This window comes from Vulpes lagopus, chromosome 16, assembly GCF_018345385.1.
Source record: "Vulpes lagopus strain Blue_001 chromosome 16, ASM1834538v1, whole genome shotgun sequence".
NCBI classification, from domain to species: domain Eukaryota; kingdom Metazoa; phylum Chordata; class Mammalia; order Carnivora; family Canidae; genus Vulpes; species Vulpes lagopus.
The window spans coordinates 21,021,871-21,093,959 of NC_054839.1; positions in this window are offsets into that span (position 1 = coordinate 21,021,871).

Sequence of the window (72,089 nt, forward strand, 5' to 3'; positions counted from 1 at the left end):
TGTAACATAGTTTTTGTAGGCTATGGATTACTGAGTTCTATCATCTGTGTGGATTTCTTTTTTTTTTTTTTTTTTGGTTTATTTTCTTGGGTTTTCTATGTACCAGTAATTACATTTTTTCTTCAACAAATATAGATTTATTTATTAATATGTGCTAGATGCTTTTAGCATATCGGTAAACAAATTCAATCAGATTCCACTGTTCATGGATCATGTTCCAGTAATGCAATTTAATATGTAAAAATGTGTTATGTATATTTTAGATAAGTACAGATGTGTATTAACAATGAAAAGATATGCCTGGGAATAAAAAATAAAAACTGGTTATTCTTGGGAAAGGAAGGAGGACATGGGAGAAAAGGAAAACTATATACAGTTGTAACATTTTATTTTTTGCAATATTGGCATTCGGATATTATGTTTTCCTATATAGGAAAACTCAAAGTATGACCTCTTTGCCATACTCCCCTCGCATTTGAAAGAGTGGTATCAGAAAGAAGAATTAAGTAATATTACACAAAAATATTTTAGAATAAGGATTAATGTTAGGATAGGCCATTTTTAATAACTAATGGAAAAAAATTTTTCTCAGTTCTTTTCAACATTTTGGGTGAACTTACTTTTCACATTAAAACTGTTAATGGGTATTATTAACTTCCTGTTCATTCTAATTTGAAATGAATGGGAAGACTACATACAGATTTTGACCTTCAAATGTAAATTGATTTCATTTATATTTATACATATATGATATCTGTTCATTTTATTCACATCCTTACTGGTTTAAAAAAGGAAATTGACTAATTAGCGAACTATCCAAATGTCACTATCATTATTTTTAAGTATTGCGACAGCTTCTATAAAGATTGTGTTTCAGATGGTATGCAATAGTCACATACAAATATAATCTGATCAATTATTCTTCCTTTTGTTCAGCAAATCCCTCTTAATTTTTAAAGCTAATAAACTTTAGGGACCCCTGTGTGGCTCAGTGGTTGGGCACCTCCCTTTGGCCCAGGGCGTGATCTTGGAGTCACGGGATTGAGTCCCACATCAGGCTCCCTGCTTGGGGCTTGCTTCTCCCTCTGCCTATGTCTCTACCTCTCTCTCTCTCTCTCTGTGTTTCTCATGAATAAATAAATAAAATCTTTTTTAAAAAAGCTAATAAACTTTAGAGTTTCAGAAGTAGTTGGTTATATATACATATATATACACATCTTAAGACATTTCTAACATATTATTTTAATTTTGACACTCATTTCATTCCAAATAGGTAAAAAAAAAAAAAGTGACTTAAGTTATCTTCTAAGCAACTAATTTAAAAACATTGAATCAAAGTAGTTCTTTAATGAATAAAAGCAAATCTATATATCAAAATACAATTACTATGTATTTATTCAAATACAAACTCAATACAACTAATCACAAGATAAAATTATTTGAATTATATGAAACACACTTTGCATATCAGATTTCTATATGGCTTTAACAGCTGTTAGAAGATCTAACGTAGAAAAAAATATAAATATGTGTTCAATTTATTTTTAATTGAAAGTATTAAATATATTTTATTGGTCTGGGACAATAATTTAATACCCAGGCAAATATTTTCATTTCCTATTTGTTTTCCTATGTTGTTTTTCCACAAAAAATGCAAATCCTTTATATAGTGATATATTTTTGAAATATAGCATTTACTGCCTCATCACAAACAGAAGGAAGAATATTATAATAATAAGTACTCCCTCATGTAAAGTAAAATTCCCATACAGAATTTACGCCAGAATATGATACAAAACAGATATTTGATTAGCAAGTCAGGATCCCAGGGTCCTAGTTTATTTTTCCAGCCACATGTTGCAGTTGTCGTTTTGATGTTCACATGCGAAGTGTACACTCCATGCCATAAGGCCTGGGTTTGGCGGCAACACATGATAGCCATAAAGCCCTTTTTATGAGTATACAACTGGCACAGAGTATGTACTTAAAGAGGGGCAAGTGGTCTATTTAGTGGCTCTCTTCTGTGCCCATATCATAATCTCTGCTTTCTAAATTTTAATGCTTTCATCAAGAAGAAAGTGAGATAATGTAAGAAAAAGACTGTTAATGGTAAGAAAACATTTTCCCTGACGTCTGTGGGTGTGTTCCTCCCACCATGCACCTCCCTGTCAATAACTTATCCTGGTTACATTGTTGGAAACCCATTTCCTCCTCTTGGTAGAATGACAGAGCCAATGATTGTAGAGCTTCCTCCTTCTGCAGGACACAATTCCTCTGCAACTTGCTCCTTCTAGTTTTTAAACTAATGCATTATTTATATTTATTTTCCTGACTCACATCAATTCACTTATGAATAATAAGCTCGGAAATTCAACTATACAGAGTTGTTTTATTAATGACGTCCCCAGAGATTCTGAAATGAGTGAAACTGTTCCCTTGAATCATTTTACAGCAGTCAAAAGGTCATCCATGTTCTCCAACCAAAATTACTAGAGTTGTATATTAACCAGGTATGACCATAGCCGAAATGGTTATTTTACACAACAAAATTAAGATACATGCCTCTATTCTAAGAATTGTGGTAACAGTTGCTTAATTTGGAAAACAAAATCCTTGGTTCTATGCAGAAATTAAGTTTTACAAAAAATAGCACTGGGCAAAGGAAGAAGCAGAGCTGGGAGGCAGAGACATGTGGCCTCAGCCATTCCTGTCTGCAGTTCTTAAATCAAAGTGTTGCCCATCACAGCTGTTTTATACTCAGCCTAAATTGCTCAGCTTTACACTGTATCTTATTCAGTTACTATGTGTAAGTTGCCCTGGAAATGATGTGACAGTTTGCAAGAGGCTCTGCACTGAGGTGCATTCCGAGGAACCAAGGGCTTGAAGCTGTCTGCTGAATGCAATCCCTTAGGCGGGCAGCACGTTCTCCCTTGTAGGGATATCAGTCAGAAACACTGTCTGTACCCTTCCGTCACTTGGATATACTTTCCCATATTTCCCATGTATGTGGTGTATATCCAGTAAATCTTCTAGGATTCCCTGGGTTTCTTTTACTGAAGACAAACTTAGAAGTGGGAAACTAATGGGACTAACTAAACTCCTGCCATAGATCTCCAGGACAGTGGACATTCATCTCTCCTCCTCCACTATCTATTTTAGATCCTCCTAAACTTGCTTATCATGGTGGTTTACCTACTGGTATGACCCAAACTTTTACACAAACTCAGTGCCTGAGTTTCTTGCACTCATACTCTTCTCAGGCTGGGTTTGCTGTCCATGTCCTTTCACAAGTCACAATTAGTGAACCAAGTACAAGGGTCAATTGCAGTAGATCATTTGGGTACCGCATGGATTCCTCTCTGCCCTCAATATATAACAAGAGCCTTGCCATCTTCTGATGATCAGGGCAAATTATTCCTTCCAATATATTCATACTTCTTCCTCCCTACAGGTCCTTGCAATCAAAGCCCAAAGTGCCCAGGGATCAGCTGCAGTTTATAATTCAGTGAGACTCTTGAAGTTTCTATCTAACACAAGAACCTATAACCCTGCAGACCTCAAAGCTATGCAAACAGAAAACAGAAAATCCTCCAATGATTTACTGAAAATGGTTTTAAGTGCGGCTATTCCTGCTTCTGCCATTTGGTTCCCAGAACCATACATACTTCCTGTTTGGGACACAATATGATATAGCAATCCTTGGTTTATTACATAAACTGTATCCTGGAGAATGGCAGTATATCCTAGCTGAGTATTGGCTCTAAGCTAGAATTTATCTGTGCATTCCAGAGACAATACAACATTCGAAGAGTCTATCAACTCTAGATTGTATGGATGTTATTCACTCAGTAGGTTTCAGCCATAAGCCACTCTTGCATCCAGTTGCCAGGTACAGTGACTGGTCCATTGATATGATTATGTGGTACCCCATGCTAGTAGGTTTAATAAGCATTAATTCCTAATATGGTGGTGTGGGTTGAAGTTCTTTAGTTAGAAAAGGCAAACTGATACCTAGAATATATGTGTGCTTCTGTGAGAATACATTTTTGGCCCTATCAGAGTACAAGGTGACTGATGTAGTTAACTTGCCCCTCCATGGCCATTGATCTCTTCAAGCCAGTGTTACCATATCATGGACTCAGTATTTGTTGCTGAGAGACAATTAACAATAATAGTAGTTACATCATTGCATCCGTGCTGTTTTGCAAATGAGTACTTTCTATCTCTGGATGTTAATAATAGTAGTACAATGTTGTGCTTCATGCACATCTCACATATCCTTCTATAAGCCCCTACCCAACACTTGTCCACTATTCCACTCATTTATCTTTTTTTTAAGATTTATTTATTCATTTATTAGAGAGAGAGAGAGAGAGAGAGGGAGAGGCAGAGACACAGGAGGAGGGAGAACCAGGCTCCATGTCAGAAGCCTGACGCGGGACTCGATCCTGGGACTCCAGGATCTCACCTAGGGCCATAGGCAGGCACCAAACCGCTGAGCCACCCATGGATCCCCTCCACTCTTTTATCTTTAAGAATGTGGAGAAATTTATCAGACCATTATCCACTGGTCCCCAATCTATATGTATTCTAATCTCGGGTCACTTCTCTTCAAAAAAAAAAATAATAATGGGTGTATTGGTACCCTGACTGACTCTTAGTCCCTGGGAAGTCTTTTCACTAAACGCTATCTTTTTTTTTTTAAGATTTTATTTATTTATTCATGAGAGAGGCAGAGACATAGGCAGAAGGAGAAGCAGGCCCCCCACAGGGAACCCAATATGGGACTAGATTCTGGATCCCATGATCACACCCTGAACTCAAGGCAGATGCTCAAACGCTGAGCCACCCTGACATCACTAAGCGCTATCTTTCAAGGCCACTTCTTTATTTTTGCCTCTACTACATACTGAGATGACCCATCAGTAACTGAAGGTCTTCCCTACTCCTTTAGTTGGTTATATAGGATGCTGCTCACAGAAATATTCATGAGTTGGGAGACCGTCACTAGTAAAATGGGGGTCTGAACTACATGCTCATGCAGGATCATTGTGCCTTTTGATTTTTCTCATGCAGATTCTGAATATACCACTCATGCCTTAAATGGGTTCTTGCCTGAGCCAAGGCAGCTGTATGACATGGTAGATTGACAAAGTCCAGCTCCTGAATGTTCCAGGTACTTCTTATCTAAGGTCAGTGCCCAGGAATGTGTCAGGAGTTATTTTTCAAAAGCCTTATGATTCTTTGTTGCTGTTGGCATGTCCTTGCTTTATAACTCTTGGGACTTTTTTGTAACTTTTTAACTAGGACTTGCTACCAATTCTACACGGCACCTTTCCTCACCACTTGGTAACTTCAATAGTATAAGGTCTGTTGTATTAAAATGGGGGTGCTGGATGGTGATTATAAGTTACTATAAATATAAAGTAGCCTTAATGGTAGCTCCCATGCCAGATGTAGTATTTTTAATAGAGCATATTACTGTGGCCTCAGTTATATGGTGTGTAATCATCAATCTGGTGAAAATATTATTTCCTATCTCATTCTGAAACAATTCAGGGTCATATGGAATGGACAATAATATACATGTATATTAATATCAGGGTATACACCAGACCTTATATTGAGGTCTCTCAATAGCCACATCTGGAAAATTTTCAGCAACAGACTAAATAAAGTCCTATTGGATTATAACCCAATTTATAAAATAAATATCTTCAAGTAATACACAAAAGTAAGATTTAATGAGTAAGTTGGGAGAACAGAAACATCTCATATGTAGAAGAATTCTACTTAATTTATATAATGCTTTGAGGGTGAAGTGTTACTCCCCATTCTTTAAGTGTGGGATGCAAATATTGACTTCTTTTTAAATAGTGAAGTATGAAGAGGGGAGAAAACAAGTAAATTTACTGTGAATAAACCATAAAAAAGAAAATGCTACCAGATGATGAAGCTTAACATCAATAGTGATCAATTCCATTGATAATCTGTACCCTATGATAAGACATGTGACATCTCTGGGATAGTCCTCCTAAATACTCATACGCTGTCTGATCTTGAGAGGAAAAAAACAGCAGACAAACCTCAATGTGGGACTTTCTACAAAATATCTCACCAGTACTCCTCCGAACTGTAAAGAGAGTCAACTGTCAAACTGTCAGAGTCTGAAAAACTCACAGCCAAGAGTAGCCTAAGCAAATTGGATGGGATTCCAGAAGAATAAATGGACATTTGTTGAAAACTAAGGAATTCTGAAGAAAGTATGGACTTAGCTAATACTGTATCAATATTAGTTCATTAGTTCTGACACAAGGACCATATTAATGTAAGATATTAACAATATGGGTAACTGAATGGGAGGTATATGGAAAAACCTTATACATTTGTAATATTTTTGTAAGCTTAAAATTATTCTTATTTATTAAGTTTATAAAGCCATAGATCCTTCAATTGCTTCAATTACTTTCTTCAAATGCTTATTCTGTGTGAATTACTTTAAAATTTAATTCTATAAAATGTAGATAATAAGATATACCTAATGAAGTTATCACGAGCTAATATTCTTGTATGTTACAGATCAATGTACATAAAGGGACTAGTCTAGACCCTGGGATAGGGGAGAAACCCAATACAAAATGGATTTTCAAGAATTATATTACTGAAATGTTACAAAGAGGCTTGTGAATATTGTTACACCATTTATTGACAATTAAACATAAAATAATTGCCAAAGAATTGACTAAGATGCAATATTAGGGTTGGGAAAGAAAGGACCCAATTTACAGCATTCCCCTGGCACAACTTTTTGACCCTTAGGAAAATAAAAAGATTTTGTTTACTTACCATGATGAGCACTGAGTAATATAAAGAACTACTGAATCATTATATTCTACACCTGAAACTAATATAACACTCTGTTAACTATACTTGAATTAAAATAAAAAACTTAATAGGGGCACCTGGGTGGCTCAGTCAGTTAAGAAGCTGACTCTTGATCTCAGCTCAGGTCATGATCTCAGATCTTGGGATCGAGCCCCGAGTTGGTTTGAGGATTCTCTCTCTCCCTCTCCCAACTCTCTCTCTCTCTTAAATAAACAAAAGTATCTAAAAAAATTAATAAAATTTAAAATACACAAAATTATATTTTGCTCCAAATAATTAAAACAAAGGGACCTTGTGTACCTATAGAGATTGTTTCTGCTGATGAGACTTTGTGTGGTGTTACTGGGAAGAGACCAGACATTTCCATTTCTGTGGAAACAGTAACTTCCCACTGCCAGATTTTGAACCCCTACTATCAGTACTCTTTTAAATCTCTCTTCCTTTAGATAGTGCTGATTTCTGAAGCAATTTTCTAATCTCATACTTGGGGTGTGTAAATTTGACTACCATGAATAAGGAATAAAATTTTGGAAGGGATTCGGGGGTTTTATCCTTCAGTAAATCATCTGTCGCTTACTTCTAAGTTTTCATTAATATCTCTGTCAACCTCTGCTGCAGCTGCTAACTCCTTGAGTTAGATGAACTACTGGAAATTGGAAAAGGAAGTGCAATTCTACATGCTGAATTCTCCCTAACGTCCTGCAGCCCTGCCTTCAGCCAGGGCTTACATAATAGAATGAATTTTACATTTTTCTCATAAAGCATTTCAATAAGTCCTCTTGTTTTTAGTGACAAAAGAGAACCCAGATTTAGAAAGACTTGATTACTTCATTTTTTTTGGTTTTGTTTTACATTTTTCTAGGATTTTTCAATAGCAGTGGCTGAAATACCTGTTTTCCATTCTCCTGGAGGCATTTGAAGTTCAGTTGTTGTGGGTTTTTTTTTTTTTCCTATTAATTCAACTGCTGCGACTTCTTTATCCATTTGCTGCAACTTAACAAATCTTTTGACCCCATTTTTTTTTTTTTGCCTTCTTTCTCACTCTCTTTATAGGTTTATGTCTTTTTCATTACTTTATTGTCATCTTAGGTGATTTTGAAAATGATGAAAAATAAAGAATTATTTAACCCATCACATTTAACCAATTAAAATAGATGTTCAAAGTTTCACACCGTTAGTGAAAGACTATGTCTTAAATATTAACCAAAATTGTCCCCATCATCTCAGCACAAAGAACCAAAACATTCATGGTGTTGAGGAAGACATGCTGTATTCAAAGGATACTAAGTAATCAAACCCACCTACAAATTGGAGAATCCTAATCTGGTAAAATAATGTGTATGTAATTAAGTGTGGCAGAAAAGTTTGCACAACATACTCACTGCTTTCTTTCTTTCTTTCTTTCTTTCTTTCTTTCTTTCTTTCTTTTTTTTTGCTTTCTTTTCTTAATGCATTATTTTCTCAGAGGTCTTTCAAAGTAAGGCATTTTGTGATTTTTCAGAAAACTGATACATTTAGGTAAGAGTGAAACTGACTATTAATTTAAATTTTCACAGTTAGTCTTATGTTAGGACTTTTTTTTTTTTTTAAGAGTTAATTATTCATTCATGAGAGACACACAGAGAGGCAGATACATAGGCAGAGGGAGAAGCAGGATCCCTGCAGGGGGCGTGATGTGAGACTAGGTCCCAGGACCCTGGGATCATACTCTGAGCCAAAGGCAGATGACTGTAGACACTGATACATCAAATGTTTATTTTATTTTTTTATTTTTTATTTTTAATTTTTTTTATTTTTATTTTTTAAGAGAAAATGTAGTACCTGGCCACAAATGCTGAGATACAATGTCAAGTTTTTAAAGTTTAGTTGGAGAATCATCTTTATTTCAAATACATCACAGCTTTATTGCATAGGTTTATGTTTTCTCCTTCACTTGTCTAAAAAAATAAATCTACATTATAGCTATTATTATTGATGAAACAGTTAATAGACAGGAATACTGATCATAAATAAGCTTGTTATATATTTCCTATTAATAATTTAATTAATTTGCTACTTGTGTGCATTTTGTTTTCTTTGTTTCCTGTGTTTATTTATTTATGAACCAAGACTCTATAATGGAAACTAACTACAGTTCAGGTCATGTGAATCATGAGCTAAGCCCTCCATCCCACAGTCTCTCACACAGGGCACACACAAAGGGATTTTATTATATTATTTTCACAAATATTATTATGTTTTGATATATTATTACATATATTTATATGTGTTTAAATTTTATATTATGTGTTTTGATGTTATAATTTCATATGTATAAAATAAATACTAAATATATATAAATATATATAATGTATAAATCATATAGAATATTATTAGATATATTACATTATATAATATATAATTAACTGAATTATTTATTTAGTGCATTTATGTTAATATATAAATATAAGTATATATTAAGTATATACTTATATATACATAGATAAATATCTTTTGAATCTATCTGCTTCTTTTTAACCCCACTAGCCTAGTTCAAGCTGCCTTGATTCTGGAGGCTTCAATAACTACTTTGCAAGTTGTTGCTCTGTTCTCCTTGCTTCACTATATTGTACATATTACTGTCTTAGTATTTTATGATATGGATGATATCATACATTGTGTTCTTTAATATCCTTCTTAGGCTTTCAAGTGTAATATCTTCCAATGGCCTCAAAGCTTTCTAAAAAATATTATTTGCCTAAATTTTCAGACCACCATATGTCATCTTCTCCATCTTTGGCAGATAGAATTATTATTTGCAATCTATCTCTCCCTCCACTCTTTATTTAAGAAAATTTACTTCAGGACCCCTGGGTGGCTCAGTGATTGGGAGTCTGCCTTCGGCTCAGGGCATGATCCTGGAATCCAGGATCAAGTCCATCATCGGGCTCCCTGTGGGGATCCTGATTCTCCCTCTGCCCCCCGCCCCGTGTCTCTCAGGAATAAATAAATAATATTTTTTTTAAATAAAATAAAAAAAATACTTCAGTGCCCCAGGGTTGAGTTTGTATCATTGCTCCAGCAAGGTTGACCACCACAGCCTCTTTATTACATTCCCATCTCACTGATCCTTTGTCCCCTGTTAGAAAACTGATTGTTTCCCATTGTTAGACCAGTGTTGTATCTGCCTTTGCCTGGTTCGACCTTCTCAATCTTTAGATCTCAAAAAGTAACTTCTATGAGGTAACAAAATGTCACAGTACCGTGTTCATTCACTTCAAACACTAACAATATTTGGCAAGTTAAGTATACTTAATTATCTCTTCTCTGACAGAAGGACAGATAACCTATCTGGCTGCTTGGCTTTTCTTTTGAGGCCTCATGTGTTAGGAGACGCTTGGGAGGTATATGTTTAAAAATGGTGAAGAACCTCCATATTTCCTACTTCTCAGTATGGTTCTAGTGGACATATAATAAATAATTCTGGTTATATTTCTGAAGAGCTAGATGACTTCTTCCCTTTCCTCCACTGATTAGCAGGTACAGACTTCTCCTATAACTTTATGTATTATCCTGAATTCAGCACTTTGAATTCATGTAGCAAGAGTTCTATTTTATGTAGCAAAAGTATGTAGCTTTTCTATTTTATGTAGCAAGAGTCCATATTCTCCTAGACTCACCAAACAGAATCCCTGGAAAATCACCATCCGTTTATAAAACCCAGTTACAAAGTCTGCTGGGATTCTCTAAGAGTTCTCCACTGTGTACTTCTGCTCCTTTCCATTCCAGTTCCTCCCTGAATAACAGTCACTCTCTTTTCTATCACTGATATCTGACACTCTTCATTCTTGATTACTGATACTTCACCTTCCACATTCTGATAATCTAGCTCTTCAGATATAGTTGCAGCATCAGGGTTACAAATTCCGATGGGATGGTTAGGCAACTTTTCTCTTTATGGAATAGTCTTCAACCCTACGGAGTGTGGAGTCTTAGAGAGTGGTGAGATGGACTGATTTCTAAGGCCAGTTCCACACCATTGGGAAACTACCTCTGATGCTCAAACCTGGCCCAACTTTCACCCAGAGCTGTTGGTAGGACCATGGACTTGTTAGTACTCGTCTGCATTCCAGTTGTTAATAGATTTCCATTTCTTTTTACATAGGTTTCAGATCTCATACACACCACCTGAAATGAAGCCGCGCTGTACCCATTTGCTATGTTCCTTAACATTGTTCAGCAGTTAAGAACTGTCTTCAGCCTTCTTAACGTGTAGGAACCTTGTCTACCGGGAATATTCAGAAAACCTCTAGGGGTCAGTGTTGCCTAACACCACTCAACGGGAACAGTACCTCATTTTCTGACCCAGGCAGGACGCTTTGCTAGACTGTCTTAGGAATATGCTATATTTAGTCGGTTCAAAAATGTTTAAATGTCAATGACTTCAAATACTGAATTCAGATTCTCTGATTACAGCATATACTACTCTTGTATCTGAAACTATATGATCAATGTGAATACAAATTCCTCATTATTTAATTTTTACAATTTCTGTTCCCAATGCATTACTACTAACATTATAACTGATTTTGCCTGTATGATCTTTGATAATAATATTTTTCTATAATGTCTTGTTTTGTTCAAATTGTTTAATTTTTTATTTTATAAAATTATTTTATATTTTATTGTATAAAATGTTTTCAAAACAAAAATTCTAATGTCAAAATTTTGTATAGTCTTTAATAAAGTCTCTGGTACAAAATGTATACCTTCAGGTATGCCCCCCCAAAGAAAACCCCAGAAAACAGGTATTTGAATGTGCTTAATAAAATATATATATATATATTTCCTTTTGGTAAATGGACAACACTAAAAGTTTATATTTCCAATAGTAAAAAAAAAAATCTATTTTATAAAAAATGTATAATCAACTCACATAATTGAGTTATTAATTAATTTTAATTTCAAGTCAAATTTTTAAAGAAAATTGCATACTTTCTAGGGAGCAACTTTATAAATACAGTGAAAATAAATTAAAATATATAATTTTATGCATGACAAAGAAATCCAAGGGCAGAAAAATGTGGACTCTGATCTTATGTCAGATAGGATCCTACTTACACTACCTATAGAATTCTAGACTGAATGTATTTATTTTACTGTTATCTATGCTAGAGACAAACAAAATAAAATAAGTAATTTATTCCCTTATTGCTTCCTAGTGATGTTCATAAAAGTATTCCAGTAATATTCCTACAAGTCATTGCCTTTCAGAGTCTGCTTCTGAGGAAACCTGACCCAAACCAGTGGATGCCACTTGGAGCATCTAAGTATAAATTAAATAAAGGGAAGGAATGAGCACTAAAGCAAGGTAGTTAATGAATATCAAATAAGTAAATAAATAAGTATATATATATACATATATATAGTATTATATTTCCTATGAAGCTTCATGAATCATGGGACTCTTGAATTTTATCAAATTTTAGCTTGTATTGACAGTAACTAGAAAGCAGTAGGTGCAAAATAAAGATAGATTAATATATTTTTGCCTTTTGTTATATTTCAAATAATAGTAATATAAATATCAAAAAATCAAAAGAAATATACTCAAGAGTAAAGTAAGTATACATTCTTTTTTTTTTAATTTTTATTTATTTATGATAGTCATCAGAGAGAGAGAGAGGCAGAGACACAGGCAGAGGGAGAAGCAGGCTCCATGCACCGGGAGCCCGATGTGGGATTCGATCCTGGGTCTCCAGGATCGCGCCCTGGGCCAAAGGCAGGTGCCAAACCGCTGCGCCACCCAGGGATCCCAAGTATACATTCTTTTAAAAAGATTTTACTTATTTATTCATGAGAGACACACAGAGAGAGGCAGAGCCCTAGGCAGAGGGAGAAGCAGGTTCCCTATCAGGAGCTCAATTCAAGACTTGATCCCAGGACCCAGGGATCATGCTCTGAGCTGAAGGTAGTTGCTCAACCACTGAGCCACCCAGATGCCCCAAGTATGAACTTAATTTGAACATGTATTTTCAACGGCTTTTCTTTAATAGTGAACATAATTTAAACACTGCCATTGGAGTTACCCATATTTGTCAATTTAACAAAAATTAAGGCTCTCACCTTTTTTTTTTTTTTCTTTTACCTGCTCAATTCTGTTGAGAATGGTTAGGATGTGTCTTCCACTGGTTATGGTAATATTTCCCTAGATAAAGTTTGGAAGATGTTTTATGATCATTCATAACCACTTTTTAACAGCTAAGGGAAAACTTCTGCAGGCACTCTTTGATTTGAATGTTATGAGATCCTTGGTGACATGGGGGTTTTGTATTCTATGCACATTAATAGATTATATAAAAATGAGTTTGATTGATGTAGTCTGATATTTCCAAAGCTTGGCTGGCAATCATAATTATTTGAAGAACTTTCTAAAACCCATTCTTAAGCCTGTTCAGAGACATTCCTTTTTGGTACCAGAATTCAATTAATGTTGATTTAAGGGGCACCTGGGTGGCTCAGTAGATTAAGCATCTGCCTTCAGCTCAGGTCGTGATCCTGGGGTCCTGGGATGAAGCCCCACATCATGTTCCCTGCTCAGTGAGGAGCCTGTTTCTCCCTCTACCCCTCCCCCTGCTTGTGTGCATGTACTCACTTTCTTCTTCTCCCTCCCTCTCTTTCTCTCTCTCTCTCTCTTTCTAATATATACATTTAAAAAGAAATATTGATTAAAGAATCCATTTTCTTCAAAATCTCCACCATGATTCAAATGTCCAACCGTGTTTGGCAATGGCTAATTGTAAATGTAAGAACCCTGCTCCCATGATGCTGATAGGAATCATGATCAATCAAAATTTTCCAAGTTTTTAAGAAACACTTATTTCGGGTTCCCAGGAAATATGAGCTCCTAATCACAGTGAGAAAAATCCTGTTGTCTGGTTTAGATTAAGCTATTTGACAAGTGAAAATAAGAATAGAATGACATCATTTTAAAAGTCAAATATAGGGATCCCTGGGTGGCGCAGCGGTTTGGCGCCTGCCTTTGGCCCAGGGCGCGATCCTGGAGACCCAGGATCGAATCCCACATCGGGCTCCCGGTGCATGGAGTCTGCTTCTCCCTCTGCCTGTGTCTCTGCCTTGTCTCTGCCTCTCTCTCTCTCTCTGTATGACTATCATAAATAAATAATAATAAAAAAAATTTAAAAGTCAAATATATTTGTAAGCATGGATAAAGTTATATATGTGGGAAAATAGAAATATATGCATGATTACTCTGAATTCATTTAATTACTCTCATATTTCACAGTATTGAAACAGCCATCTGTTTATTTGAGGCAGAAATGAAGAGAATGTTTATTCTAACAACTTGCATACTATCATAATAAAAAGAGCAGGAAAGACTTAATAAATATCTACAAATGAAATTATGTAGATTCAAACTGTGAACAGGATAAAATGAAGACATGGTATGAAGTAAGTGGTTCCATTAGAAGGAAACATCAGGTGATGCAAATCTGTGTTAATGTTGGTTAAAGAACTGACAGGAGGGAGGAAGATGATGGTGGTTCACAGAGTGTATGTAATCCATGTTGTGATGCTTGTAGTCCATGCTGTGATGGAACTCTTAGCTGCCAGACTAAACCACTGCTGCCCTAGGCACCAGAACTGTTGGCTACCAATGACTCATAGCTAAATCTCTTCCTGGATGGAAGCATTATCTTCCATCTGTACCCAGTGGCCATCAGGTTCAAAAGCCAGCCCCTCTTATTTATATCCATGATAACTCTGTCTTACAAGGCATTTCCATAACCCTCTCTCACATTCTTGCACATCATTCAAGAATAGGCACTAAGTGTACATGATTAGGAAACTCACTTGAGGGATGCCTGAGTGGCTCAGTGGTTGAGTGTCTGCCTTTGGGTCAAGACATGATTCCAGGGTCCTGGGATTGAGTTCTGCATCAGGCTCCCTGGAGGGAGCCTGCTTCTCCCTCTGCCTGTGTCTCTGCATCTCTCTCTGTGTCTCTCATGAATAAATAAATAAGATCTTCCAAAAAAAAAAAAAAAGAGGAAACTCACTTGGAAAACAGAGATAGGCACCTTTCTGGAAAAAGGGGAAAGTTTGCTTAGTATCTTGGAAGACAGAGATATTATTTCTTCAGTAGCAGCTATAGGCATGCATATTGCCATTATAAAAGGTAAGACTTCCTTAAATTGAGGGTTTCTCCTCTGTACCACAACCCACTATGTATGCAGCCATTCACCTTTATGAATTGCTTCTGTGGGGTTTGGTGGCCAAGGGAACTGACACAACAATGCTGATGTTCATTGCTTTTTTGCTGTGAATAACAAGAGTCCTTTATCTCTGGCACAGGAAACTTGTGCCTTCTGTTAGCATCCATAAAACTGTGGGAGGGTAACTTGTATGCTAGCAAGTAGGATAAATTCTTAGACTCTTCATCATTCTGAACGGTCCATTCAGCTCCAGATCTTCTGTGGGATGAGAATTCCTCTGCTGCAATCTTAATCTAGATGAACTTTTTCTTCTGTCCAATCCTGATTCCCTCATTTCCTTGTAGTGATATTTTTGAAAGCACTCTTGCATAAAATTCCTGCCAGCAATTGTCTGCCTCAGAGTCTGTTTCTGAGGAAATCTGGCTTGAGACAGTTATACAATGAAGCAGATCCTACAATGGTATTTGGGGACTAGATATCTCCTGCTGGGGGAATGCAAAGTAGGGCCTCATCCACTAACAGCCTATGGCTTTCTGTAGTAATGATGCTGTTAAAAGTTTTATTGTAGTAAACTGGAATGAAATAATGCACTAGTGAGCACTTTATCAGTCAGGATTTAATGCAAGAAGGACAACTAGAAGTTATATGTAAGGAACGTGCTACAGAGATTTGATCTTCCACAATTGTTTCTGAAAGCTGTTGTGTTTATATTGTACATGGAGCTTGATGCCCACAGAGCAGCACTTAGGAAGAAGATAGATATGAGCTGAAACTGCAGAGAAAAAACCAGCAGACTAGAACTCATGCAAGGTCTCTCTATCTCTACCATTGGTGAAGTGAGTTTTCTTCAGAAGAAGCTGGTATCATATCTCTAGAACTAAAGACACATCTGCCCAAGAGTCAGAGAAGCTGAAGGAGGACCTAGGGTAGGGTGGGACATTTATAGGCATGAACATCCCATGTTGATAAGGTAAGCCAATAGGTAAGTGTCATGTGTGAGTTACAAAAGCATCTTCAGTAAACTTCTCCAAAATAAATAAATAAATAAATAAATAAATGAATAAATAAATAAAAACAGGACTTCTGTCTCATTTCTGCCCTTCCAATCTCATGCAAAATAGATCTCTCGTGGTCCATTCTAATTAGAAACATACAGGAAAAGGGGTTCTAGGAAACAGTTCAGCTCTAACCAAATTGATACAATTTAAAGCCACAGCAAGTGAAATATCCAATGTATATGGAAGGTTCAAAGAAGTATTATTTATAAACACAAAGAGATTTGATGGGTTTTGCTGAGTGTTGCTGAGTATTATTGATATACTGAAAAAGGTCATATAATAATATAATGGCCAGAGATACACTGGGCCTGCTAAGGGAAGATACAAGGGATATAGGTTGATGGTACTACAGGACCTAGCCAATAGGAGTCAGGAGAGTGTCAGGATCCTGAGAGTTTAAATAAATCCAGTGAAATGGAGAATTATGCTGGAAGGTAGAGCTTTTTGAAATGAGACCACTGTCCCTGATACATCAAGTAAAACTTGCCAAAGACTAATGTGCTACTTCTGTTTGGCTCTTGGAAGCATGGAAAAATAATGGCCCTCACTAAGTGAAATAAAAATGCTTGACCTGCCATTTTTGACTAGTGTGGCAGATGGTGAAAGGATAAACCAACAGGATTAGAGAGGTAGGCATGGTACACTGAAAATGCTATATCTGGCCTGGATACACATCGTCACCCTATGTTCAGGAGGAGGACCTGAAGAACACTTTCTTTACTAAATGAAAAGGAACATGTTGGCACCAGGGGTATAAGCATTGTTGAGAATCTTAGTGGTGGCTGTCATCAACCAGTTAGGACAGGAGAAGGAAGATCCTTACATAACTAGGGTATATTAGAGCCATGGTGATAATAGAATGCCAAATTTGTGGAGGTCAGGAGATCTGGTTTAACCATCAGAAGCAAAGGAAGTTCAAAAACAGAAATAAGCAGCAAGGTTAGAGTAATAGTGAGGAGGTAGAAAGGCTGTTCCAAAAAACTTCAAAGATAGTTATTAGTGTGTGTGTGTATATATATATACACACATATATATAGCTTATTATATATATATAGCTTAAGGACACAAAGGATATATACATTAGTATATATACACAAAAAAATAGATAGCTACCAAGAGAATTTCTCAAGGTAAGCAACCTAAAGAGATTAAGGAAAGATGGTCAGGAGGCTGAAAACAGGTGTCCCAATATAAAGCCATGACCCTCTCCTTAATTTCTAGACCTTAACAAGTTTTCAGACCCAGAAGTCATTAACTAGAAGAGAAGCCAGATCCTCTGTAGCAACCATAGTAATATATGGCTATGATTTCCCAAGTCCCTAGGGACCTATATCCATTGATTCAGATAATTAAATATTGTGGCAAAGGGAATATTTATGCATTTAAAGCGCTATTGAAAACAGAGTCCACTTCTGTGTTTATACCCAGGGATCCACAGTATCATCACATTATGTTCCCCATTCCATTTGGGGACAAATGGGGCACACATAAGTGAGTGCTGAACGATATCCTTCTAATGGTCATTTCCCCATTTCCAATTGTGTAAACAGAATTGTCATAGTTGGTCATTAAGAGAAGCTCTATCCTGAAAAACCTCTAAAATGAAATCTGAAACAATATTACATTACAGGGGAATGGCAAAGTTTAATGCCTCCTTAAAGATCATAGCATGCTGAGGTGATGGTTCTTATAATATCACACTTGATTCATCATTTTGACCCTTGAAAATATAAATTTTGTCAGATGATATATGATAATACCTACTCAACCACATAGCACCCTCAATTTCAATTTTGTGAAAAATTTTTTTCCAGAGTAGAGAAACACAGATTCATGCACACAGTATGTGGCACAATTTTTGGCTATAAGTAAATAATAATCAACTGTACTCCAGATACTAAATGTTTGCATTCAGAATAATGTAAATATATGTAAAACTTAGATATAGAACATATATAGATATAAATATACATAAATATATAAATTATATGACATGTATACCCTATATTATATAAAGATACAATTAAAAATAGGTGAATATGAAAACAGATACCTTATAGATAAAATAAATACATAAAAAGAAAATAAGTTAATATGAATTTAGATATTAAATATAACATCTAGATATAAAGCAAAGATGTTAAAAGCTTGAATAACTTTATGTTAATAAATACAGATATTAAAAATAATGCTATGTATAAATTTCCTTTTATTTTTATTTTTGGGAGATTATTTGGATGTTTTTATTGTTTTCTTTCATTTCTACATATATTTTTAATATTAATGTTCTAAAATAGAATGTGTTAATTTTTTACTTCCTTTCATTAGAGAATTTCAATTATACTTATATTACATAAATTACAAGTTAGTTCTCCATATTTTCAGTTTCTGTTCCATATTTCTCATCTCTTGAACATCTATGTTCTATGGTATAAACATTTCTTCAAATATATTTCCCCCATCTGGGTGGCTCAGCAGTTGTGCATCTATTTTGGCTCAGAGCATGATCCTGGAATTCCTGGGATCGAGTCCTGCAGGGAGCCTGCTTCTCCCTCTGCTTATGTCTCTGCCTATCTCTGTGTCTCTCATGAATAAATAAATAAAATACATCTTTTTTAAAAAGATGAAAAAATATTTTTTGTCTGCTTGTTTTGTTTTTCTGTTTTTTTTTTTTTTTAAGATTGATTGATTTGAAAGAGAGAGCACAAGCAGGGGGAGAGGCAGAGGGAGAGAATCTAAGCAGACTCCCCACTGAGCACAAAGCCCAAACCAGGTCCCTGAGATCATGACCTGAGTGGAAATGGAGTGGGACATCCTACCAACTGAGCCACCCAGGTGCCCCTATTTCCAGTTTTTTTAATTCTTTTATCAGCTAGACTTCTACTGCTCTGAAGCCTGTGATTGATTTCCAATTTCAATTATTCAGTATTTTATTTCTAAAAATTCTAATAGTTCATTATCTGTGCCTGGTATTCAATATAGTTTCTGTTTCTTCTCAAGTATCTTAAAATATGCAATTATTATTTAAAAAATATTCTTAGCTATTTTTAATTTTATATCTTCAAATTCCAGTATCCAGAACTCATTGTACTGGTTTTTATTATGGCAGCTTCTTTCCCTGTGTGCTTAATAACTTTTTACTGTAAGCAGTTCATTTTAATTGGAATTTATCTGTGACATTAATTTGAATCTGACACTATGTAAGGGCCTCCATAAGGAACTGATAATTATATACGGTGATTAACTAATGCCTCTCTCAAGAATAAATATAACCTCATTTTTTATTGATAATTTTGAACTCCTGAAAGCTAAATGAAGACTACATTCTGCTTAAATATTTGTGATGAGTTTTTATTTTTCCCCTAATTTCTTATCAAGCCTAAGATAATTTCCCTTAAATTCCCAAGAGTATTGTGGCGTTATTTTATGTTTACTTTTAATCTATGAATAATTTTACAGTTAGTTCTCCTTTAAATTCATACATGGCTGGACCTGGATTTTATTTTCTGAATTGGTGGGTAAGCTCCAAGAACTGGTTAAAACTGGAACCCTAATTTTTCTGCCCATCTTTCTTCTTTCTCCTTCTTTCTTTCTTTCTTTCTTTCTTTCTTTCTTTCTTTCTTTCTTTCTTTCTTTCTTTCTTCTTTCTTTCTTCTTTTCTTTCTTTCTTTCTCTTTCTTTCTTTCTTTCATCTTTCTTTCTCTCTTTCTTTTTCTTTCTTCTCTCTTTCTCTTTTTTCTTTCCACTTGCCTGCCTGCCTTCATTTCTCTCTTTCTTTCAAATGACTTAGCAATACTCTTAATAACCAAAACCCTCCTTAATGCTTTTTGCTTTTCTCAGTTTCCAATTTCTGTTATAATTAGTGTGAGAATTTCTTAAAGTTTAGTGAGCTCATTGATATTTATTTTTATACCACAATTTAAAATATTTTTCCACATTTTTTTTGTTTTATCTTAAAGAATTTGTGCAGGCACCTAGTGTCCTAATGAATAACTATTTTAATCTAGAATTTGTTTTTATAGCAGAAAGGGTATTTGAACACTCAATCACCCATTTAAGGCAGCTGTCCCTTCTATTGTGATCCTCAAATATTAAAATAACAAGCTTAAAAAATATATTTTATTTTCATCAATTTTATTTATTTTTATTTTTAAGATTTTATTCATTATTTGAGAGAGAGAGAAAAAGAGCACATGTGAGAGAGATTGAGCACGAGCAGGGGGAGGGACAGAGGGAGAGGGAGAAGCAGTCCCCTGCTAAGTGCAGAACCCAACATGGGGCTGATCCCAAGAGGCTGAGATCATGATTGGAGCCCAAGCTGGTTGCTTAATTGGCTGAGCCACTGAGGGCCCCCTCATCAATTTTCAAATCAATCATTTATCTATGTTATATGAGATAAGGAAATTAAAACCCTTTTATTACATCAACTTCTATTGGCTTCCATTCCATTGTTATATTATGTATATAGTTACTTTAAAGTTGTCAAAGTTTGTAGTTTTTAGAGTATTTTGATTAAATATATTTCTCTTCTGTGTATTTCTATATAGACTGATTGAAAAATTGAATATTTTTATTTTTTAAAAAAATATTTTTTTTATTTATTGAGAGAGAGAGAGAGAGAAAGAGAGAGTGCAGAGGCAGAGGGAGAGAGACAGAACCCCCAGGTGCTACACTGAGTACAGTGCCTGACACAGGGCTTGATCCCATGACCCTGAGATCATGACCTGAGCCAAAATCAAAAGTCAAACACTTAACTGATTGAGCCACCCAGGTGCCCTGAAAAATTGAATGCTCTTAATAATACTTCTACTATCATTTTCATGTCACTATTTTTATCCACAGTACAAAATGGCAGTATTAGTTTAGAGGCTTACAGATTTAGATTGTTTAGCTTATAAAGTAAAAGTTTACATTTTAAGGCTTCTAGGCCCCTGAATGCAGGGCACATATTTTTGTCTTATAAATTGATTAATCAATCACACAGCATGTGTTTTTCTTTCCTGGTATTTTCAAGAAACTCATTAAATGATGTATGTTTATCACCTGCATGTTGTACACATAGAGAAGGAAAAGCAATCATGTATCACTTTAGGCCTTGGTTCCTCTAAGGAAATTGTTTTAGAAAACAATTTCAAATCAGTTTTCTTTTCAGAAATCATATCAGTTCCTTTAATATTTTGTTTGCTTTTGTATTTGAAATGTATTCTTACAGAACAAATTCTGTGTGCTGTGTGTGTTTTAAAAATTTTAACACCTGTGTTTTTCCCTAATAGAGAAGATATATGCTTACTTTCCCAAGACAATATAGTTTTTGCTCTCCTGATCATGCTATTAAAAAAAATGAACCTACTCTCTTTGTGAAAACATTTTCAAAGCACTGTGGATACCTTTTATGATACAGACCAATTGTTGCAGATACCAACCTTGAGTTCCTTTTATTGAGTTTTGGCTAGTACCTCAATATGCTCTCTTTTTTCTTTTTAAAAACCCTTTAAAGGTTCTCCCTTTTACATAGATGAATGATATTCAAACTTTCTGAGTCCTTGATTATTAAAAAATATATTTTTATGTTGTCTGTTAATTAAAAAATTTCATGTGGTATTTAGAAATCTAAGCACAAATTACTTAAATTCAAATCTTTAAAGGCTTTGCTACCTTTTTTTAACTAAAGTACACTGTTGCTCATAAGCCTAATGTCAACTGGGAGCATTGTTAAAGCTATGATATATTATGCATCATAGAAACCTTTAGGATTGTTTCTTTGTTAGTGGATATATTCAGTTTATTTTGGATATGTCTTCTCGTGCACTTTCCATTTTACATTCACTCTATACAAACCAGATGGATACTTTTAGTGTGATGATAGAAATATATTCAAATGGGATATTTTCTCCTGTATTTACTTAATGTTTTTCTCCTTTAGTTGTCTACTCATTAGAAATTTTTCATTACATAAGTGATAAGCCACTGGATTGACCTCTTTATATATACATTTTAAATTTATTATATTTTTCCTCTATATTTTTAATTTTCGGTCATTCTGTTTTGTGTTGTTTCCAGCAACTGTCTGATTTCCTATAGATACACAGATTTATGTAGATAAAGATTTTTTAAATATAGGTATAGACAGATCTCTCTCTAGATATTGATCTATATATAATCAGGGATTAACAAACTATTTCTGTTTGTGGATTATACTATCTCTGTCTGCACTTCTCACTTCTGCCATCATAACATGAAAGCATCTGTACATGTGAATGAGTATGTCTATGTTCCAAAATAACTTTTATTTGTGAACATTGAAATCTCAATTTCATGTTATTTTTTCATGTTATAAAATAATATTTGTCTTTTGATTTTTTCAACCATTTCAAAATGTGAATACCATTCTTAGCTTACCAGCTAGCTACATAGGAGTAGTAGTGGGCTGGATTTGGCCTGTGGGCCACAGTTTGCCAACTTGATACATATGAATGAAAGAAAAGGCTTATTAATGTCAATTGCAAGTCTGGGTTTTCTTTCATTGTTCATCTGTGAGCACATGTCTCTAAACAATCTGCCTCCCAATGGCATATCTGAGCAGTGTTCTGTGATGTACGTGAAGCTAAGTATTTGGATTTGCTTTCACATGGATGGTGGAATAGCCCACATTTGACATTCTTTCTCTGGGTTCTGAGGCAAAGTGAAGAGAGCTTTTAAATAATACACGATCACCTATCTATAAAGAATTGTGTGTCTCCCCATGTAGCTCTTTCAATTTCTCAGATATTTGCTTTGTTTTAGGATCTGAGTATAAAAATCATTTGTGCTGATAATACAAGATTGAGATACAAATATAGGGCAAAACTCTTTTTCTTTACTGACAGCCTGTGGATTAGCTACTTTGATTCTTCCATGTAGAAGCAACTCTCCATATCTATCTCTTTTGAGCATAGAGACAGAAATTCATCTTGGCTGGAGCCTCCTCCAGAGTATATTCCAGGCTGTGGTTTCCTAACCTTTGCTCTGTGTGAAACAATATGTTTATTCATTCAGAAATTCATCAAAATAGATGAATGTTAATATCTCCCCTGCCATCATCCCCACAGCACACAAACATACACTCATTCCCTCTCCTGTTATAGATTTAGTATATATTTACTGTTTATGCACAGAGATCTCGGGAAAGCAAATGTGCATTCTCAGTCAACATTCTCTAAACAATAACACATACTTATTTTAAATAAATTCTATTAAGTAATCAATACTAAACATGTCTTAAGTATTTCTTGAGAAGTTTTTCTTGCCTTGCTTTCATTTCTTTTTTTTTCCTTATTAGATGAATGGTGCCAAAAAATAATGCTAAGAACTTGACAACATGTCAAAATATTGAAAAATAAGGAAAATCTGTTAGGAATTGATGAAAAGAGTGATGTGGGGCACCTTAGTGGTTGAGCATCTGCCTTTGGTTCAGGTCATGATCCCGGGGTCCTGGGATTGAGTCCCACATCAGGCTCCCTGTGGCGAGCCTGCTTCTCCCACTGTCTATGTCTTTGCCTCTCTCTGTGAGTCTCTCATGAATATATAAATAAAATGGTTTAAAAAAAGGAAAGAGTGATATGATCAATAATATACTTGTGTAGCTGTAGTATAACTTATTTCCAAAGAAAGTGAGGTTGTTTATATACGTATAAACATGTAATATATATATTTATATATAATGCAATATATATTTATATATACATAATTACTAAAGACTCCTGATAACTCTGACATGTATAGTATCTGTATATATATTCATCTGTTATTTGAGGTCATAATTATAGTAAAATTTTATTTACACATTTTCCAGCAGCCTTGAAACTGACTTCAGATTTAACAGTTTCGAAGAAAATTATAAAACAAGAACTATCTCTATAAAATAATTACCATGATTTGTAATATCAAACTAAATATTAATCTCAGTCAAACCAAATTTTAGTCTCACATTAATTCACAGTATTATATATTTCAGCCACAAAATTACGTGTCATAATGACATCTCCAACTTCTCATCCACATAATAACACCTCTAGGCAAGAGTAGGCATTTAATCCAGACAGTACCGTGAACCCTTCCAGGAAAAAAAAATAAATTATATTTGTTATGTTTCACTGAGGAATTCTTATAAAGAGGGTCATTTAGAGTCATTGTAATTACAGTGAAGGTGATAACTGAGAATTCTTTTATGCACAAAATGCCTCAGTCCAAAGAAAATATTTTGCCAGTGATATAAGTACTGAATTGTTTTTAATTTAAGTAATTTTCTTCTATTGTGACTGTATAATTATTTTATCATCTTTACATAGTTAGTATTTAATATTATTTTTCTGATTTGCACCTTTCAATTTCAGAAAATATGATACATATAATTCAGAAAGGAGACAATTAGAGTAATATTATATTATGCTTATGTTGTTCCTAACAACAAACCAATCTATAGGGTTTGTACTAGAAAAGCATTAAGTTTAAAGAAAACTCTAAATCAAACTGACAGTGTCACTGTTTATGAGTGTTCACTAATGTCCTTCTAGTGTCCATCTTTTACCATTTCAATATGAAGCTTCTGTTATGTTAGGAAACTTATTTTTGTCATCTCTTAGCTCCAGATGGAGGTTCCACCTGTATTCCAATCTGCTCTGATTCTTCCCTGGTTTGCTGCATATTTTTTTTCCTATGGACCACTGGTCGTTTTAAAACTTGTGTTTGGAATAAAAAGACCTTTGGAAGTTAAGGAAAAGTATTTCCTCCTTACCTTCTCAGCAAAATAACATTTTAAATTACATTACATTCACACTTTAATACCCTTATATCCTATATAGATATTTAGGGCAGGAGTTTTTATGTTTCATATATATATATATATATATATATATACATATATATATATATATATATATATATATATTACTGCATAGTGAAAATGGTAGATATGCAATTCACCCTTATGTATCCTTCTTTGCTTTTTTTTTTTAATTTTTATTTATTTATGATAGTCACAGAGAGAGAGAGAGAGAGAGAGAGGCAGAGACACAGGCAGAGGGAGAAGCAGGCTCCATGCACCAGGAGCCCGACGTGGGATTCGATCCCGGGTCTCCAGGATCGCGCCCTGGGCCAAAGGCAGGCGCCAAACCACTGCGCCACCCAGGGATCCCCTGTATCCTTCTTTGTGACACTGGAGCTCCATCTGACAAATCTTCCTTCATGATTGTTCTGCTGTTTCTACAAAATTTTCCAGAACCATAGTAATGGAATAATTAAGGAAAATAGAAACAAAATATTTTAATTATATTTAATTCTTCTTTAGCTTTAAACGAACCTCTGTAATGATTGATTTCAAATTTCATATTTTTCATTGAGATGCATTTTCAAATTCCTCAAGACTCCATACTCTCCACATCTACTCTGGAGTGGTACCACACTATGATATTTCCTGATTCATGGAAGTTTCTACAGAGAATTTCTTCCCATCACCAGCAAAGAACTACTCAGCCTTACAAAGTGGAGTCTATTCAACACCACATTTTTTTTTGTATAAATTTCTTTCAAGTCATCTAATTTGTTAATGAGAAAGTTCATACATTCTAACTCCATTAAGAAAGATTTACAGTTTTATCCCATTGAAATGGTCTCTTTACCAGTAACCAGAGGGAGCTCAATCTCATTTCCTACTTTTAAATTTCCCAGAAAAGAAGCAGAAATGCTTCTTTAGCCAAAATCTACAGAGAACTTGGAATTTAAACAATGATCTTACTGCCAAAAAAAGGTATGTGTGTGTTTGTGTGGGTATGCACAAAAGAGTATGCCTGCCTAACATGAGTATTTGTTTCTTGCTACATTTTCAAGCATCACCAAGTGTAGAAGATATCATTACACATTTAAGATTATACAAACCACCAGAAATAATCCATTTTACTTTTAGAAAACAAGATTCTTCACCAATATAGCCAGGCTCTCCAAGACAATCTTCTTGATGCTTACAAATATCAAGGAGATGTTATACAGCAGAAGCTTTGTGTATATTCTTTTCAAAATGTACAAAGAAAGAAGAAGAAAAAAAATTCCAGGTATAATTATTGGGAATATCAACATGAGTTAAATTTTGCTGAATGTATGTGATATTTTCATTTTAACTTTATTATTTTATTGTTACTTCTAAAGGCAAATTCTGTGTTTCTTAGTGTTGTGAAGCATTTTATCTGACAATTCCTTAATATTAATAATATAGTGGAAATCACTCCACATGGTTGTTACACTTTTGAATAGGCTATTGAAAAATTTAGTAGAAACCCATGGTCACCATGGGTCACCATCATCTGCTGTAGGATTTCCAAAAAAGACCACTTGAAAATGGTGGGTACTGAATTCAGCTTGCCCAGAAGTGATGTGTGAAATAATTGCAGGAAGTATTAAAATCAGCCCCATATTCCTGTGCCAGGTTTCTAGCAAATAGACAAATACTTCATGTCCCTTCCCTAGGAAGAGCAGTGCCAAGGCCCTGTGGTGGACATATGCTTGCTTATTCAAGGAACGTCACAAGTTGTGGAAGTAGGAGGGGAAGTGATTAAGATGAGGTAGTAAATGCCTTTGGAGGCCATAAGTTCTAAGTCATTAAGCTACTGTAAGGACTTCGACTCTTTACTATGAGGAGTTTCGGGGCCCGGTGTCAGATTTTGAGCAGTTGTCACAAATGGTCAAACAGATAATTTAAAAGAATCATTCTAGCTACCACTGGTTGACTAAAGATGGAATATAGGTGAAAAAGTGGAAAAACACAGATTATTGAGATATGATGGTCACGGATGATGTGATCTGAAAGAGGTTGAGAGGAGTGGTACAAGTTTCTTGATTTAGAATACATCTTAGAAAAATAGCCAATGAGATCTGCTAACAGACTGAATATAATGTATACAAGGAAAAGAAGAGCAAGAAAACTCCTAGTTTAGTTAGAAGACTAGTAACTAACTAACTAACTAAACAACAAGACTGAGGTGTTATTAACTAGAAAGAGAAAATTTATATTAGAGGTAGATTTTTGCAGGGTAAAGATCAGTTTATGATATCTACCAACATATAGTATCATATATAGTTGCTTAGAACCTCGTAATTTGAAAATATCTGTGTTTATTCATGTCAACTAAACATTTAACTAAATGCCATGCTTATCCACAAAGAAAATAGCTTCTAATACCTTATTTTCTTGAATAATAAAAAAATAAGTATAATTCTTCCAAGTTGATTTGTTATTTATTGCAACTCCTGTGAATTTATATCATTGAGAAAAGTACACATGATTTTGCTACAACATGGTGCCTACTAGCTAAAATTTAAAACTGGTAAAAAAGGGAAAAATTCATCAACAGTGGAAAATATTCATAAGTAATCAACATCATGGGAAATTTTAAAGCAAATGAATGGAATTCTGGTGAATAGAAAGAAAATTCAAGAGGTGTTTTTCAGTAATATATACAAAGTAAATGTTCAGTTTTATAAATATAATCACAGATAAAATATGTATAAATATGTATAAAATTCATAAAAAATTTATGAATATGCATCTATGTGTGTTTTATTTGATTATAGGAGCATGGTTAAAAATGTACTGAGGAGGCAGAAAAAGCAACTGTGTATAGAAAGTGTGGGAAACAACAGGAAGGAATAGATGAAGAGAGGGAAATGAAGTAGACAAAAAAATAAGACAAAGTCATATGTATGGTGTATTTACATTATGAATGTATTACATGTATGTGCCAGTATACTTATGTAAAGGCCTTTACAATTTAAAAATTTAAAGAAAAATGAGTCTAAAAGTTCTTAGAGTATTCATCAGTAAACAATTGATTCAAAGGGGGTGAAATTCCTCACCAATTCCAATTCATTCTTAACAAAAGAAGGAGTAAAGAGTTATATATTGGTTCAGTTAAAAAAAAAAAATAAAGCAAGGAAAGAATAAAACTGGCCTGAAGGACAACTAGATCCAGGTGTTAGAAGACTGTAACAAATCTTCTGTACACTCATCTCTTTTGATTTGATTGTGTGTTGGTAAGGTTGGTATTTATTAATGCTTTTCTCTCTCTCTTTTTTTTTTTAAGATTTTATATATTTATTCATGAGAGACAGAGAGAGAGAGAGAGAGAGAGAGAGAGAGAGAGAGAGAGATTGGGAGAGAGGCAAAGACACGGGCAGAGAGAGGGAGAAGCAGGCTCCATGCAGGGAGCCTGACGTGGGATTGATCGCGGGTCTCCAGGATCATGCCCTGGGCCAAAGGCAGGCGCTAAATGGCTGAGCCACCCAGAGATCCCTCTTAATGCTTCTCTATTGGCTCCGTTTACATAGTTTGGGATGTTCCTATAAATGAGTGTGCTTTACCCCATCCCTGCTTACCAACACAAAAGCATAGAAAGAACTGGTCTTCCACTGTCAATAAGTATAACACAGAAAAAGTCTCTGGTCTGATTTTGATCATGTTCTATTCTTGCACCATTGTTGCCATAGGGACGGTATGTTATCATGATCACAGTTACTCTCACTAGGTGTGGTCCAGGGACCAGTTATACTGATATATTTCAAAGCTTGTTAGAAATACAGAAGCTCAAGCTATGTCTGAACCTACTGATTCAGAATCTGCATTTTATAGAGACGTCCAGATTATTTGCAAGCACATATAAAATTTGAGAAGTGCTTCCTAAACAAATTTAGCAGCATATTTGGACACCATATTCCAATACATTTAATTTTTATTCTTATCTTTCTCTCCCAGCTTCGATTTTTATTCTCATCCCTATTCACAGCTTCTGTCTGTTCATGCTGAATAGCTAGGGGAATGTGTGGGGTGCTGGGAATTGCTGGATCTTGCCACCTGATGATCCTAAATTCCACAGTACTTATAGCTCCAAATAGCTTAATTGCTAAAATGTATTTCTGTGCAGTATAGTTCAAAATTCAATTATTTGAAGCATTCTGTATCAGGAGCTTTTTAAATCTAAAAACACATTGTCACTCAATGATTTAAGATTTTGCAAACTGAAGAAATACCTCATATTCATATATTAAATTAACTTAGGCTGACCAATGTGAAACATAATGCAGATTTGTGCATGCAGGTGTGCACAGTAAAGATTCAAAACAGCTTGCTGACTTATGATTCTGACATTATAATTTTAAAAATTAATTACTTGTGAATATAATGCTACTAAAGATTATCTCTGAATCTTGATTTGTTGAAGTATCTGAATTATTTATAATTCCAATGTGTTTGAAGAATATTAGACTCAATGGACAATAAAAACAATTAAATTCTCATGGGGAATTAACTTCCCTGTATTAATCATAAGCTTTCTTTTACAAAAAAGCTTATAATATTCACATGATTTTCAAGAAAGCTCTTATGTTTTTCACATAATTCATATCTAAAAGAATTTTGACTTAGTGCCTAGAAAGCAATTTAGCAAGCAATTTCATTTTTGAAGAAAGTACTAAAGCTCTCCCATAGCTTTTTTTCTTGAGAAAGAAATAGATTAATAGATTAATGCCAAATTTATTTTATTTTATTTTATTTTATTTTATTTTATTTTATTTTATTTTATTTATTTTGGTGAAAAGTACTTTCTAAGACATTGAACTTTGAAATAGCAATTTACAGTGATCTTTATATGATGAGGGAAAATGCTCTCATTGTTATACTCTTAATATATAGAACTAAGGAAAAAACATCATGCTCAATTACTTGTTATAGATATGAAGTCTTTTATCCATGTAAACTAGAGTTCATAAAAGCAGAATATACTGGTTAAGAGAATATTTTCATGCACTTGTCCCTTAAACAAATGGTTTTTTAAATTAGCCTTAATTTTTATAAGCATGACTTTATTATTCAAAAATTTTAACAGATTGTTATGTGCCTTCATATTTAAAGTATGTAAATATCATCTTACAACAAATATTATTGCCTAAGAAAATGGTTTTTATTTAATTTATTGGTTAAATGAGACACATTCCAGTAAGAATACTAATGCTATATTTTTCTAACATATGTCTTGTCCTTTTTTATGAACATGAAGTTATAGATTTTACAATAGCATTTACCCTAATAATTGACATATCATAGCGGTTGTCTCCTTAAATAGAAAATATTGCTTTCCCATTTTACTGATAAATAGATTGGAATTTAAAAAAAAAAAAGATAATTGCCCAGACTCACAGGACTAGCAACAATTATAATCAAGATCTGGTTTCAAAGTTCATGTTCATGAAACAGTATAAGGGCACCTTACTGTCTACATAGGAATTTCACATATATTATCTCATTTCATCATCTCAATGAGCTTTTGGAGCAATATCTTTCCATATACCTGTATGCAATGTATATAAAAACAGTTGTTGTTTTTTTCACAGTTCCTTAAAGGCTGATAGTCGAGAGATGGGAATGATGGTGAGACAAGAGGAAAGATACCAAGCTGATCCATTTTAAAATAGCACGTGTCACAATATAGGCAACACTAACTTTTCCCTAACATTTTTTTGTATGATCCACCATGCTAAGTATTTTACATTTTAATTATGTTGTATTATTATCCTATTTTGGAGATGGCCAAACTGCGACAATGGATAGTATGAAATTTGTTTTTACAAGATCACACAAGTTCAGGACCTAGGATGTGAGTCTAAGTTAGTCTGATTCCATAAAACAATATACCATCCAGCAACTAGACAATTATGTATGTATCCAATGATCAACGACTATTTCACTGTAGGCAAGGAAATTATAGTATCAGATTTGCAGAATTCAAAAGTCAATTTAATTCCAATGTAAATGATGAGTTTTAGGGTGATATGACTAAATGAAGAAAATTCAGTTAGAGGATTATTTTAGTAATCTAGTTAAGACTATGATTGCTTAGACATCTGGCTTGGACAACATGGTGAGTAGTACTACTCTCTTTCATAAATTAAAAACTCAGTAAGAGAAGAAGACTTCTGTGCAAAGATGATGAGATCAATTTGGAGTAATCTGACTATGATGTGCCTGTTACATAGCCTGGTAGGGATCATCTAAATGGAGGTGGCTCAGTAGTTCTGGAGTTCTCCATCTGGCCTAAACAAATTTGGAAATGATCATAAAAAATATGGCCATTGAAGTTTGGAGTGGTAAATATATCCAGGGGAAGGATTTCAATTTTTTTCCATGTAAAAATATCTATGTATACATGTCATTAAACATACTATGTTAATTGCAAGCCATGATAAAGATGTGTGTCTAACTCACTAACAATGACACAAAACAAGACGCAATCTACTTATAAATAATACTAGCTTTGCCAAGGAATTTCAATTAAGCAAGAAGAAAAAAGAAAACTCTGAGAAGTTCATTTGTAGGTTTCTTAAAAATGTGGCAATTGGAATAGAGTCTATTCTGAGGAATTTAGAAGTTAAAATTTTCAAATTAGTGGTCCTTATTATTTTGCCAGAAGAAAAACAGGAATGGGGGAAAGCAAATGTAAAGCTTTGGCAAGTATATGCATTGAATTGAAAGAAATGTGAAATCTGTGAAAGCCAAGTGATCCTAAGTTAAAAATCATTTTACATATAATTTTGAGAGTAAAAGAGAATAATATTGTTTCATAGTATTGAAAAATACGATCAACACTTTTTATGGGTTTGTACTTGTGCAAAACATTTTGATAAGAGAGTTTCAAAAATAGCTTAGCTATATGACTACATCTCATAAAGCATATGAGGACTATAATACAGTTAAATGTAATTTTATAAATTTTACACTGGGAAACATTAGCTAAGGAAAGTGTCATCAACATTAAAGAAAATTAATTTACCAGTTACATTTTAGTTTACTAAGTTTTTATTAATAATAGATGACTGAATAAACAGCATAGATTGTCAAGTAATTTAGATAAAAATATTAAGGACAACATTACTGGTTCTAGGCATGTAACTTGTCTCCTATGTAATTAAATAAAAGTGAATAAGGTATATAAAATAGTGTTTGTATTTTTTTTTCCTTTGCTGTGAATTAAAAAAGAGAGAGGTGTGGTCTGTCACTTAGATAGCTGGTACATCTAGCTTTCTGTAGTAATAATAATACGAAGACAAAAAAAAAAATACGTGGGGGAAAACCTACCTTAAAATTCAATTTAGCTTTGCATCTTCTTCCTTTTTAATTTAGCTTTACTTCTTAGTTATTTATCTTCCATTTGCACTTCTTTACCCTCCAACACAAGTGACCACAAAAAGATCATGGAAAAGGAAGGATAAATAAGAAATTATACTTGCTGTGGATTTCTATTTCTTGAATTTCAGCCCTAGTTCCCTCAACCTACTAGAAGTTATTCTTTGCCTCACCTTTCTGAAAAACTAAAATCTGTTGCATTGGTTATATATACAGATATGCATACATGCATACATACACTTTCATATATACTCACAGATATATACATATAACCATATTCTGGAACATACATTTGCATATATATACTCTTTCAGAAGTGACTGCAATTTATCTAGATCTGTGTACATTAGCTAGTATAGGCATAAGTATACATGCATATACATGCCTTTTCTAGAAGCTCATATAATTTATACAAATCTAAATATATTCTACCTCTTCATTACATAATAGGCAGATTTAAACGAACTTTTTTTTATCATCGGTAGTTATGTTCCAGTTTTCCTAGGAAAATTGTGTAATATAGTGCAAAAGAGCATAAGAAGATCTGAGGTTCCATTGTTGAAAATTCAGAAAAACTGGAGAATTTTTAAATGGCATTGGATTACTAATTAAAGATACTTCTCATACACTTGTCATATATGCTTTTAAAACATTATTTGTTCTATTTATATTTTGCTATAAACTTCTCTTAAATTACCTTTTAAGCCTTTTCCTTTTTTGATAGTATATTATTATTTTTAAAAACGTACAGAGTGAACCATAATATAAACTAGATACTTAGTTAACAATAATTAATCAATATTGGAAACTGTAATAAAGAGCACATGAGACCTCTGCACTATCTGCCTAACTTTGTTCTGAACCTAAAACTGCTCTAAAAAATAATGTCTTGCAATAAAAAAGAAGTAAAAATGCCATTTCATCCAAATTCCACTTGTAGATATCTAACTTACATAAATTGTCAGAGATATCTAAGAAATAATTTCAGAATAATTAAGAATTGTGACATTGTAACATTATGTTAACTGGAAACTGAAATTATCCTAATTTTATATACACATTAAAGAAATGGCGTCTGCATCTTTAACTATAAAAAACCAATTTTACTTATGGCTTAAAAGAATACTGACTTTGGGGAATGACCATAATTCTACATAAATGAAAAACACCATATCTATCCCACTATTAACAAAATTATAAAAAAAAGTAAGAAGTGAACCAAGAATATTACCATTGCTTCCTTTTGGATAGTGAGGTTTTGATGCTTTTTATTTACATCTTCCAAAATAATTTCAGATTATTTTTCCAAGTGTTTTCTATAAATTTTTAAAAATACATGTAGTGCTATGAAGACCTGCTGTGTATAAACACATATCTTTGTGATATTCATAAACAACCTTTTCTTTCATTTTGTCAGGCCAAACTCTGACATAGACATGACGTCTTGTAAATTTAAGAGCCAAAGTGCTACTGCAGTCTTGGTGCATGTGAAGTAATCCCATAATGATGGTAGGATTCCAGGCTGAATGGGGATTCTCTTTTCAGTTGCTTCTGTTAGCATTGCACTTATTATCTCCTGCAGGCTCTGTGGCATAATGCTCATATTTCCTTCAGGCTTTCATTTTAGTATGAGCCAAATGGGGGCAGTTGTGCCTTGCAATGACTAATGAAGCTTTGAAATACAACAGTAAGACTGTGAGTTTTCAAAACTTGTGCAGTGCTATTACTGATGGGATACACACATCACATTCATCAACATTTCTTTGTTACAAAAGGCTAGTGCAACCTATCTTAAATAATCATGCTTCCAGGCACAGATCTCCACTGACCACAAGTTAAATAAGTGAAAGTACAGGTATTCATATCTTAGAATTAATCAAATTAATGTTAGAGGAAAAAGTCTAGATTGATATGCAAGAATAATGTTTAAACATTATTCTGTAGATTTCATTTCTCCTGATTTGCGTATAAAAATCTTCAACTACATCATGAATTCACCAGTTTTTAAAATTATTCACTGTTTTTAAAACTCTGCATCAACAGTAGTGCAGAGAAAAGATACTGCTACAAGCTACATTGATTTATTTAACTGTGCATTTGAAATAGAATAGCAGTGCATGTGAGCTTTGTGGATTGCAATCTGAAGAACAAATGAAACGTTTCACTAATCATTGCTGGGAAATACAGCCAACTAAACCTCTTTTACTAACTCCCATTAGCAGTACTGAAATTTACACATGAAATTAGCCATGCATTTATTCATTTGCTGAAAAATGAGAACAGAATTCTATAGAGATAATGCTAGGTCCACAATAGGGACATTGCAAACTTATTCAAACTAATAAGTGAAAACAATGAGCCAAAAGAATGATCTTCATTCAAACAAACTGTGTGATATATGAACTACACCATAGATTTACTACATATGAACCACTTGATTTCAAATTCTCAAACATTGTGGCAAAAAGGTAATTTCTTATTTGTTGATATATTAGCATATTCTAATCGCATTGAAAATCAAATAAAATTTTAATCCAAGACAATATAGTATTTTCACTGCTAGGTTTCTAAGGTAATATTAATCAAGAAAATCAAAATTTCTATTAAATTCACAGGAGTTGACTATTAGGTTTTTGGGGCCTTAAATGGCAACCTACCAAACTTAAAACTGCCGAATAGATGTAGTTTCATAGGGCAAAGTATACTAGAAAGCGATTTGTTATATTAGACATGCCATCCTTAGGGTCACATTTTTATCACTTAGGAGACTATAACTACAGCACACATTAATTTTGAAGAATGAGCTTCTATTTCTGAAGCTTTATGTCAAAATGTGTGAAACAATAAATACAAGGATAAGTATAAAAACATAGGATAAGTTTTCTGGGAAATTTGTATTTCATAGACATTGTTGTTTTCTACCATTTAATTACATAAACATAAGGTCTCTGAAGCATTTAATAAACATGCCTGATTTCCCACTTGGATCTGGGGTAAAAACAGGGCTGGTGCATTGCACAACTTCAAGCTGAGCCTTGCATAGCACAGTCCATATGACTAGCAGACCCTAAAATAATGCATTGCACTGTCAGCTTGGCCACATGCTGTGGCCTTGGACCCTGAAATGAAATATGAATTCTTACTTTGTGCCACAATGAATTATTCTAAAGTATTATAAAATGACTTCCAGTAATATGGAAATGTATGTTTCCAAATGAATGTATTTTAATTGGGCCTCATATTGAGTACTATAAAGAAATATACACAATCTTACAGGCTCTGGTTTTTATTTTTTAAAATTTTTTAAAGATTTTATTTATTTATTCATGAGAGACACAGAGATAGGCAGAGACACATATGCAGAAGGAGAAGCAGGCTCCATGCAGGGAGCCCTATGTGGGACTCCATCCTGGGACCCCAGGATCACGCCCTGAGCCGAAGGCGGACGCTTAACCGCTGAGCCACCCAGGCGTTTCCAGGTGTCCCCAGGCTTCCCCAGGCTCTGGTTTTTATTTTATTTTTTTTTTATTTTTATTTTTATTTTTTTAAAATTTTTTTTTAATTTTTTTATTTATTTATGATAGTCACAGAGAGAGAGAGAGAGAGGCAGAGACATAGGCAGAGGGAGAAGCAGGCTCCATGCACCGGGAGCCTGATGTGGGATTCGATCCCGGGTCTCCAGGATCACGCCCTGGGCCAAAGGCAAGCGCCAAACCACTGCGCCCCCCAGGGATCCCCGGCTCTGGTTTTTAAAATGAACACCATGTACTAAGAGTTAGAGTAATAGTTTTAACATATATTGAAGAGTGATTAAAGAACTTACCTACATTAGAAGTCCATATAAAATAAATATGCTCTATATGAAAATAAGCAAAATGTGATTTCTTGACATCCACTGAAAGTTACAATTTTAACATCAATATGTCTTCCTTTATTAAATATATTTCCTGATACAATAAGTAAAATCAAAGCTGAAGCAGAAATGACACATTGGCTTTAAGATCTCAAATTCCTAACTCATTTTCTTCTCCATCAAATTATCACTTTCACTTGACATGCTTAATTCAGTTCATTAGCATCCTTGTGAATAGCATCATTCACAATCTCCCCAGAACAGGAAGTTTTAAGATAAACATGTGTAAGTTCTAATGCCATTAAAAAATATCAGCTTTTGGAACTTGGACAAACTAAGCAATTTACTCTGAAGCACAGATCTCTTCCAAAAAAAAAAAAAAAAGAAGAAGAAGAAGAAGAATGTACAAGGTCCAACTGTTAGAGATAACCCAAAGATTAAAACGAAAAGTATTTGCAAGACGCAATGCTAGTTATATAGCAAACCTGTCAAAGAATTAATGCCTTTCTTGCCTGTTCTAGCAAATTCATGAATATCTTCATTTTTTCCCTCTTATTTCTATAATCAGTCAGTAATCACTTCCTTTAGTATCTATTAAACTATGAGTCCTTCAAAAACTGTCTTTTTCATTTTTGTCGTCACAAAGTGGCATGTATTACATATTAAGGAACTATTTTTGAAGTATTCTCTATGTCCACAATTTTCTCTTCCTGCATTTATATTGGATTTCTTAAAATAATCTTCTATCTGGCATCTACATCTCTGAGGTAAATTAAATAAAGTTTAGTTTGTGTTTATTTTTTAAACATATTTACTTTGAATAATTCTAGAATGTCTATATTATGCAATATTACAGCAAGTTATCCCAATATATTTAACTTTAATTGCACAATTTGTTACTATGTATGTGGTTTTACATTTCAACATATATTTGAATACATTTTATTATGTAAATTGAACTTTTTACTTACAAGAATAGCCCCTGTTTCCGAGAACTAAAACAATAGATATTTTTACTGCATTACAATATGTTTAACAATAAGTAGTTTCCAAAAGTAGAAGTATGAAAAATAATTTCATAATTTTTCAGAAACAAATTACTATTTCTAAGAGTTGAGCATGAGTGGAGGCATTGGGGCAAAGGATATTCTCTTGCTTTTGTACTGAGCTTCTTCATCTTGGGTTCCATTACAGTTGATATATATCTCATTAAGATTAACTATGCTATTAAACATTTCTCAGATGGGACGCCTAGGTGGCTCAGCAGTTGAACATCAGTCTTTGGCTCGGGGCATGATCCCGGGGTCCAGGGATTGAGTCCCATATCAGGCTCCTTACAGGAAGACTGCTTCTCTGTCTACCTGTGTCTCTGCTTCTCTCTGTGTCTCTCATGAATAAATAAAATCTTTTAAAAAATAAAACATTTTTCAGAAAAATAAAACAAAAACATTTCTCAGAATAAGTTATTAGCCAAAGAAATAATAATAATAGTTAAATTTTCCTCAGCTTAGAATTAGTTACAATGATTCTTTTAATTGTGAAATGCCCTTTGGAAGGTTAGAGTAAGAATTAATTTTTATAGATAAAGATAGGAATCTAGGTCAAAGCCCAGACATGCCCTTCTCTTTTATTTTTTTTTTTAATTTTAATTTATTTATGATAGTCACAGAGAGAGAGAGGCAGAGACACAGGCAGAGGGAGAAGCAGGCTCCATGCACCGGGAGCCTGACGTGGGATTCGATCCCAGGTCTCCAGGATCGCACCCTGGGCCAAAGGCAGGTGCCAAACCGCTGCGCCACCCAGGGATCCCTGCCCTTCTCTTTTAACACACACTTAATTACATAGACCAATGAAACAGAATAGAAAACTCAGAAATGGACCCACAACTCTATGGTCAACTAATCCATGATAAAGCAGGAAAGAGTATCCAATGAAAAAAAAAAAAAAAGACAATCTCTTTAGCACACACTCAATGAAATTTACAAACAATGATTTTATATATATATATATATATTTATAAACCAGAACTTTGGATATATATTGTTTATAGTTAAGCTCCTGAATATGCTATCTGCAAAATGTCATGTCCATTTTAATAGCTGCTTATGGAAATACACCTTAATTTAAAAGAACTGAGATGTGTTGAACTTTCAGTATATTAATAAGGATTCCCAGTTACAATGGTTTTATAAAAATGAAAATGAAATATTTGCTAGAAGAATGTCTCATTGTTCATCCTCAAAGAAATGATAATTTTCATGGCTTCTTCTCATCTAGCACTCAAATTTTTTTCCCAAGATATAACACAAGATATAGAGTCCTGTTTCTGTTTCTTCATGCTATAATGCATATGTATTATACATCACTATTGAAAGTAATTACAGGCCGTCCCCAATTTATGATGGTTTGAATGATGATTTTCTACTCTACAATGGTAGAAAGTGATGTGCATGTAGTAGAAATCCTATTTCAAATTTTGAACATGAGTTTTTTCCTGGGTTAGTGATATGTGGGACAATACTCTCTTGTGATGCTGGGCAGTGACAGCAAGCCACAGTTCCCAGTCAGCCACGCAATCACGAGGGTCAACAATCTATGCACTGATTTCAATACAGCATTCCATAAATTATATGAGATATTCAATACTTGTTTATAAAATAAGTGTTGTGTTAGAGATTCTTGCTCAGCTGTAGGCTAATGTAAGTGTTCTGCAAACCTTAGGGTAGGCTAAGCTCGCTGTGCTCTTTGGTAAGTTAAGAATATTAAATGCATTTTCAATTTATGATACATTCAATTTATAATGGGTTCATCAGGATGTAATCCCATTGTAAATTGAGGAAGATCTGTATTTTAAAAGTTTACCTCAATGAGATTGACTTAGAACTTGAATTAAATATAAACACTTACCTTTTCCAGAAGTAATTGTTCAAAAAATAGAAGATTTTAGTTCACTCTACTCCTGCCTCACTGGCCTCTTTGTAACTCCTCCAATAGCTAGTTCTTCCTGGAAGCTTTTCCTTAAAGTTAACTAAAGTTTAACTAAATTCCTCACATCTTTCAAGATAGGATAAGAGGAATCTAAATTACACTCCCATATGAAACAACCCCCAAACTCCCCAACTGAACAAAATATATACAGCAGTGGTTTTCAACAGAGGAAATTAGGAAATGAAGGACAATAATCCCTAAAAGATGGTAAACAAATTAGATAAACTTTCAATTGTCCCAGCATACTGCCTCGAGACAATTCCCTAACTGAAAGAACAAAATATCTTAGAATTCAACCAAAACAAGGACACCCTACCTTTGTGACAACATGAATGAACTTGGAAGGCATTATGTTATGTGAAATAAGTCAGAGAGAGAAAGACAAATACTGTATGATCTCACCAATTTGTGGAATCTATAACAAAAAAATAGAGAAACCCAAATTCACAGAAAAAGAGATCAGGCTTGTTGGATAGTGGCAAGGTGGGGGCAGGGAGGAGGTAATGAGGGGGAGATGGAGGAAGGTGGCCAAAAGGTACAAACTTCCAGTTATCTAATAAACAAGAAGTGCTAGGAATGTAATATACAATATGAAGACTATAGCTAATACTACTGTATAATATATAGGAAAGAGAGTAAATCCTGAGAGTTCTCTTCACAAGAAAACCATCCCTCCCCCTTTCTCTTCTTCTTTCATTTCTTTTTATTGTATTCATATGAGAAGACATATGTTGGCTGAACCTATAGTAGTAATCTTTTCACAATATATGTAAATCAAGCCACCATGTTGTATGCCTTAAACTTATATAGTGATATAGATTTGTTATTTCTCCATAAATCGAAATGGGAAAAAAGATGACACAAAGATCTGATGTTGAGATTGTTCCCCTCTAAGAGGTTTTAATACCTTTAATTTGTACTCAAAAGTGGACACATGCCATTTTAGGGAATTAGTGCAGGGGACTGAGTTAATCACTCAGGAGCAAGTGCCATTTGGATTTTAGTTGCTGTTATTCAATGCACTGCATGTTTCAAATTCATCCGATGCTGCCATATAGTTTCCATGAGTTTGCCAGAGGGCTTTTCCCAGTGTTTGAGCCTTATTCTAAACTTTCTTTTGTGTTCTTAAGGGTTGCTGTCTGTACCATGGAATACTAGACAAAGATTCCACAAAAAGGAAACACATGAAAATGGGTGAAACAGTCTTTAAGATAATATTGCTAAATCTAATACAACCATTAAAAGAATATGGTACATAATGATAAATTAATTTTATCCTGTGCATACAAGTTTGGTTTACTAATAGCAAATCTATTATGGAATTACACTGTATTAAAAAATTAAACCAAAATACCATTTAATCTTTTCATCAGAAGCAGAAAGTACATTCAATAAAGTGCCATGCTGATTAATCATAAAAGCTCTTAATAAACCAAGAGTAGCAGAAAACTTCTCTACACTGAATAATGGATACCTACTTCAAATCTACTATAATTATCATATTTAATGTTGGAATGTCAGAAGTATTCTTTTTCAAATCAAGAGGACTAGAATATACTAACTCTTTCCCATTTTATTCTTTATTGAAAGGTGATTTTTAGACAGTGCAGTAAGACAGTAAAATGTAGTAAAAACCTAAGATCTGGAAAGAAATAATTAAAAATGTCATATTTCATTGATGATGCAATTATCTTCTTAGAATACCCAAAATAATTTTGTTCTGGGACAATTAATTTTTGATTGCATTTCGCATTTTTCTGTCATACAGAAAAATAAGCTCAGGAAGATGATTAAAAGCTTAAGATATGACAAGTAAAAATTTAAAACATTAAGAAAAGAATGACATTTTTATTACTGTGGAGTAGGGATGAATATGTAAAGCAAGTTTTAAATTTATGCTTGATAAAAAATGTGGATAAATTAAATTGCATTTGGTGACATACTTTGAAAAATTGAAATAAATACGTTCAGTGCATTTAGCCAAAAACGATATTTTAATAGAGAACTCTTGAAAAACAATTCAGAACAAATAAAAATAATAGAATAACACGTGTTTTGTTGGAGAAGAAACATAAACCAGACACAAAAAATTATGGTCTACTTTATAAATAATAGAAAAAAAAGCAAATTTATTTGATGGAATTTCTTTGAATGGATTTATTTGATGGAATATCCATCAATTAAGTTTGATATTTCCTAGTGATAAATTCCAGGCTACTATTTTGGAGAAACAAAACAAAAGACAAAGTGAATCTGCATCCTTTTCTTTGAACCCTAAAAGATGGCACATGATTTTTATTTCTCCTTTTTCTGTCGTATTTATTTTAATCACATGATGAGGGTAGTCTCTGCCAAGTTTTACTCTATAAATTATATGATTTCCCTCATGGTTATTAATAAGTAATTTCTAGGTAGATATTTTGAGACTATGTAAAATATCCCAAACCTCAACAAAATTTCATCCATTGGTTTCATTATCCATTAAGGATTATTTCATGAAACAACTATTACCAGGATGGCTTTCAAATAATGACTTCAACCCTAACATTTCAACTACATGTATTTTCTCTATGTACTACATTGAAGAGTTTTTTCTTCTACCCTATTTATTTTTATACATATGTCAGTGTGAACTCATGGATTATTTTATTGTATTTTTTTATTTTTTATTTTATTATATAGATTATGAATCTTCGATTGTATTTCTTTTAATTTAATGCCACTTTAATCTGTCTCCTTTATGGCTTGACAGGTCCCCATCTTTTTTTCAACATATTCTTACTTTCTGGTCAAATAGATTTTCTAGGTTCATCTCATACCTCTCTTGTCCAAACCTGGGATCAACATTCTTTATTTCTTCTTTTTTTAAAAAAAGATTCATTTATATTTTACAGAGAGAGAGAGAGAGCAGGGGGAGGGGCAAAAGGAGAGGGTAAGAATCCTAAGCAGATTCCCCACTGAACACAGAGCCACATTCAAGACTCAATCTCACCACCCTGAGATCATGATCTGTGCAGAAATCAAGATTTGGATGACTAACTGACTGAGCTTCCCAGGCACCTCCTATTTCTTCATTATTAAAGCCAAATAGTTTCAATAACAATTGTCTCAGTGTTTTCTGTTAGAGGTAAATTATGTCACATACCTGATCGTCCTTATCAATTCTTCCTTTGTTTCCCAGAAATTTTCTTAGATTATAGAAATAAATATAATTTCCTTTTTGTTTTTTCATTTCTCCACTAAAAGAATTCCATTATAACTATTTGATTATCATTACTTCTCTTCCTTTTCAATTAATTTCTATTTGACACTTTATATTCCTCTTCTTATTCTACATTTGATTTCTTATTCTTCTAACTTTGTTCTATTCACTTTATTAAAATTTCATTGGAATTTATTCTTCACTGAGCACCTTGTAATTTAGTCTTCATTCCTGCTACTATTTGGAATTTTTCCTCTTTCCTTCCTGATTTCAATCTTTCATTTTCCTACTTTTTTGACCATTTCTTTGTTCTTGGATTTAGGATCCATGGTGATTTTCGAATATATGTTCATGAATATTTACTTCATTTCTTTAAAGATTTATTTACTATTTTAGAGAGATAGAAGGAGGGGAGGGACAGACGGAGAGAGACTATCTTCAAATAGACTTCCTGTTTAGTGTGGAGTGTAACATGGGGCTCAGTCTCCCTTCTTTGAGATCATGACTTGAGCTGAAACCAAAATTATCACGCTTAACCAACTGTGTCACCCAGGTGCCCCAAGAATATTTACTTCATTTTGGAGTGTTGTGTTTGATTTCTTTTTCATTAGTGTCCATTTGAGAAGAGACTTTCATGGACTGGAATATTTCTATTATTTTCCATTTACAGTAGACAGGATTAGATTAGAAGTCAGAAACTATAATCAATGGACCAAATTAGGCCTGGAATTTGTTTTGGTTACCAAGTCATGTCTATTATTTATGTATTATCCATGGCAAATTACATATTACAATGGTAGAATTGAGTAGATGTGACATTAATTGTATGTCTCACACATCTGAAAATATACATCTAATCTTGTAGGGGAAACATTTGTCAACTTCTGATAAAGGTGTAAGCCACCAGCTATTAGACTTGGCACTTTGGGGTAGTTTACAAGATTCTTAGTTCAAGAGTGCCCTCTTCCCTTGGTGTAAGTGCATGCAGTTTCTTTCCTAAATGTCCATCACCCAGTTTCTCCATCTGCCTGCCCCCTCTCTTCTAGTGACCCTCAGTTTGTTTCCTATGATTAAGAGTCTCTTATGGCTTGTCTCCCTCTCTGATTTTGTCTTGTTTTATATTTTTTGTTCTACATATACATTAAACTATTTAATAATTTTAATCTTTCTTCCTCTTATTCTCTGAGTTCTCTCAAATTTTCTTAGCTTCCCCTCCTCAATGATTTATCACCAATGTATATTCTGTTTGTAATTGATGTATCAGTTTTAATTGTTTAATCCTGTGTCCTTGAACTTTGATTTGCTTCTGTAAGTCTCTAAAATTCATTTTCCCTCAACAGACTTACTTTACATATTATTTCATCTCAGAATTTTATCTTCTAATGTAAAGCACATAATGATTTTCAGTATATTTTCCTAGTTATTCTTTCTTCTAAAATTGATCATCCACCATTCCTTGTATGCTATCTAACTCTGCTTTTATATTTTTTTCCTGTGTTATGTTAGCATTGGTTACTTTATGTTTAATTTCATTTTCCTCTGGGATGTCTGCATGGCTCAGCGGTTTAGCACCTGCCTTTGGCTGAGGACATGATCCTGGAGTCCCAGGATAGAGTCCCACATCAGCCTCCTTGCATAGAGCCTGCTTCTCCCTCTGCAGATGTCTCTGCCTCTCTCTGTATATATATATATAGATATATAGATATATATCTATATATATATATATATCATGAATACCAAAATGTACATATTTCTTAATATAAAATTCTATAGTTTTCACTCTTTCAAAAGTATATGTGTATATATATATATATCTCATGAATAAATAAATAAAATATTTAAAAAATAAAAAAATATAATTTCATTTTCCTCTATGGAGTGTTCTTTGACATTTCATTTGACATGATATAGCAGAGTTGAGTTTTTCATTGACTTTGTTATGGATGTGTTTTTTTTGTGTGTGTGTATGTGTGTGTATTCAGAGAAGCATATTAAAAATCTATTAAGATTTTAAAGATTAATATTCAATTAATTAAAGTTATGAGTAATTTATTCGGTTAGCTTTTAAATTCAGGATATAATTTATACCATTCTATTTATATATCAAGCAAGCATTAAGAGTTACATTTAAGAGTACTTTAGATAATTCCATTTACAAACTTAGTTAATTAAATTTCTTTGAATGTTTCAAGCTGCATTTATAGTTTCAATATGTTAAAATTCTTTTTTCATTTCCTTAACATATTTTAATTAACACAGAAATAAAACATTCCTGAGTAGTCAAGTAACATTTATAAGTGTAATAAATTAAATTTATATATTCTAAACTGTTAGTTGTTTTATATTTCCATGTTTTATAGAAAGTAGACTTTAGCTATTATCATAAAGTTATTTTAATTAATTGAGAGTATATTTAAATTTGAAATGGCCAGTATTGCACACTTTCTAATAAGTAAAATTATCTTAAATATTATATACATTTAGAATACCAAAATGTACATATTTCTTAATATAAAATTCTATAGTTTTCACTCTTTCAAAAGTATATATTTGAGATTTCTAAGTTTTCCTAATCCTTCCCCCCTCTTCCTATATCTTTCTATATATTTCTAAATTTTTTCTTATAATTAATTATGTTTACAGTATTAGTTGATTCCAAGTTGCATATAGAATATCGAGCTAATTCACTGATAGATTCTTATTGATGTTACTAATAAAATATACCAAATTATATTAGTAGTTTTACGGTGTTGATCTTTCAGCTCTTTATACCAGGTAGTTTATATTACCTTTCAACTATTACACATAAAATGTATACAAGTCCTCATCACTTGATCATATTCTCTCTTTAATCCCTCATATATTTGAATGCATTTCTTTCTTTTACTTTTTTTTTGCAGCACAATTCAAGTTTATTACATTTGTTCTTGTGACACAAAACTTAAACACAGTATTATTTTGCATTTGGATGCACATGAATTATGATATGAGAAAATCAATTGTTTTATTTTTATTTTATTTATTTTATTTATTTTTAAGATTTTATTTATTTATTCATGAGAGATACAGGGAGAGAGAGGCAAAGACACAGGCAGAGGGAGAAGCAGGCTCCACGCAGGGAGCCCGATATAGGACTCAATCCTGGGACTCCAGGATCATGCTTTGGGCCGAAGGCAGGTGCTAAACCACTGAGCCACCCAGGTATCCCCAATTGTGTCAAAAGTATTACCTTATGGAAAAAATGAACTCAAATATATCAAAATGCACAAAACACTAGTGTCCCTCCATTACTGCTTAGAAAGATATGATTGTTTTTCCATTCCCAAAATAGAATCAGGACAGTTTAAATTCTTAAAATTTTGCATGCAAAACACTGCAATTGCTTATGTAGGAGGGCATTCTCTTCACTTCTTCTACACCCAATTAAGTATACAATATTGCATGGAAGTAAAGAACAGTTTAGTTAAAGTTCTATATAAAAAAAGCCAGTATATACAGATTAAAGATCCATTATTTGGGAAAAGAAATGAATGAATAAAGGGCTTTACTTGCAGCTTGCACATACTGTACCCACCTATTCTCCTCTGTTCCCCACTGAATGGAGAAGGTGAGCTAAGCAGGGGAGAGCTAAGCAGGGGAGAGCTATTCTCAGGTGCTGTGTTTGAACTGTGAATCTATAGATACCAGTCTGAAGCTGCAAGAAGGGAATTTGTTAGTATATTAATATAAACAGATAAAACACCTGTTTTTACTTGAGTGCATTTCTTTCTAACACTAAATTAATTTAAACTTGAAGGAAGTTTCACATATTTCACATATTCTTAGGAAACCACAACTTAAAATTATTTAAATGACACATAAATCGATTTGGTATGTCTCTCATAACTTTGGCATTTCCCAATGTATTTAAATGTCTACCTTATCTATTCTTTTATTTTAGCAATGATTTGAATGTTGGAGGTCTGGATATTTATATTTTTTCCTTTTTTCAATTAAATTTTTAATTTTGATAAGATTGTAAATTCATGTGCACTCTTAAGAAATAGCATAGAAAAATATAGAAAGAACACGTATCCTTTTCCAAGTTTTCCCTAATGATAAAATCTTATAAAATTATAGTACAATACCATGACCAGGATATTGCCATTGAGAATGTCAAGTTACAGAAAATTTCCATCAACACCAGATGCTCCATGATTTCACTTTTATAGCTACATTCCCTTCTACACCTGCTTCTTTCTTAACTTCTGGCAACCACTAATCTGTTCCCTATTTCTATAACTTATTTATTTCAAAAATGTTACATAAATGGAATCATGTGATATGTAACTGTGATTTTGAGGAATGATTTTTTTCACTCAGCATAATTATCTGGATTTTCATATATATTTGTGGTATATCAACAGTTAATTCCTTTGTATTTCTGAGTAGTATTCCATGGCATTGATGTACTACTGTTTGTTTAACATCTGGGGTTTTTCCAATTTGTGACTATTGTGAATAAGGCTCTTATAAACATTTAATTACAGGTTTTTGTGTCAACATAAGTTCTCATTTCTCTTTGTTTTTGTTTGTTTGTTTGTTTGGATGTGTTTTTTAAGATTTTATTTATTTATTTGACAAAGAGAGAGCATGAGAGGGCATGAGCAAGGGGGTGGGTGGGGAGAGGAAGACAGAGAAGCATACTCCTCTCTGAGCAGGAAGCCTGACATGGGTGGGGGGGGAAATCCTAGGACCCTGAGATCATGACCTGAGCCAGAGGCAGACGCTAAACTGACTGAGCCATTCAGGCGCCCTCTCCTTTCTCTTTGTTGAGTGTTCAGAAGTGTAGTTGCTGGGTCCCATAGCAACTACCAACTGGAAGAAAATATTTGTGTAAGTCTTCTGCCTGTGTCTTTTGTCATTTTATTCTAGATACTAGTCTTTTGTTGGATATATAGTTTGCAAATATTTTCTTCCAAGTTGGTAGTGGCTCCATCAGCTGAAAGGTCTTTTGCAGGGCAAAATATTTACATTTTAATGAAGATAACTGATCATTTTTTTCCTTTTATGGATCATATTTTTGAAGTATTCTATTCTATTTCATTTATCTTTGGGTCTAACCATCCTCAAAACAACATGGAGGTGGCCTTAATTAAACTGTCTCTCTATACTGAATTTTGAAATTGTGTAGATTAATTCCTTTCACCTTATGCTTTTTTTACTGCTTTTTATTTTTTTAAAAATTGTTTTAGGGGGATCCCTGAGTGGCGCAGCGGTTTGGCGCCTGCCTTTGGCCCAGGGCGCGATCCTGAAGACCCGGGATCGAATCCCACGTCGGGCTCCCGGTGCATGGAGCCTGCTTCTCCCTCTGCCTGTGTCTCTGCCTCTCTCTTTCTCTCTCTCTCTCTGTGTAACTATCATAAATAAATAAAAAATTAAAAAAAAATAAAAATAAAAATAAAAAATTGTTTTAGGTATTCTAGTTCTTTTGCTTTTCCGTATACACTTTAGAATACCAATGTTTGTATCTAAAAAAAAAAATCCTGCTGCAATTCTGATACAACTTGTGTTATATGTGTATAATCCTTTGAAAATAAATGGTACCTCTTGAGACTTCCAACTCATAAACATGGTTTATTCATATCAACATTTTTTCTATTTTTCATCATGTAAGTCTCATAAATGTTTTTATAGGGTTATAGCTAAGTATTTGATTTTTTTTTAATTACTAGACTTCATTCCTTAGATTGATGTTTATTGATTATTAGGCAGATGGTGCTGAGTTGTCATTTATTTGCTCTGTCACAGGTTCACAGTTTCCTCTATTATTAACATCTTCATTTAGTGTGGTACATTTGTTACAACTCATGAACATATATGGATATATTAGATTTTTTAAGATTTTATTTATTTATTCATGAGAGACAGAGAAAGAGAGAGACAGAGACACAGAGACACAGAGATACACACAGAGAGAGGCAGAGACACAGGCAGAGGGAAAAGAAGGCTCCATGCAGGGAGCCTGATGTGGGACTCAATCCCAGGTCTCCAGGATCACTCCCTGGACGACTGAAAGTGGTGCTAAACTGCTGAGCCACCAGGGCTGCCCAGATATATTAGTTTTAACCAGAATTTCTAATTTTCATTAGGGACCACTCTTTGGGCTGAGAAATCCTATGGATTTGATAAATGTATATCACATATCATCCACTTTTGTATCAGAGAGAATATTTTGTGACTCTAAAAATCCCCTCTGCTCCATCTATTCATGCTACTAGTAATGAACCAGTCCCTGTTGTGCTGCATCCTCATCAGCACTTGGTGTTTGTAAATGTTTAGGATTTTGACTATGGAAATATATTGTTTAATTGTTCAGCCAAGCTTATTTTATTGCTGCTTTTCTCAGAGAATATTGGTCAAGACTTGCGTAGATGTAAAAATCAAATATGTCATGTTAACTTTACCTATCATAGACCTATTTTTTTCTTTTTTTTTTATCATAGACTTCTTCTGATGTAGAGTTTAAAAGTGCACTGTGAGATCTGAAAATACAAAAATGAGCTTAACCTTAAAATAACTGGGAAAGATATTTTAAAAAGTAATTTTAATTTTCCATCATATCTATTGTAGAATGTTTATGGATACAATCATTGAGAAAAATCTCAAAATGTTTAGCTGGAAGCAAAAGAAAAAGTATATTTTAAACTGCTCAGAGGGGCACAGATTGTACCCTAGAGCACTTAATATTGAAGGAATGTCTGGCACAACCTGAATAACGTTATTCACTCATAAAAGACTGAACAATGAGTGTGTAGGTACAGTTGGGAACTTGAATATGAGTGAAATACAGGACCACATCATGAAGATCTAACCAGGAAAGATTCCAAATGGATAGGACCCTCATTTTAAAAGGGTGTATCTGGGGGATCCCTGGGTGGCGCAGCAGTTTGGCGCCTGCCTTTGGCCCAGGGCGCGATCCTGGAGGCCCGGGATCAAATCCCACATCGGGCTCCTGGTGCATGGAGCCTGCTTCTCCCTCTGCCTATGTCTCTGCTTCTCTCTCTGCCTATGTCTCTGCTTCTCTCTCTCTCTCTCTGTGACTATCATAAATGAATTAAAAAAAAGGGTGTATCTGTGATCCATATTTTTATTTTTTTTAATTTATTTTTCTGTTGGTGTTCAATTTGCCAACATATAGAATAACACCCAGTGCTCATCTCATCAAGTGCCCCCCTCAGTGCCCATCACCCATTCACACCCACCTCCTGCCCTTTCCACCACCTCTTGTTCGTTTCCCATAGTTAGGAGTCTCTCATGTTCTGTCTCCCTTTCTCGTATTTCCCACTCATTTTTTCTCCTTTTCCCTTTATTCCCTTTCACTATTTTTTATATTCCCCAAATGAATGAGACCATATGTTTGTCCTTTTCCGATTGACTTATTTCACTCAGCATAATACCATCCACTTCCATCCACGTTGAAGCAAATGGTGGGTATTTGTCGTTTCTAAAGGCTGAGTAATATTCCATTGTATACATAGACCACATCTTCGTTATCCATTCATCTTTTGATGGACACCGAGGCTCCTTCCACAGTTTGGCTATTGTGGACATTGCTGCTATAAACATTGGGGTGCAGGTGTCCCAGCGTTTCACTGCATCTGTATCTTTGGGGTAAATCCCCAGCAGTGCAATTTCTGGGTCATAGGGCAGGTCTATTTCTAACTCTTTGAGGAACCTCCACACAGTTTTCCAGAGTGACTGCACCAGTTCACATTCCCACCAACAGTGCAAGAGGGTTTGTTCCCCTTTCTCCACATTCTCTCCAACACTTGTGGTTTCCTGCCTTGTTAATTTTCCCCATTCTCACTGGTGTGAGGTGGTATCTCACTGTGGTTTTGATTTGTATTTCCCCGATGGCAAGTGATGTGGAGCATTTTCCATGTGCTTGTTGGCCATGTCTAGGTCTTCCTCTGTGAGATTTCTATTCATGTCTTTTGCCCATTTCATGATTGGATTGTTTGTTTCTTTGCTGTTGAGTTTAATAAGTTCTTTATAGGGATCCCTGGGTGGCGCAGCGGTTTGGCGCCTGCCTTTGGCCCAGGGCGCGATCCTGGAGATCCCGGATCGAATCCCACGTCGGGCTCCCGGTGCATGGAGCCTGCTACTCCCTCTGCCTATGTCTCTGTCTCTCTCTCTCACTGTGTTCCTATCATAAAAAAAAAAAAATTAAAAAAAATAAGTTCTTTATAGATCTTGGATACTAGCCCTTCATCTGATAGGTCATTTGCAAATATCTTCTCCCATTCTGTAGGTTGTCTTTTAGTTTTGTTGACTGTGTCCTTTGCTGTGCAAAATCTTCTAATCTTGATGAAGTCCCAATAGTTCATATTTGCTTTTGTTTCTTTTGCCTTCGTGGAAGTATCTTGCAAGAACTTACTGTGGCCAATTTCAAAAAGGGTGTTGCCTGTGTTCTTCTCTAGGATTTTGATGGAATCTTGTCTCACATTTAGATCTTTCTTTCATTTTGAGTTTATCTTTGTGTATGGTGCAAGAGAGTGGTCTAGTTTCATTCTTCTGCACGTGGATGTCCAATTTTCCCAGCACCATTTATTGAAGAGACTGTCTTTCTTCCAATGGATAGTCTTTCCTCATTTGTCAAATATTAGTTGACCATAAAGTTGAGGGTCCACTCCTGGATTCTCTATTCTGTTCCATTAATCTATGGGTCTGTTTTTGTGCCAGTACCACACTGTCTTGATGACCACAACTTTGTAGTACAACCTGAAATCTGGCATTGTGATGCCCCCAGCTATGGTTTTCTTTTTTAAAATTCCCCTGGCTATTCGGGGTCTTTTATGATTCCACACAAATATTAAGATAATTTGTTCCAACTCTCTGAAGAAAGTCCATGGTATTTTGATAGGGATTGCATTAAATGTGTAAATTGTCCTGGGTAACATTGACATTTTCACAATATTAATTCTGACAATCCATGAGCATGGAATATTTTTTCCATCTCTTTGTGTCTTCATCAATTTGTTTCAGAAGTGTTCTATAGTTTTTAGGGTATAGATCCTTTACCTCTTTGGTTAGGTTTATTCCTAGGTATCTTATGCTTTTGGGTGCAATTGTAAATGGGATTGACTCCTAAATTTCTCTTTCGTCAGTCTCATTGTTAGTGTATAGAAATGCCACTGACTTCTGGGCATTTATTTTGTATCCTGCCACACTGCCAAATTGCTGTATGAGTTCTAGCAATCTTGGGGTGGAGGCTTTTGGGTTTTCTATGTAGAGTATCATGTCATCGGCGAAGAGGGAGAGTTTGACTTCTTCTTTGCCAATTTGAATGCCTTTTATTTCATTTTGTTGTCTGATGGCTGAGGCTAGGAGTTCCAGTACTATGTTGAACAGCAGTGGTGAGAGTGGACATCCCTGTCTTGTTCCTGATCTTAGGGGAAAGGCTCCCAGTGTTTCCCCATAGAGACTGATATTTGCTGTGGGCTTTTTGTAGATGGTTTTTAAGATACTGAGGAATGTTCCCTCTATCCCTACACTCTGAAGCGTTTTGATCAGGAATGAATGCAGTATTTTGTCAAATGCTTTCTCTGCATCTATTGAGAGGATCATATGATTCTTGTTTTTTCTCTTGCTGATATGATCAATCACGTTGATTGTTTTACGTGTGTTGAACCAGCCTTGCATCCCCCGGATAAATCCCAGTTGGTCATGGTGAATAATCTTCTTAATGTATTGTTGGCTCCTATTGGCTAGTATCTTGTTGAGAATTTTTGCATCCATGTTTATCAGGGATATTGGTCTTTAATTCTCCTTTTTTGGTGGGGTCTTTGGTTTTGGAATTAAGGTGATGCTGGCCTCATAGAACGAGTTTGGAAGTACTCCATCTCTTTCTATCTTTCCGAACAGCTTTAGTAGAATAGGTACAGTTTTTTCTTTAAACGTTTGGTAGAATTCCCCAGGGAAGCCATCCGGCCCTGGAGTTTTGTGTCGTGGGAGGTTTTGATGGCTGCTTCAATTTCTTCCCTGGTTATTGGCCTGTTCAGGTTTTCTATTTCTTCCTGTTCCAGTTTTGGTAGTTTGCGGTTTTCCAAAAATGCGTCCATTTCTTCTAGATTGCCTAATTTATTGGCGTATAGCCTCTCCTAATATGTTTTTAAAATCGTTTGTATTTCCTTGGTGTTGGTAGTGATCTCTCCTTTCTCATTCATGATTTTATTAATTTAAGTCTTTTATCTCTTCTTCTTAATAAGGCTGGCTAATTTTTTATCAATCTTATTAATTCTTTCAAAGAACCAACTCCTGGTTTTGTTGATCTGTTCCACAGTTCTTCTGGTCTCTATTTCATTGAGTTCTGCTCGAATCTTTATTAACTTCTTCTGCTGGGTGTAGGATCTATTTGCTGTTTTTCTCTAGCTCCTTTAGGTGCAAAGTTAGCTTTTACATTTGAGTTCTTTCCAGTTTTTGGATGGATGCTTGTATTGCAATGTATTTCCCCCTCAGGACTGCTTTTGCTGTATCCCAATGATTTTGAATGGTTGTATCTTCATTCTCATTAGTTTCCATGAATCTTTTTTTTTTTTTTTTTTTTTTTTATTTATGATAGTCACAGAGAGAGAGAGAGAGGCAGAGACACAGGCAGAGGGAGAAGCAGGCTCCATGCACCGGGAGCCCGATGTGGGATTCGATCCCGGGTCTCCAGGATCGCGCCCTGGGCCAAAGGCAGGCGCCAAACCGCTGCACCACCCAGGGATCCCCTCCATGAATCTTTTTAATTCTTTTCTAATTTCCTGGTTGACCCTTTCATCTTTTTAGAAGGATGGTCCTTAACCTCCACATGTTTCTGGTCCTTCCAAACTTCTTGTTGTGATTTAGTTCTAATTACAAAGCATTATGGTCTGAAAATATGCAGGGGATGATCCCAATCTTTTGGTATCGGTTAAGACTTGCTTTGTGACGCAGTATGTGGTCTATTCTGGAGAAAGTTCCATGTGCACTTGAGAAGATTGTGTATTCAGTTGCGTTTGGATGTAAAGTTCTGTAATATCTGTGAAATCCATCTGGTCCAGTGTATCATTTAAAGCTCTCGTTTATTTGGAGATGTTGTGCTTAGAAGACCTAACTAGTATAGAAAGAGCTAGATTGAAGTCACCAAGTATAAGTGTATTATTATCTAAGTATTTCTTCACTTTGGTTATTAATTGATTTATATATTTGGGAGCTCCCACATTCGGGGCATATATATTGAGAATTGTTAAGTCCTCTTGTTGGATAGATCCTTTAAGTATGATATAGTGTCCCTCTTCATCTCTCACTACAGTCTTCAGGGTAAATTTTAGTTTATCTGATATAAGGATGGCTACCCCTGCTTTCTTTTGAGGACCATTCTAATGGTACATAATTCTCCAACCTTTTATTTTCAGGCTGTACATGTCCTTCTGTCAAAAATGAGTCTCTTGTAGACAGCAAATAGATGGGTCTTGATTTTTTATCCAGTCTGAAACCCTGCGCCTTTTGATGGGGTCATTCAGCTCATTCACGTTCAAAGTTACTACTGAAAGATATGAATTTAGTGTCATAATGATACCTATTCAGTCCCTGTTTTTGTGGATAGTTCCATTGGACTTTTTCTTAAAGAGGAATTTTAAGAGTCCCCCTTAAAATTTCTTGCAGAGCTGGTTTGGTGGTCACATATTCTTTCAGTTCCTGCCTATCTTGGAAGCTCTTTATCTCTCCTTCTATTCTGAATGAGAGCCTTGCTGGATAAAGTATTCTTGGTTGCATGTTTTTCTCATTTAGTTCCCTGAATATATCCTGCCAGCCCTTTCTGGCCTGCCAGGTGTCTGTGGAGAGGTCTGCTCTTAATCTAATATTTCTCCCCATAAAAGTTAGAGATTTCTTTTCTCTTGCTGCTTTATGGATCTTCTCTTTATCTTTGGAATTTGCAAGCTTCACTATTAAATGTCAAGGTGTTGAGCAGTTTTTATTGATTTTAGTGGGGGGATCTCTCTATTTCCTGGATCTGAATGGCTGTTTCCCTTCCCAGATTAGGAAAGTTTTCAGCTATGATTGTTCAAATACATATTCAGGATCTCTGTCCCTTTCGGTGCCCTCAGGAACCTTAATTAAACGTAGATTTTTCTCCCTCAGGCATTTATTTCCCTTAATCTATCCTCATGATCTTTTAATTGTTTGTCACTTTTTTCCTCAGTTTCCCTCTTTTCCATCAACTTGTCTTCTATGTCACTCACTCATTCTTCCACCTCATTAACCCTCGTCATTAGGACCTTTAGTTTTAATTGCATTTCATTTAATTGATTTTTTTTGTTTGTTTTTTTTTTTCATTTAATTGATTTTTAATTTCTTCCTGATTAGATCTAAATTCTGCAGTCATGAAGTCTCTTGAGTCCTTTATGCTTTTTTCTAGAGCCACCAGGAGCTATATAATAGTGCTTCTGAATTGGCTTTCTGACATTGAATTGTAATCCAGATTTTGTAACTCTGTGGGAGAGAGGACTGTTTCTGATTCTATCTTTTGAGGTGAGGGTTCCTTCTAGTCATTTTGCTCAGTGCAGAGTGACCAAAAACAAGTTGTATTGAGAAAAGGAGAAAAAGAGACAAGAGAAAGAAGAAAAGAAAAAGAAGAAAATGAAAAAAGAAAAAAGAAAGAAAGAACAAAAGGAAACAAAGAGAAGAAAAGAAAAAAGAAAAAAACGGGTAGGGGGAGCAAACAGAAATCAAAAAACAAAAAACAAGGGGGAATATCCTCTGATTCTGTAAACTGTAAATCCCTTGACATCCCCTGGAACTTTCCAGTGCTGCTTGGTCAATAATTTGTTTTCCCCTGTCCGTCTAGCTGGTCTTCTGGGGGAGGGGCCTGCTGTGCTGATTCTCAGGTGTTAGCACTTTAGGGAGCTGCAATGCCCCCTGCCTTGTGCAGGGCTCCGTGGGGTTGTTTACCCCGTGAGGCCCCAGGAGGAACAACCGCAGTGGTGGGGCCAGCTCTGCAGCCCTGGAGTCAGCTCCCGCAGTAACTCCGGGGCTCTCCTTCTGCAGGGCCTGGGGGCTCCGGGGCGGGGCCGCTGATCTGCTCAGCTCCGGGCAGGAGCGTCCTTGCTGTCCTGGGCCCTCCCGGCCTCTGCCTGTCCCGGGGGAGGCCGGACCCTGGGCTGTGTCCCGGCGCCCTGTGCCCCAGGGCCTGCGCTGTTGGATTCGCGCTCCCGCCCCGCAGCCCCCTCCGCGGAGCCACCGCCCGAGCCCCTCCGAGCTGCTCCGGGTCCCGCCGTGCGCGCTGCAGCCCTTAGGGAGCTCGGCCTGGGGTGTGGGGCTCTCCCGGGGCGCAGGTGCCTGTTAGTGTCCCAGGGAGCCCGGGGGCATCCCCGCCCTCCTGGGTCCTGCTCTAACTCCCTGCGAGCCCCTTTCTGCCTGGAAAGGTTGGTGCAGCTCCTGCTTCTCCTGCTTCTCCTTTCTTCTCTCCTGTCTTGGGGACACTCGCCCGGCCTCAGCCCGGCTCCTCGCAGGCCCCTCCCCCTTGGAGGCCTTTTGTTTCTTTATTTCTTTTTCCCCGTCTTCCTACCTTGATAGAAGCTGAACTCTTCTCACTGTAGCATTCCAGCTGTTCTCTCTTTAAATCTCAGGCCGAATTTCTAGGTTTTCAGGATGATTCGAAGGTTATTTAGGTAATTTGGTGGGGACAGGTGACCTGGGGACCCTACTCTTCTGCCATCTTTCCGACACTCCTGATCCATATTTTTAAATTAACTTTAATGACTACTATATTGTTTGACAGAGAGATAATGGTGAGTAAATAGTGTAATAATCTTGTGAATTAAATGAGTTACCAAGTGGGACATTAGCCATTTGAGAGAGGTCAGGTATCTAAATAATTTTGGAGTTTAATTGGTAGAAGTAACAGCTAGAATGACTGTTTTTGAGATCAGTTTTCCCAATAGGATAATATTCAAGATTTCCAAATAAAGGTCTCTGTTCTTTTTTTTTTTTCTTTTAAGGTCTCTGTTCTTGACATCATCAAATCCCAAAAGGTAAATCATCAGTGCTGACTTGTTTGAGAAAAACAAAAGTTGGGAATTTGGTTTATCAGAAATAAGGACAAAATGTATTAGTTTCAGTAATTGTATGTAATAAGTATCCATTTTTTAAATGAATGTTATAACAAAGACTGGCATGTGTCAATCAAATAAATGAAATGATCTTTTCATTGAATTAAGCAAGTCCAGAAGGACACATGTTTTTGTACTTGGACGTTTCAAATCTGAAATATTCTTTTAGGTTTTTTTTAAGATTTTAATAATTTATTCATGAGATACACACACACACACAGAGGCAGAAACATAGGCAGAGGGAGGAGCAGGCTCATTCAGGGACCCGGACATGGGACTCGATCTGGGATCCGGGATCACGCCCTGAGCTGAAGGAAGATGCTCAACCACTGAGCCACCCAGGCATCCCAAAACTTTCTTTTCGTTCAATATGGATTTCTAATTATCTGAGAAGTAGTAATCTGAAAATTACAATGGACCAGTACTAACCTGGTTAAAGGTTTATTTTATACTTTATGTAAAATGCAAGATATGGATTGTTATATTTTTTCTTTCATTTTACTTATCTAAATATGTGGAGATTATATCAGATAGCTCTTTTCCAAATGATTTCTATGGAGTCTCATGTTCTTGCCACAGTGCTTCAGGGGTCGTTAAAAGGTACCGATCACAGCATGAAGATTTTTGAGTCTGAATCCTTATACAAACAGCAATATTAAGCATAAGTTTGCTTTGCATATTAACTTTACATGTAACAGTGCATCCAAAGAAAGGTTAGGCAATTAAAAATAGCTATGGATCATTGAACCTCACTGAGTAAGATAGGACTGGAGTCTTCTATGGATTGGCATGGGAGTCCACTGTTACCTCAGTATACACGAGAAGGTACAAGCTGGACTCAAAGTGGAACATATCTTCCATAGAATTGTAATATGACAGTGAAAAAAAAATGTGTTTAGAGATGAGTATATCATAGGACAGTAGTTTCCTGGCAGACATTTATTAAATAAAGTTATCAATTTAAAGAGAAACAGTTTTAGGGAAAAAATGCCCTCATTCTTAATGAGGTAAGGCTACTTCCAAAAGGAAAAGGAGATGCATTAGGAAAATTTGACTCTACATCTGTAATATGAAAGCCCCTTTTTTAATAAATGTGAACTCTACAGTGGGAACTCATTAGTATAATGATTCGGTATAGATAATGTGCAATTTCAAAACACAAGGCCTTTGATCCCTAACCTTTCAAATCTCTTTTGGAACTTCTGCAGCTTTTTAGAGTCTATTAATGTCTCATTTTTTCTCCTGGATTCTTTCTTAATTTAGCTTTATAGGGCATAAAAAATGGAAGATAGAAGAATGAAAATTTAGACAACAATGTTTTATATTCATATAAAAATTTCTGGTTAGGAAGAAATAATTTTCAGTTAATAGAAGTAAGTTTGAATCTTGAGTTTACCATAAATAGCCTTATAAATTTTGCCAGATCTCTTCAATCACTGAGATTCATCTAAGAATTGGAAAGAAAATAATGTCTCTCTCATAAGCTTGCTGTGAGAACTGGTACAAATGATGTATATTGACCTTAATGTTATCCTCACCTTAACAAATATTTAGACATGCTTCTTCCTGACCCCTGGCCCCTGACCTCCCTATCACCTGTCTCTTACAGAGCCCAGATGACCTAAGGTTAGAGGTCCCTCCATCACCACTCTTAGTGTATCTACTCTAGAAAACCTGTAATTGCAAATTATTTCTCTGCCCCTTTGAGATGTAAATCTTTTTAAAAAGCCTTTGATAGTTTTATAGCTTGTCTTTCTCAAGGACCTGGGAGCCATCCATTTAAATATATCATTAGCAATAGTATTAGTGGTGCATATATCCTTTGGAATCACTGTTTTTGTATTCTTTGGGTAAATCCCCAGGAGTGTGATTACTGGGTCATAGGGTAGTTCTATTTTTAAGTTTTTGAAGAAACTCCATAGTGTTTTCCAGAGTGGTTGCACTAGTTTGCATTCTCACCAACAATGCACTAGGATTCCTTTTTCTCCATATCCTCACCAACACTTGTTTCTCGTGTTTTGATTTTATCTGTTCTGACAGGTGTGAGGTGACATTACATTTTAGTTTTCATTCGCATTTCCCTGATGATATGATGTATACACAATAGAATATTATTCAGTCATAAAGAAGAATGAAATCTTGCCACTTGCAACAGCATGGTTGGATTTAAACAGTAAATTTATTCTGCTAAGCAAAATAAATCAGTCAGAAAAAGACAAATGCTGTATGATTTCTCTCTTATGTGGAGTTTAAGAAACAAAACAAATGGACAAAGGATAAAAAGAGACAAACCAAAAACAGATTATTAACTCATAGACATCAAACTGATGATAAGATAGATAGAGATCAAACCTCTTTAATTCTACCAGAGGGGAGGCTGGTGAGGGGGTTGGGTGAAATAGGTGAAGGGGATTGAAAGTACACTAATGATGAGCACTGAGTAATTTAGAGAATTGTTGAATAGCTGAATATTGTAGACCTGAAACTAATGTAACACTGTATTTTAACTATATTGGAATTAAAATAAAAAAAAATAGGGATCCCTGGGTGGCGCAGCGGTTTAGCACCTGCCTTTAGCCCAGGGCGCGATCCTGGAGACCCGGGATCAAATCCCACATCGGGCTCCCAGTGCATGGAGCCTGCTTCTCCCTCTGCCTGTGTCACTGCCTCTCTCTCTCTCTCTCTCTCTCTCTCTCTCTCTGTGTGACTATCATAAATAAATAAAAATAAAATAAAATAAAATAAAATAAAATAAAATAAAATAAAATAAAATATTAGCAAAAGCGATAGCACCTCTATCTCCTAGTCTCTGTGGGAGGGCAGGAGCCTAAATTCAACAGGGTCCTTGCTCAGAGTTATAAAACTAACTCATGTCATGAACATACCGCAAGTTTTTGTTCCTTTGGGTGAGGCCAATTATGAAATACAGATGCCTGTGATAACCCATTCCTATTCTGCTTTATAATCTCTCCAGTCCTTTGTTTCAATGGCGTCGAGTTCAGACTGAGTTTTAATCTCTCTTCCCTATTACAATAGCCTTGAATATAGTCTTCTTTACCTGCTAATCTTTGTCCACTGAAAATTTTCCTTTGATAATACCTATAACATTCCCTGTCCTCTTTCCTACCCCTTCTTGAAAATTCAATTTTCCATAACTGTGCAAGGAGATAAAGTTATAAGTTCATAACATACATTGCTGTTACAAGATACATTGAAATAATTTACAGAAGAGTGTTTTGTAGATGTTTATTAGCACCTACTGTTGTTCCTTCAGAAGTAAACTAATAAAGATCCAGAAATTCAAATCTATAAAACCATTGCTTAAGGAAGACATAGTCTTCAGTCTTTAGTAACTAATATGAACCTTAAACTTTCATTGTAAGAATATAACCCAAAAGGCAGAAGTCTGAGATAATGTATTGCCAAGAGTCTTATATTCACTTGATCTCTGTTTGGAAGACTGTTTCTATAAGTTTAGTACTTCTTAGAAATTAATTTCTAGGGATCCCTGGGTGGCGCAGCGGTTTGGCGCCTGCCTTGGCCCAGGGCACGATCCTGGAGACCCAGGATCGCATCCCACGTTGGGCTCCCGGTGCATGGAGCCTGCTTCTCCCTCTGCCTGTGTCTCTGCCTCTCTCTCTCTCTGTGACTAACATAAATAAATAAAAAAAAATTTAAAAAAATTAAAAAAAAAGAAAGAAATTAATTTCTAGGGATCCCTGGGTAGCTCAGGGGTTTAGGGCCTGTCTTCTGCCCAGGGTGTGATCCTGGAGTCCCGGGATCGAGGCCCACATTAGGCTTCCTTCATGGAGCCTGCCTCTGCCTCTGCCTGTGTCTTTACCTCTCTCTCTCTCTCTCTCTCTCTCTCTCTCTCTCTCCCTCTGTGTGTGTGTGTGTCTCATGAATAAATAAAATCTTTAAAAAAAGAAAAATATTATAAAAAAATTAATTTCTAAAGCATCAATTATTCATATCATTGTCATCCTCCTCCTCTTCCACATCACTGTCATTATCTTCATATAATAGAATATTAACCTAGTAGTATAATAATTATCTTTTCAAAAAATATGCCCTATTCAGTCTGGCTTAGGAAATAAATAGCAAGATGGTATTTAGTCATGAGTACTAAAATACCCAACTAGCAAGTTTACCTTCATATACCTGGATGAGTTGGTATATGTGTGTTGGGGATGAAGGCAGGTGGCCATCAGCAGGTCAGTGTCATTAAACACCTTCATACTGCATGGGAACAGATGAGGCAATAATTGACCAGGATAGTCACAGAAGGAGGCTGCAAGGATGAAGTTACTAACATTGGTACCGCTATAAGAAAACACAGATATTATAGAAGAATTGAGAAACACATCAAGAACTTAATTGAAGGAGAGAGACAAACTGGCATCTGAGAATTTAGCACAGGCAGGGAAAATTTCTTCTTGGAAAAATCTAGGATTTTGGCTTTCCTGAATGAACATCACCCAACAAAAATCCCCTTTCATTCTGTATTCTATTACTGCCTTGTAGTCAAGCATATACAGGCATAGTGTGTCAGTTGATAAAAAGAACATACAGGCCCTTTATAGCACTACCCTTCAGATGAGAGAACTATACAAGATATACTCCTCTTATATAATGACAGAGAAAACTCATGTTAGCTATCTATATTTTTAAAATAAATAACCAGTTACTTTTTAATAGAACAGAAAAACAACAAAATCAAAACTATTTCTGGACAGTTAATGGTAAGAGAGAAGTGAACCATGAAGAAGAAAGAGATTAGACTCTGAAAAAACAGAGATTATATTGGAAATAAAATAAAATTATTGAAATGACTATTACAAGTTTCATAGAAATTTTTAAATGACTGAAGCCACAAAGTAAGACCAAGTTATGATGAAAAATAAGTACTCCAAATAAGCAATATTGCTTAGAAATCATAAATATTACTTTAAACAAATAGTTTAATATTCAATAGTTTGAAGATTGTGTTTTAGAGGAAAAATAAAAAGTAACAATAGATGAATTATACTTTTATACATTTATTTGTGTTTGCCTCTGCAATACAATTTTTTTTGATAGTCCTTCCTCTTAATTCTGACTTCTTAGTGATGAAGTGCTCTAGATTCAACATCTCATTGCTTCCTTGACTAACTACATATATTTTTGTGATGATCTCGGCTGATCTAATGACTGTAACTTATTTATTCAAACTTTCAGTTTTTTTAATCTTTAACTAGCATTATTATCTCATTTCCAAACTTATATATCCCAGAGGAAGGACATAGAAAGAAAGGAGTACAAAGCTTATTTACAGAAATAATGGTTTCCAAATATGGACAGAGAGATGGACATCCAGATTCATGAAGTCTGAAGGGTTCCAACTAAGAGGAACCCAAAGAAGCTCATATCCGTCACATTATAGTCAAACTGTCAAAAATCAAAGACAAAGAGAAAATTTTGAAAGCAGCAAGAGAAAAGTGATTCACCATGTACAAGGGAACCTCCATTACACCATCAATAGATTTCTCAGCAGAAACTTCATAGGCTACAGTGAGTGATGAGATACGTTATGTGCTGAGAGAATATAAAACAACTTGCCAACCAAGAATAATATACCAGGCAAAACTGTCCTTCAAAAAATAAAGAAGTATAGAATTTTCATAAACAAGTTCATCACCACTAGATCTTCCTATAAAAATGCTAATGGTTAAAAAAAGGGGAGCGGACACCTGGGTGGCTTAGCAGTTGAGTCCCCTTTGGCTCAGGGTATGATCCTGGGATGCAGGATCAAGTCCTGCATTGGGCTCCCTGCATGAAGCCTGCTTCTCCCTTGTCTCTCTCTCTCTCTCTCTCTCTTTTCTCTTTCTCTCTTTCATGAATAAATAAATAAATCTTTAAAAAACAAAATAGAAACAAAAAACAAAAATGTTAATGTTTCTCAAGTTGAAATAAAAGGATATTAAAGAACACAAAAGCATATGAACATATAAAACTCACTGTAAAGGTAAATACATAGACAAATATTGAATACTGTAGTACTGTGTTGTGGTATGTTTAGTAATTCCAATTATTTTCTTAATATCTCCATTAGGACATTTAACATACATCAAAACTAAAATTTTCACATATTCCCCTAAACCTCTAATAAATTCTTTGTCTTAGTTGGTGACAAATCCAAACCTTCAGTTGATGAAGTAAGAAAATATGGGGTCAATTCTCTGTTTCCATTTTACTCACATCTCATATCCAATCTAGTGAGCAAATTCATGACTCTATCTTCCGAATAGATCCAATTCAAGCACTTCAAACTCCTTCACCTCCATAATACCCTGATTATAGCCACCATTATCCCATAATTGAATTATTGAAAGAGTCTTCAGGAAGTCTGGTCTTCCTGATTATAATCTTGTCTATTTTATTTTCTGAACATCAAATCAGAATATGTACATATATGTATGCATACATACATACATATTTATAAGTATGTATGCATGTATATGCAAATATGTGTTTACTGTATGTATTATATATATTGTATATGATATATATAATGTCAAAGATTGTTATTCATTTCAAAATTCTACAATGGCTTTTTATTTCATCCAGAAAAAGGCAAATTACCTCTCTTACTCATCTTCTCCTTCATCCTTTCCATCTCGTTGGTTCCAAATGTTTTCCTTTTCTTGGGGACAGCAACCACACTCTTACCACAGGGTCTTTGTCCTGACTATTTCTCCTTCAAACTTTTCTTTCACCAGATGCCTATTTACTTTACTCTCTAAGATCTTTTCACTGGAGAAAGCCCTATTTTAAATGCAAGCCCACATTTTCTCACCTTAGCAAAATCTCAATCCCAATTATTCTACAGACATTTAACTGTTATTTTATTTAGTTTCAATTATTTGTAATAGATTATATTTATTTATTTTATTTATCCTGACTGTTGTATATTGCCTCTGTCCTCAGTAGAATGAAAATACCATGAGCCCAGGAAATTTTCTCTGTTTTGTTTACTGGAGAACTCCAACACTCAGCACAGTATCTGATATGTAGGATACATTCAATTTTAAGAAATGTATTAAATGAATACAGTTCAAACTGTTTTATTTGTATATATGCAATGGTACTAAATTCTGATTATTTTCACCCCTTGTTTATTCTGAGTACTATGTCAAATTCTTTTTTCAAATGAGAAGTACATAGAGTACTTGGATAGGATTCAATAAAAAATAGAAAAAAAAACAGATTACATATTTCAAAAATAGAACCTAACAACAAAATTAAAGTAAATATGCTTATTTATTAAGGATGTGGAATGGTGACCTAAAATCATTATTTGAACCTAGGAAGAAAAAGTTACATTTCTAGTTCTTTTCAATATAGTTATATTCAGTTATCTTAAGTATCTATTCAATATATGTGCAGTTACATTCACTAATTTTTTTTCTTTCAATTTAAATATACTAGCACAGAACATAATCAAAAAAATTTAATTTGCAAAGAAATTTAATCTCATTTCTTCAAAATTTCAACAACAGAATATTCTCTTTCCACAGCCTCACCTGTGCTACCACAATTACCACCACAGCAAGTACCAACAACAAAACAAACAATAAAAGCATTTAATCTCATTTACTTCACATTAATTTCAGAGTAAACTAGAAGTTTGTTAGACTGGATATTATTACTAATGTGACAGTTTATATAAAAAAGAAATAAGGGCTATGATGAGTTCACATGGTTAGAATGTGTTGAAACTAAGACACAAATCGATCCTTTATATTTGCCAAGTAGCATTCTGGCTTGCACAATTCATAAGGAGCAAACATTTTTTACTATTCTATTTTTGTCTTCCTATTAGGGGTTAGAACAGAAGTCTCCCTTTATATTCTAAAACTTAATGTGCCCAGGCATGGGGGTTAAGATGGGTGAAAGACAAGGCTAAATTTGTTGTATTGATATCCACTGTGATGTCGATTTTTGAAGTTATAATCCATGTAATATCACAATATTTCTTGATTTTAGTTTCTGAAAATAATCCATATCTATAAATTCCAACACAGATCATATCCCACATTTGTCAAATATCATCCACTTCTATTCTCCCAGGACTACTACAAATGATCAATGACTCTTACATGGTTTACTCCACAAGCATTCCAATCATCTTACTTTTTTCCCTTGTGAACCCCTAAAATAGTCTGGTACATAGGCAGTTTCTCCAGGAACCAATGTCTGAGAAACTATCAAAAGAAAGAGAATTATTGGGACATTCACAATGATCTTTTAATGTGGAGCTTACATGCTTGACCTGTGCTTAGAAGTGGCCAAAAATACATAGCCTCTTTTCCCTTGTATAGCCAAAGAAATAGCAAATTTCTCATGTAATTTGAAAATGTTGTGACCTGCCTTATTCTTACAACATCATACAAATAAACCAAGAGATTTAACATTGAGAAGGCCCAGGGATAGTTTCATTGAGATTTTGTATTTAGCAACTTTGGTACATGATTATCTCAGTGGTGTACACAATGAAAATAAGGTTCTGAAACTTCTCTCATGCATTTGAAGACAAATGATTGCTATATCTCAAACTGAGTTTGTCGCAATTTTTTTATTTTAATAAATTATTTTTTAAAAAGATTTTTTACTTATTCATTCATGAGAGACACACAGAGAGAGGCAGAGACACAGGCAGAGGGAGAAGCAGGCTCCCCGCAGGGAGTCAAACGTGGGATCTGACCCAGGGCCCTAGGATTACACCCTCGGCCAAAGGCAGACACCCAACCACTGAGCCACCCAGGCATCCCTATCGTAATTTTAATAATAGATTGCACTTTTAATATTTGAGTAGTGTTCATCTATCTTAAATATATATTTATATTTTATCCTAACCATAATTTAGCTTTCATGTTTTTAATCATCCTATTAGTCATGTTAGTGTGTATTTCTGAGCAGCTATACTGAAGTTGGTGGTGGGTTAAATTTTTTTTTTTAATGTCAGATGTTTTGTAACATCTCATATGTAGCAAATATGCGGATCACTAAATATTGTGTTACAGAGTTTCCTTTCATGGGTTTGTGAGAAAATGCAATGCTTAAAACAACTAGGAAATTAAGAAATTAAGATATGAATGAAAATATAATTCTAGTCATTAAGGGCTTTATATTATAATCAATACGTAGTTATTAACTTGAGTAAGTAGTTATTTTTGAAATTCTCTAAATTTATAATTACTCTTATAAAACAGGAAAGTATTTTAAATATTATCTTATGGTTTTTATGATCTTCCAGTTGGTGGAGTAGCTTCAAACAAATCTCTCTTGAATTTTATCATTCCTTTTTTTTATATAAAAAGACAGATTGCCTTTGACAGCTTTAGGTCAGTGTAAATGCAGTAATTTATAAGATACTTAATATTCCCTAGCATTATATCTTAAGAACATAGCCTTAAAAATTCAATCTGTAAATTAAATCTAGCATGTTATATAGTAAGTTATAATCTGGAACTACAACCAGATAGTGAAAATGTTTAAAAAAGGCACAAAATCACTGAGAAAACTTCCTTTCTTTCCTTATTCATTTATTTAACAAATATTTACTATTTCCTGGCAGTATTCTAACTACCGGTGATAAAGCAATGAACACAGCACAGTCCTCATTCCCACATAGCTTCTATTCTTTTGAGGGTGACAAACAATAACTAAATAAACAAGAAAATATATGCAATGTAAGATAGTGATATGTGTTATGGATATTTTAAGCAGAGCACCAATAATAGATTACTGAAATAAAGAAATGTGTTATTTTATACTGAGTCTTCATGAAGCCTTACTGAGGCAATTAGACTTGCATATGTGTAGGAGAAAAAAAAAAAAATCCAAACAAAGGAAAGAGAAAAAGCAAGTGCCTGAAGCAGAAATGGGTTTAAAGTGTTAAACTAAAAAAAAAAAAAAAAAAAAACCACCAAACACAAAAACAAAACAGACTCAGAAACAAGAAAAAAGAAAGTTTAAAACTACAGACAGAATGATGGGAGCAGCATGTGGGTAAGACAAAATGTTTTCTAGGACACAAGTATTTTAGACTTACTGTAAAGATTATGCCTTTTGCACTAACTGAAATTAGAGGTTATTGGATGGTTTTCTAGTTAATTTTTAAAATTCTGCTTAGAATAGACAAGCAGTATTAATGGTAAGGAGAACAGTTAGGAGGCTATTGTAATCATTGAGGCAAGAAATGATGATGGCGAATTAGTTTCTATTGCTATGTAACAAGTGACTACAAACTTAGCAGCTGAAAACAATGCAAATGTGTTGTCACAGTTTCTCCAGATCAGGAGTCCAGGCACAGGTGTGTTGGGTACATAGCTCAGGGTCTCACCGAGTTGAAATCAAAGTGTGTCCAGGACTAGGAACTTATCCAAGTCTCAAGGACTTCTTCCAGCTCACAGACTTCATCTCCTTGCCACCTTGTGACTGAGGTCTCCTTATTCTCACAGGGACCACGTACAGCTCCTATAGACCATCTCAGGTCCTTGCCATATGGTTCCCTTCTCCAACAACATAGATTATTCTACATAGGAGATGTGGAAGCATATAAGGTAAAAGTAAAAGGAGGCCAAACATGTTGGCTTTCTAGAATTTTATTCTAGGAAATGATGAAAAAAAAGGTTTAATATGCAGTTGAAAATATGAGTAACAGAAAACTAAAATACGAAGTATAATTTTTAAATCATTAATGGAGTAAAACATTAAAGTTCTCAAAAGGTAGAGGAAATAAACAAAATTGTTCAGAAAACAATGTAAAAAATGAAATCCATAAAATTAGTAAAAAAGTGTGACAGATTGCAAATTTGTAGGAAATACCAAAAAAGTAAATATCCCCCTTTCTTTTACCAATATTCAGAGGTTTTTGGATTATATAAAAACCAATGAGCAATTGGTTCGAGTTGAATGAGAATTAAAAAATAAAAATGAGGGATACCTGGTTGGCTCAGTGGTTGAGCGTCTGCCTTCGGCTCAGGGCATGAGCCCAGAATACTGGGATCTAGTCCCGCATCGGGGTCCTGCAGGGAGCTTGCTTCTCCCTCTGCTTATGTCTCTGCCTCTCTTTCTGTGTCTCTCACGAATAAATAAATAAAACCTTCAAAAAGAATTAAAAAATAAATAAAAAATAAAAATGAGATTCACTATATAATAGAAACCACAATGGATACCTCCAAAGATGAAACATCTCAACACACATTTCTGGAAAGTCCACAACATATGAAAAAACAATAGTGAAAGTATCACTGCATCAAAGAGGGAACTGCATCATGGGAGAGAGTCAGTCTTACTGGAGGGGCTCTGAAGCTTAAAAAACCAAGTATGATGTGCAAGGAAGAAGTTGATACTAGGACAGGTACTAGTTGTACTGCAGCTGTGTGTGCCTTCATCCTTCCCTTATTCACTCACAGGGATGAGCCTCCATTGCTGTCTGGCTGACCTCCCAACTCCTCAGCCACTTCTTCACAGGTGTTTCCCTTCATTAAGATCCTTGGATGTCTAATTGCATGTTGGCCTCTACTTAGACAACTTGAACTCACACATAGATTAATTGCTAAGGTGGGAACAATGAAAAAGAACCAGAAGGAATGTCATGTGCAAGAAGTGTAAGAGGTAAGGATTTTCTGGGTAGAGGGAAGAGCATATGCAAATGCCATTCTGGTTCATCACTGAAGAAAGTGGGGAAAAATATTGAAGTCATAGGCAGTTGTAGGATGAAGCAAAATCTTGTGGTTAATAAGAACAGTTTGAATTTTTTTTCCCTTCTAAATGCTGATAAATCCTAAAAAGCAAAAAAAAAAAAAAAAAAAAAAATTGTGACTTGTGCTTTGACAAAGCCATCACACTGAAGGAAATAATGAACTATTGTTAAAGTCCGGTGATGATGCAATTTTAACTAGTGGTACTATTTATACACAAGATGCACAGTTTTTTGCCTGCCAAGTGCGTATATTTCAGCAGCCCTTTAAGTGCCTACAAACAGCTTTCTGTTAAATATTGCCGCCAGGATCCCTAGCTACTTTAAAAGATGTCATGAAGAAAATGTTCTTATTATTTGAGTAGAATCATGATGATTTTGTTCTGATTTAGTATTAACATTGAACGAATTTAATCGAATCATATGTAATAAGTAATTTAGGATATATTGACTATCCTTAATGGTGTGAAGGATTCAAATCAATTTGTAAGTACTCGGTAAGAAAATTGTAAAATATACAGTGTTCAATATAAAAATAGAAGTATTGTGAACTCTATTCGGTGTGTTTCAGGTACAAGGAGATAGAATAGATAGATATGAGATATGGAAGCAATACATGCTATTAAATAAATATTTATAAGCAGCATTAAAGAAACAGATATAATGATTCAAGAAATTATATTTGTGATACTTAATACTCTGGCTCTGGTTAAGATCTGGAAAACAAAACAATGTCATAAATATTTACTCTTCCAACTAACAATTCCTTTTTAGATAGAGGACGTAAATATAATATAATAGCGAATATTTACTGGAAATATTATTGAGCTTTATCTTTTGAGATTTTTTTTCTCCTTCCATTTTCCTGAAGGCATCCCCACAAAATGTCAACCTGAATAGTCTGTTACTATCATTCAGGTTCTGGATTCATAGCTAGTTTTCCTATTTCTATCCTTGCTCCCATAAAATCCACTTTTTATAGGAAAGCAGAGAAAACTTATTTTATTTTTAAAACTTAAATCATATTAAACTTTGCATAAAACGTTCCAAAGATGTCCCATTACACTTCCAAGAAAATAGAAGCATTTTACCCCTGTTTGCAAAACTCCACGTGATGTGGCTCCTGCCTAACCTTCCAATCTATTATTTACTGGTTGTCTTTAATCACTCTGCTCTCAATATGTTAGTTTTTCTTCTCCTCAGAATGATCACATTCTCTTCTTATGAAATTGTTTTCCCTCTGGCCACAATTATTTACATCGTTTTTACTTGCAAAAACTCATTCTCTACCAAGCCCCAACAAGGCTCCATTTAATAAGGTTCAGCCCAAAGTATAGGACCTTATGATCAACTGCAAGTCCAAATAAGTCCCTCTCATAAGGGAGATAATGAGCTAAAGAAGACACCCCCACAAACTCAAAAGATGCAATGATAAGGGACAGGTAGAATAACTACAATGAGCGCTTTCACTCTAAATAGAGATGAATAATGGAAGGTTCAGAGCAGTAGCTTGTCCACGTTGACTTTCACATCCTGCTGGGATAGTGTTGTCTGAGATGTCTACTCTGAGAGTGGGAAGTATCCTTTTAAAAGACACTGATCCTATTCCCTACCCAAGGTTTCTTAATCCATTTTCCTTCATTTCTCTTGCATTCACTTCTTTGAACGTCATTTGTTTGCCACTAGTCCTTGGGCAGCTCTAAAAAGGCACCAAAACATATTGTAGTATTTTCTCAGCCTGTTCCCTAGTAAAAATTTGGAGGCTCTGAGACTTGCTTATAACAATAGAAAATCCTAGAGGAGAACACAGGCAACACCCTTTTTGAACTCGGCCACAGTAACTTCTTGCAAGATACTTCCACGAAGGCAAAAGAAACAAAAACAAAAATGAACTATTGGGACTTCATCAAGATAAGAAGCTTTTGCACAGCAAAGGACACAGTCAACAAAACTCAAAGACAACCTACAGAATGGGAGAAGATATTTGCAAATGACGAATCAGATAAAGGGCTAGTTTCCAAGATCTATAAAGAACTTATTAAACTCAACAGCAAAGAAACAAACAATCCAATCATGAAATGGGCAAAAGACATGAAGAGAAATCTCACAGAGGAAAACACAGATACGACCAACAAGCACATGAGAAAATGTTCCACATCACTTGCCATCAGGGAAATACAAATCAAAACCACCATGAGATACCACCTCACACCAGTGAGAATGGGGAAAATTAACAAGGCACGAAACCACAAATGTTGGAGAGGATGCGGAGAAAAGGGAACCCTCTTACATTGTTGGTGGGAATGTGAAATGGTGCAGCCACTCTGGAAAACTGTGTGGAGGTTCCTCAAAGGGTTAAAAATAGATCTGCCTACGACCCGGCAATTGCACTGTTGGGGATTTACCCCAAAGATACAGATGCAATGAAACGCCAGGACACCTGCACCCCGATGTTTCTAGCAGCAATGTTCACAATAGCCAAACTGTGGAAGGAGCCTCGGTGTCCACCGAAAGATGAATGGATAAAGAAGATGTGGTTTATGTATACAATGGAATATTACTCAGCCATTAGAAACAGCAAATACCCACCATTTGCTTCAACGTGGATGGAACTGGAGGGTATTATGCTGAGTGAAGTAAGTCAATCGGAGAAGGACAAACATATGGTCTCATTCATTTGGGCAATATAAATAATAGTGAAAGGGAATAGAGGGAAGGGAGAAGAAATGTGTGGGAAATATCAGAAAGGGAGACAGAACATGAGAGACTCCTAACTCTGGGAAACGAACTAGGGGTGGTGGAAGGGGAGGAGGGCGGAGGGTGGGGGTGAGTGGGTGGCGAGCACTGAGGGGGGCACTTGATGAGGTGAGCACTGGGTGTTATTCTGTATGTTGGCGAATTGAACACAATAAAAAATAAATTTATTATTAAAAAAAAAGATTTGCAAACAGAAGCCCTTTAAACTGGCAAAATACAATTGAGATAGATCACTTAAAGGAAGCAGTGGTTTTGAGGCCAACAACAGGATCAACACCAAATTTGCCTATCACACAAGAACAATATGCAGAAAGGCAATAGCTTAAAATAAATGTATTTTTTTTCTTTCTAATTCACTATCGAATAAAAATGTTACAGGCCCCACCCCCCCAAAAAACCCACAAAAAACAATAGATGCAGAATCAGCCCATTTTGGCTCAAGTTGTAGGAACCTTTTCATTATTATTTCCTGAAAAGCTATGTGAAATTTATTATCCACTGATTATAATCCAACCCATACGACAAGAGCCATACTCATAATTTCTTACTTGCTGAGCCCCTTTCTGGATTTTTCTACTATTTTGAGGCAAAGTTTCTGTGTACTATGAACTAACACTTCCTAGAAGTTCTTCAGGGAGAGCTGAATGTGTCTAGGAGGCACTGTCTTAATTTTTAAAAGGTCATTACCTCCATGGTTGTGAGATCTGTACTCTGAGGCCATATCTTCTTTGCTAGTATTATACTTGCTCAGGGTTAGAAACGATGTTATCTTTCTAATGTAGCAAATTCTGGCTGCCTCTTGAAAACTGCATACACTTTTTTTTTTTCCTTCTTTTGACTACATTTCTTTCTTGTAATATTCAGTTAAAAGGAATCAGCCGCATCTTCCAGTAGTCAGCTTGGAGAGCTTTTTGTTCACACTCAGGAATTTATCATATAAAATTTCCATCTAAAATAGAAGGATATAATTTTATAGAATAGTCTACCATTATATAGTACAAAAACTACTGTGTTTTTAACATCAAAATTCTGACACCGAATGTATGTTCTTTTCTTTGTTTTTTCCCCC